The 72089-nt window shown below is 32.3% G+C and overlaps 1 protein-coding gene across 1 annotated transcript; it reads left to right on the top strand.

Moving 5' to 3' along the window:
* Window positions 1-25378: 25378 nt before the first annotated feature.
* LOC124366664 lies at window positions 25379-49146 on the top strand. The gene is made up of 6 exons (XM_046823265.1): window positions 25379-25454; window positions 27546-27648; window positions 30543-30907; window positions 38412-38652; window positions 40114-40203; window positions 49036-49146. The coding sequence occupies exons 2-6, from the start codon at window positions 27553-27555 to the stop codon at window positions 49144-49146; spliced, it is 903 nt and encodes a 300-aa protein (XP_046679221.1). The 5' UTR covers window positions 25379-25454; window positions 27546-27552.
* The last annotated feature ends 22943 nt before the right edge of the window (window positions 49147-72089 follow it).

Below are 72089 nucleotides of genomic sequence, written 5' to 3' on the forward strand. Positions count from 1 at the left end.
CGATCACAATATCTCGACGATTCCGGGTAGTGATGTGCCACTCCAAATACCACCCATAGGTAGTCCATAAAGATGGAGCTCAACTTCAACGTAAATTGAAGCTAAAATCAACTTTAACATTGAATAATCTGTATCCATGACAGTTATTTAAGGTTTAGAAACCTCAATTGCTCCACCGAGCTTAGTACATCGTGTCTAAAACATCGAAGTGCACTCAACTTAGTGTATCTGAGAAGACAATGAGATTCTGCTGGATTTATTACATAATATCTTTTTAAAGAAGAGGCCGATCCCCTTGTAAGCTTTATTCTGTCCGTCCTCACGGGACACTGGCCTGTGCGAGGATCTTATCAAACACGATAAAGGGGAAAGTCGAAATGGTACAAGATCGATGGTTCTGATAAAAAGTGCAACGGTCACAGACAGGATTTGAACCTGCACTATCTCAAACTCAGACTTAAAATCCAACGACTTAGACTCCTCGGAAATCGGCACACTAGATGTCTCTGATGTCGAAAGTATACAAGGATTTTTTTTAGCTTTTTATTCATCTTTTATTAGATCTCTTGGGACGAACATGCCTTCAGGTTCCAGGAGTCAAATATGTACCAGCGTAAGTTAGACGCTGCACTACAAGGAAAGTGGACTGGAGCTAAACTCAACTTTCACATTGAATCAACCCTTCTCACCATATCTAGGTTATATGTAAGATAGTCTATACTATGACTTATTGCAATTTTATATGAGATCTTCAATCGCATTGTGGATGACGTGTACACCTTTAAACTATTCAATTAAAATATTCATGTACTAATAATATTATTCATTCTTAAGTAACAAAATAAAGAAATATCAATTTACAAACTTGTAAATTTACCTACAGTAAAATACCTGTAAGAGGCAGACACACGCACAGGCGTTTTGGTACCATAATCACAGAAATCAATCGTTTTCGACAGTTACTTTGAAACAGTGAAATACAATAGTTTAGAGATCGTTTGTGAACAATAATTAACTCAATGAATATAAACATGTTGAAAATACAATAAAAGTAAGTAACACACTAGGAATAACATTAACTTCAAATCACAGAATGTTATTTACTACTTGACTTGGTAATTTAGTTCAAAGTACTATATTAGATTCAATATATCACTTAGACGTTATAAGTGTAAGACTCATTTTTTTAAAACCCCAATAATAATGTGAGTTACTGGTAAAGAGTAAAGAAGAACATTCAGTGAAAAGTAACAAAGAAACATCCAATCCAGGAATCAAAGAAAGAGATCTCGCAGCGGGGAGTAAGAATTATTGGCCACCCTTTCAACACGGTAGTGAGTTTTTATTACAAGGGTTTATTTTCTCTTACAAATAATGTCTGTTGATGAGTTCTGTTTTTAGTTATTGTGTAGCATTTAATGAAATAAAATATTAAACACAATAACACAACATGATAAATAAATACAGGTAATGTTTACAATCAGTTTTATTTATATTCAAAATTTAAAGGGGGTTGTTTTGTAAAAGGTTATTTAATTAATGTCCATATCTTTAGAGAAACTCACATTATCTCCTAGTAAAACATTTTACATAAAGGATTACAGTAAATTTGTAAAAATTTACAAGATCATGTTTTTGGATAACATAAAAAGGTGAAAATGTTAGTTTATTTGAGAAAGTAGAATGGCGAATTTTGCAAAAAATTCATTCGTGTAATTGAAATAAGTAAACTTTAAACGATTATAAATATAATTATGATGCAAAATAAAGTTTATGGCAATGTTGATATTGTAATGTACAAAAAATAATTATGAGGAATAAAGCTTATTCGTTTAAATCCAATTCAATCTCCCATACAATTCAATCTCTTGTCCAATTCAATCCAATTCAATCTACCATACAATTCAATCTCTTGTCAGGTATCATGTTTTGATTTGTGGGTAAAAATGTACTACGTTTAAAATTCACACAGCGGAATGTGTTATTCCAAATATACAGTACATCTTAATTAATATTAAAAATTCGAAAGTGTCTTATTTGTTTGTTTTACTTTTAAGCGTAAACTATTCATCAGATTGTACTGACATTTTACATGGACATTACTACAGCGCCTATGATAAATATATAGGCCTAATCCTGTAATTAAAAACCCTCAAACCTACGCCCCACTTGTCTTTAGATTAGCACATTATCCCATATTGGTCTCTAAAGCTGTGAAATATTAATGGAAAGAGTCTGTCCAATTTAATCAACTTCTGGATAAACGTTTTGTTTTATGACACAACCATATGTTTGATTAATTAAACCACTTGAATAAATTTGTTTAAATTTATAATTTGTAAACTATCTAAGAAATAACATTTGTTTTCAAGTCGATTTTAAATCTCAGTGATTAGGTAAACACTATATCTTAGAAATCTACTTTCGAAAATTTATGAAAACACATGGACAGTGTTTGACTCCGAAGGCTCCCTTTGAATCATTTGGCTAAAACTATGCCATAAAAGGTAAATTTACTGTTTAACATTTACTATAAATTTAAAGTCTATTCTAACACCTATCCTAGTTGTCTTTTAACATAAGGATGTTTATCGGATCTGAATTCAAAGACCAGAGTAAATTGTAATGGTCGTAAATATACATCTTTAAAGTATTTTCTTGGTGGTGACAACAAGGCAAACTCAATATTGGCATCGGAAGTATAATTCACACGAACTGAAAGTTATCCTAATTGTTTTAATAATTCATAATTCTTATATAAAATAATCCTACGGTTTATTGCTTCATTTCAATATCAGAATAAAGAGTAGTGTATATCATTTTGCAACATTATATTTTTTTCCACTATATGTGTTCTGGTTAATTTTACTTACAAAGAATTAATAGCACAGAAAAAGATTAATATTCATTAATATAGGTTTCCATTTTGAGTTTGCTAATATACTTTATTAGAGAAGCGCATCAATTAGAAAAGTTTCGTTGTAAACTTAAGTTTTATATAATAAAGTATAATAACTGTTTTAACATTAACAATATGTTAATCTGCTCTAATATTAAAAATGGTATGTGAGACAATTTAATGTCTTGTTATAAAGAGTAACAGATTAAAAAACATTAACTCAAAAAATTTCTTTAAAATGTTTTACTCAAAGTACATTTTTATGATATAAAAATCAAATAAATCAGAAAAAAGTTTCTATAAACCTGGCTATACCAACTTATAATATAATAATTATCAATAATATAGCTTAATATTCCTGTTCGTTTGATACAATCCAAATGCACTCACATACAATGTAAGTCAAAAACTCTATATATTATTTAAATCTTCACACGATAATATAGTATCTTATTATACCGACATTAATAATGATTTATAAAATAATGAGATCAAAACGAAAAATTTACATCGTGTCTACTTTAGAGACACCTATAAGTAGCCGAAGTGGTAGGCTCATTGTCTCATCACGTATACAGTTGAGTGATATACCATGGGATAGACACGATCTCTGAGCACTGTGGAGAAACCGATTTTTGTACACATAACGTGGTTATAGTGGAAATGATTAATTCTGTCGCTAAAAGGAAGGTAGATTGGAGCTTAACTCAACATTCACATGAATCAATCAATGCCACCATAAGTTGCGTTATGTGAAAAGCTCTACTTTTTATCGTTACGTTTATACGTTTACGATTATATTCTGCTGTAACCTTATGGCCATTTACCTTCCATAAACACACCCTCTAGTAAGATCTCTTACGTTAACGTTTTATATTGGCAGATAATTTAAAAAATAAATAATTTTGAGTAGAAGACGGATATAAGAATTCGTTAGAGTTTTGAGTAAATGGCTTAATTCAATACCTATATAAATATTTAGAAGACAGAGAGATGTAACTTGCTCAACATGAAAATTTCATTACTTAAACAATTTCATTAGTGAGAGATAGCCCATCCTAAACTTTAAAATATTTAAACTAAATTGATTCCTATTATTGTTCTTACCTATTTTGTACTATGTAAAACATTTAATATTCAATCCTCCAGAACAGCCACACATCTGCACCTAATTTTCTTTCCTAGCTCCCTCATCGTTTTGCCTTAATCAATTTCTTCGTATGTTAAGCTCCCAGTATGATTAGCTACAAGATAATATACTCAAATATTAGTGACCAAATACTTTTGAAACCGTCTCTAGTGAAAGAAATTGAGGGTAAATATCCCCTCAATTAATGTATGATAAAACCGGACTCTCATTACACTACATTACATGGGTAACATCAACTATAATTAATTTGCATTCTAGGTGTCTCAGAAGGCGAAATGATGTAAAGATTTCATTTCGGCTTCTTCCTCGTCAATTTCTTTTATATTTTCAAACGAACACGACTCCAAATTCCATGAGTCAAGTTTGTCACAGAGTCATATTCTAGATGCTGCTCTAAGAGGAAGGTGAACTTTAACTAAGAAGGATGGTACGTCATATCCTATCCATAATGCCTTAGTTATGGAGCTACTGAATCATTCCTATCCATACATAACCATTTTTATTTAAAAATTATTATTTAACCACAATTAATAATTCGTTCATTCTGTTCGTTTATTTTTCTTTTAAATTATCACGATATCGATACTTATAATTTATAATATCGATGTTGTGAAATTTGTTTTACCAAATACAAGATAAATGCGGTACAATATATTTTCCAGGCTTGTGGAAAGGAAGCGTGCACATCAGTTTTAAAATCAAAATTGACTTAGTTAAAATTTTAAACTAAATTTAAATGCTTGTGAACTAACTTAAACTTGTTATTAATTTTTTAATGTTGCAAGTTACTATAAAATTTTCTTTCAAGACTGTTAAACGTAAACAAACGTCTAAGTAACTTAAACTAACGATTGACTCTAAATATGAATGTGCTGGCCAGTACGTGCAGGCCTATTTTACAAACATTATAACATGTTGCATAAAAAAAATAACTTTCCTTCATCTCGTTATTTGAAGTGTCGTTTTTTAAATCGATACAACTCATTCTTGATGTATGAAAAACTTATAACGATGCAGATTTCAAAATTTGGTAGGATATTTTTCTTTCAAACTTTTTAATTATGTTTAAATTTAATTGTTACGTATGTTTTTGAGTATATAAAATTGTGTAATTATATCAAGTATTTTTCAAAACTATATATACTGACTCGAACATAATTATACTGTTTTTAAACACTATATTTTTATATAAATAAAGTAATTCTGTCATAGTATGATGAGAACTGTGCTTCTTAGTTGGAACATGAACACACATGAAACTGTAACATCGATTAATTATCAGAGAGGAATAATTAATTAAAGTTTTTGTAGAACTAATGGTTTTGGAAACTTCGTTGATTAGGAAGGAAACAAAGCAATGCAATCACCATTCAGTACGATTATCATTAATAAAAAAAAATGTACTGTCACGAACATTATACAAAATACAGAAAATATAAGTACCGCTTGTTTGATGTATTGCTGTTTATATTGTATCAGACAGAGAAACAATTTCGCGCCTCGGTGTCTAAGCCTCCTTTCATCTGTTTAATACCGCCAAGCAGCTGTAATTAATTCTCTCTCCACATGATACTTTAATTGACTTTAGAGATACGCTAATTTCTAGCGTGTGATGAATGTGTCAACAGCAGTTGTGAGCAGGACATTAGGACAATGTGGACCCTCACAATGCCTTATGTCGGTCACTGTGAGGTACTATGTTATTGTGTACAATACAGGAAAGTGTTCGTGTCTAATTAATGTACTGTATATGTTAAAAATCTTGTTAGAGGTCAACTATATTACATGTGACCAATGTCTAGTTTGCGTTTTGCTATGAGCTTAACAGAATGAACTTAAATTGGAATGTTATCAACAAATTATTCGAGTGTATGGTATAATCGATTTCACCTGAGTTGGGCGTATTGGAAACAGATTTATAATCCACTAACGAAAACCTTTAAAAATCACACAAGAAAAGGGGATGTTAATAAATGTCTCCAAACATAATAAAAATGCAACAGGCATATTTTGAAAGTACAATACAATCTTTTCACTCAGTCAATTTTAAAATTATAAATATTTAATAATGACTTTAAGGGAATATTACAAACTTATTATAATTTATGAAGTAATTATAGTCAATAAATATTCAACGTTTAGGAAGTAAAATCATCCATGAATGTTCGCACAGGAAATATCCGTAGCTACAATATAAGATGACCTCTTTCTGTTTGTAAAGTGTTAAGAATCAAAACATTGTTCAAAAATCTATTAAAATGTATTTCAATGTTGTACTGTAAAATAAATTTTAATACAAGTTTGTATTAGGTTTTTATAAAGTTTGTTATAATAAATTCGCAGTTTCAATTTCAATATTATTGATAGTTATGTTTTATTTCAACTTCAGATTCATATGTATTTCTGACATTTAAACAAAACTACTTATCGTGATGTAACTTAATGAAGAATCATTTGTTACACTCATCATCACACTCAGAAATTGGACACCATGCATCATAAAAATATAAACTGAGCTTCTGTCAATTTCGGCATAATTGTCAGCAGCAATGTAGTCGAAATAAATTTGTATCAAAAAACCATCCTACTGTGGTTTCATTCAAGAAAGGATGTAGGAATCCATCAAAATAGATAATATACTAAATAATTATGGCAAACAAGTCAGTCACAAACAAATTCGTCGAATAAATCACTAAATAACTCAATAGATTAATAGTGAGCGAAATTATACCGTGATGGTAAGACTGATCTAGTCATTACAACAAATTTCAAGTGTCCGCCCCGTCAATAAAACAAATGTTACTTACTTTATGAGCAAAACTGTTTGACGCAAAAGCTAAAATATTGATTTTTTAAATAAGTGTTTTCATATTATTAGACTTCTGGCGAACAGAGATTTGGGTTTTGAACAGTCCCAATATGATTCGTAATATCGGGCTTTGGCACTTTTCATACACAAATTTTGGTTTTAACCTCACCAAAATAAAAACTGCATTGCTTCAAGTTCCCTTAACAAAAGTCTTGCTACTGAAGCTGATCGAAGAGGTGGTGATCATTAATTATGGTATCATTACTACACATTTTGACGGATATATGTTTCATTTAAGCTAACCGTTCGCCTTCCACTTAATCAAATGTTCCAAGGATAAGGTTTGGAAATTATTATTAGAAGAAAAATCTATGTTTTTTATTATATTTATAATAATAAGTAATAAAATAAGTAACCTGAATTAATAAAATCACTAGAGAATTGCATTTGCTAACTTCACTTCCAGCTTGTTTCTAAACATATCAAAAATATGGAATTCATCCTTTTTCTATACCAATTTTATGGAATTTAGAGAATTTAAATAGATCAATATTTTAGTTTTGCCACTAATAGTTTCTAGTCTTAGTTTCTAGTCTTGTAAGTTTAAATGAAACCGCATAAAAAAGGTATCATGACTTTTAAATAACCATTAAAAACCTTCCAAAGGAGAAATTAATTAGACTTTCATTAGCCATGTATAAAACGCTTGGCTGGAAAGTACAAAGGTGGCCCCACTAAAGAGAAACAATGCCTTTCCTCACAGTAACCTCCAACCACAATGAAAATAGGTTTGCCCTTTCCACTTTCTAAAATTTGTTTGGTAATATGTCATTCACTCTCTCACCTCTGACTATAATAACGTTATCTTCCACAATGCATATTTGTTACTTAAATGTGTTTATGTAACAATTAACCGTAGCTTGACAAAAATCAAAGTCTTTGCATTGTTTAGTAAAAGCACTTACGATGTAATATGATTGAACCCTATTAAAACACATATGGAAGGTAATTTATTGTTAGCTTTCATAATACCGGTACTTAATAATTTAATTTAACTAAAATTCATTAAATTAATGTCAGAACTTGTATTCATTCAAGTTAATAAGTTCAGGATTTCAATTTGAAACTTATTACTAATTTTTTTATTAGGAACATTATTTACATTTTGTATTTAACACTGGAAGGATTCAGAAAGGGAGGACAAGTTTTTCTTTTTATGTTATTGTTTAGTAAAACACGTTTCGATACATGAAATCTTATCTCTTTCTCAGGTGGATAACTAACCTAACGTAACTATAATCTACTGTATATTGAAGTGGAATAAACATAACTCTGCATTGTGACTGGCATAAGTTAGTAATTTCAGGCTTTTTCAAAGAATCGCTAATTTTAAAAGGCTGAAAAAATTAATACAGATCACAATACTGTAGGTGTGGACGCAATATCTGACCATAGACACAAACGAGAAAGAAATCAGATTGCAGTTTTAGAAACGTAGCTTATTGATTGCAACAGTATCGATATATTCTCCCTCAATCTGCGGTAATAAACTGTGGATTCAAAAAGATTTATTTCGAATAGATTTATTCACAGTTTTACATTTTACTCTCATGACTGATGAATAAATGCCAGGAGTTACATATCTGACTCTGTTGATAATCAGCTAATATTGCTCTTCCCATCTACACTTTATACGGTTTTTCGCACTGACGTCATATTAAAATAAGTTTGCTATCACGTAAATTGATATCTGTTAAAATCCTTGTACTCTTAAAACGTACGGCTTCAGAGATATAACTCATATGTTACAATTAATGTTTCCCATATTTATAAAATGTACCATTTTTAATTCAATTTCAATTAAGTTTCTATGTGGTTTTTAATATAATTTTAAAAACATGCTCCTAACTGTTTAATAACTTGCAGGCTATTTTTAACTTTATTTTAAAGGAAACCATACATTTTTTATGTTACCTCACCAATCAAATATACGCATGAAACGTCACCTTACGATTAGAACCGAGTTAATTAGGAAATTTCTATTAGTAACTCAACAATAATTTCTTCTGGAATTTTGGAGAAAATGCATGAATTCGTTAGAAGAAACTGACTGTTGAAATGAGGGGGTGAAGTTCTATACCGGAGAAGAGAACTCTTACCGCAAACTACAAAATACTAAATATATTCCAATTACAGAAAACATTTACTTAGATATGTTGACACATTAATCCCTTGGCACATATTTTGATGTATTCTGTCTCAGTTAGTGATGATAGACTGTAAATCCGAAGAGACTTGTCCTGTCACAGTGTTACATTCAGCTCTCGTGTTGATGACTGATGACTAAATGACAGGAGTAACATCTCTCACTCCCTCGGTAATCAGCTAATGCTCCTCTCCCCATCTGTACTGTTAACGGTTTTATGCATTGACGTCATATTTAAAAACCGTCAATGCTAAAAAATTTGTTCACATTCATTTTTTCAGAAAGCAACGTGATTGGTTACCATAAATGAGAATCATGAATAATGTGCAGGAATCCTATTTTATGGAGAAAAATTCTATGGATTAATTTCAATTAGTTTGATTGGAAGAAATACTGAAAAGATTGACTGACATTAGTATCTACATGTTTAGCTAGTAAATCAATCCTGGATCCCAGGATAAATTAATTAATTGTGGTTAGCGCCAGGACCGTTTTCCATAACTTTAAATTAGGTTTTTTATCTAAAAATAAGTAATTTACAATGAAATACTGACAAAATACTGGATTATTATTAACATTATTAGTTCATGGAATCCATACAGTGCAATGATAATGCGATGGTAATAATCTGTTGAATAGATGATTAGAATCTGAAAAAAATATTACCAACAATGATTGATACTGTTACCAGCAATGGACAGGATATACACCCAGTCACACCAGCTGATCGTAGTGATAACACCGCTCGTGGGTCAGAACCAACAGTCTAATATTAGCAAATAGGGGAAGCAACTGTGTGTAGGTAGTTATACAACGTACACGGCATTAGGACTGGCTACATTTCCGCTCTCTTAGTTATCTAGTGAACTGCACCAATCAAACCCACTAATTTGTTTACAGTATGTGATTGACAATGGAACCTTAAAAAGGATAACAGGATTTCGGACATTTGCCATCATTATTGGTTATAAAAGGTCTAACACAACCTTTCAAGGAATGTAATCTATTCTCTTCGTCAGTTAGGGGAGTACTAGTACATACAAAATAAAGAACAGAAAGAAGAAAAGGGAAAGAAAAGGGTTTAAACATACGCAAAAACTGCTTTGAGTCTAAGTCCCAAGCACAGGTCACGAGTACGAGAAACACAATCACACATCACACCGGCACTGATGAAAGTGGGATACTAACACGAAAATCTATGTCGGCTCTTTCCTTTTTAAGCTTTATCTCAAAGCACTTTTATCGTGTCTCTAAAACAATGGGTCAGTGAGGCGACGGTCAGTAAGAGGAAGGAGTAAAGGCAAGCCGCTTCAGGCTCTATGTTTTAGTCCTAGACCTTAGTTTCCTTTATTTTATATACACTAATACTTCCCCCACCCGACGAAGAGGATAGATTCCAATCCTCAAAACGTTTTTACACATTTTGTAACATATAATGATGGCAAATGTCCAAAATCCTGTTATCATGTTAGACTATATGGTTGGAAATGAGAAAAATCAAGTCAAAGTCAAGTCTTTTATTGCCGTTGATAATAATACAGTTATGTGGCAAAAGTCATACCGAATAAATCTAAAATTTTTACATTCGTTCACAATACCACATTCAGACATACAATCGTTACATTCATCCATACCACTTACTCGCCAATTCTCTCCACCGCCAACGCCAGTGTCAGTCTTCTAGATTGGAGGTCTCCCAACTATAATTCAAAAACTGGTCGACGCTATAGAATGCTTTAGACACTAAAAAGCGCTTCAGACGAGTTTTTAACGCCTTGGGCGTTTGTACGTTTTTCATGGAATCAGGCAAACTGTTGATAAAACGGACACCTGCCTGCGAGGGCAGGTGTTCATAAACCACCGTTCTGTGTCACCCAGTACGGTAGTTGTCTCTCCCTCTCGTTTAATATTCATGGACGTCACGGCCCCTAGTCAGGGCACATTTTGACTTACAGAATAAAACTACCTCCAAGATATAGAGACATGGCAGAGTCAACAGCTGCATTGTTTTGAAAGCTGGTCTGCACGACTCTCTGAAGTTCATGTTGGCGATTGTTCTGATCGCTTTCTTTTGAAGCCTGAAAACTCTCAAAATTTGATTGTTTGAACAAGCTCCCCACAAAATTACTCCGTAGGAAAGATGTGGGTAAATCAGGCCGTAATACGCCGCCATCAGCACCTGACTTGGGCAGTATTTGGCTAAAGATCTTAAAACATAATCGCCTGATGCTAATTTTGAACAAACTGAATCAATGTGAACATTCCAAGTCAAACCTCGATCAAGGTATACACCAAGGAATTTGTAGGAGTAAACTTCTTCTAATGAGGAGTCTCCCAGCATGACGGAAGGCCCACACCCAACGTCCTTTACCCGCAGGGCGAAATTCAGAAAATTATATTTTGTGGAATGTGTTGTCAGGTTGACCTATGAAAGTGTTGGACGCAGTTGTTAAGGTCAACAAAAGCTTTTTGTTCCAAAACTTCTTTTGATTTTTCGTTAAAACAGAGAGTCGTGTCATCATCATACTGCACGAGATTCCCGTACAGAAGTGATGACTCGATGTCATTGACATAGACCAGAAAAAGGATTGGCCTGAGGATGGAGCCTTGGGGAACTCCATATCTCAAATCCAATGGACTTGAAAGGTGATTTGTAATTTGGACAGTCTGTGTTCTATGGCTTAGAAATTATTTAATCCACAGCGGGGGCACACCTCGAATGCCATGAAATTCAAGTTTGTCAAGAAGTGTACTATGGTCAATACAGTCGAATGCTTTGGATAAGTAGAGAAACACACTTCTGATGGGAATACGACACTCTAACCCGTCTACAACCATTTTGACCAGACTCACCGCTGCGTCTACCGTCGATTTTCCCGTTCTGAAACCAAATTGGTCTTCAGAGAGCTGGTTGTGTTTGCTAAGAAAACAAAGCATTCTTGTCAAAAATAGTTTTATGAAAATCTTGCTCACAGTTGGCAAAATAGAGACAGGCCGATAATTGTTAAGGGAGCATGGGTCATCTTTTTTGAAAATGGGGTGTACTTTAACATTTTTCAGGAGGGAGGGGAAAACTCCTGTTTGAAAAGACAGGTTTACCAATTGAGTCAGAGGGCTCACAATATGCTTGGCACATTTTTTCAAAATCCACATGGACAATACATTTAGATCGGTTGATTTTTGGCCGGGAGCTGCTGAATAATTTTTTCCAACTATTCCTCAAGTACGGGTGCCAGTATCATTGATTCTACTGGACTACGTCTTCGCGTGTGAGTAACCTGGGGCTCTGACGGTCGAGGACCTCGCCCACAAGCGACAGACGCAAAAAATCTATTAAACTCATGGGCGATCCCAACTTCATCCTGCACAAAAGTATCTCCAATTTTAATTTTGATCTGTTTTTGAGCTTTATTTTTATTGTTAATAATGTCCCAAACAGTTTTAGAAACATTTTTAGAAGAAAGAATTTGTTTTTAAGCCATCATATGATTTCGCGGCTTGGATCACTTTTCGGTAAATTCTTTTGTAGTTTCGGTAATAAATTTTGAAATTTTCATTTGAATTTGATCTATAAATTTCGGAAATTAATTTTAGTTTATCTCTTGAAACCAAAATTCCTTTCGTGATCCAAGTATTTCTTGTCTTTTTTTGGCATATTTTAATTGTTTTTGTAGGACAGCATAGATTTAGATGAAGATTTAGGCAATTATTGAATGCCTGGAACTGCTGTTCTACAGTTTGGCTTGAATTTAGAAAATGCCATTGTTCTTTGAAAAGAGAGGCGTTTAGGAGAGCAATGTTGCTAGGCCTTATGTCTCTTATTGTTTTATTAATTTTGGGCTCCCTCTCGATTTGTTGTCCTGTAATTATAGCCTCTTGGCCATAATGATCCGCGATTGCTGTGTTGATCACGGACACTTCGACATTTGGGAGATTTGAAATGACATTGTCGATAGCACATTGTGATGCTGGCGTCACTCTCGGAGTTTTGACCAGCAACTCCAAGTCAAAGCATTGTAGCATATCGACAAAGCGTTTAGTCGACGGATGAGTTTGGTTCATCGCATCGATGTTAAAATCACCCATCAGAACGAAGTTCAGTTGCTGGGTAGTCAATTCTGTCAGCAAAGCTTCAAATTTTTACATGAAAACATCTTCGTTCCCGTTGGGAGACCTATAAACGCCAATGACGATTAATGTTGACTTTTTGGTGTAAATTTTGACTCCAACTGCTTCAAAATCTTTTTCAACTGTTTCCTTGACTGGAAAAAGGTTGAACTTAAAATTTTCCTTCATAAAAATGGCGACACCTCCCCTTTGGAGAGTGTCTACAGAATGCGTTGGCCAAAGTGAAATTTGGAATTTTGCAGAGGGCAATGCTCCTGTCGTTGAAACCGTTTTCGGTCACAACGAGGATATCTGTTTTTTCGTCCTCAAAAATGAGTTGCAGTTCCTCCAGTTTGTTTCTCGCTGATTGGGCGTTTTGGTGAAGCAGTCGGACTGAGTTGTTTTGATTAAGAAATTTTGAAGTGGTTGTTTGTTGTGATGGAGAGGTGTCTGTCAATTTAGTCTGTTGTTGGCTAAAAGTGGAGTCCCTAAAAAACAGTTTGATGTGAAATGCTATTATTGTTTGCATCATGCAGTTGTGTTTGTGGAGGCGCAGGCTGGCCCGGACCTCCCGGTGTAGAAGGTACTCTGACCACCTCCGCGTACGTGAGTAGCTTTACGCCTTTACGCAGTCATTATGATAAACATTAATGATATACGAGGGCCAGTACGTTGAAGCTACCTGGTAGACAAGTGTTTGAGCGAAACTATACCATTATTCATGCATTACGAAGTCCTTAAAAAGCAACAAATTTTCTTGAAAGAGTTGGTCCAATTACAACAGAAAGCCTGTGTATTAACAGAATGGAACTTCTCAAACGCAGTAACTCACTAAAGTAGAACCCTTGTAGTAACATTGTCAGTAACGTAGACAGTAACTAACAAGACAACGACAAAGAGAGATGCTGAGAGACTCGCTACGGATATTATACTGTCAAGCTCTCTCCACTTTGACTTGACATAATGCCTCAAGCCTCATGTATATTACTTAATACAAACTCTCTATAATGTAGATAAGATATATAAAAACCATGCAGATAAAACTATTTAAGCAGTTTAAAACATTTACCAAATCATCGGCTGAGGATTAGTGAAACTTAATCAATAGAAGAGGTAGAAAACTTCTGTCTGCTTGTCCATCTGGATATTTATACACACGAAGTCCTGAGAACCAGTTAAAATATAGCCCAAACTTTACATGAAGCTTCATAACTATATAGGCAAAACTGAGGCTGAGAATCATTGAACAATTTTACATAGATCTCACAGGTAATTATGATGGCAAAAGTGTAAATAAACTGAGCACAATAAAATATCATTTTTAACAGATGACATAGTAAAAAGTCTTATTATCTCCAAGAATCCCAATAACGATTTGAATGCAGACTTTAAATGTTGCATAAAATTTCATTTCTACGTAGACAGGAATACGTTCTGAGTACGTAGTCAATATTCATCTATCGGAAATTGTGCAAGACCTACTTGTGATTTTTAATAAATCAGTACTTTATTTCTAAAATATGCTATTGCTTAACAGTACTTGGCATATTTTAAATAAGTCTTAAAAGGGGGGTTCGGTATGCCCTATCCTTCCCATGTTAATTTGGCCAATTTTATGTACCTTTCTCTCAGAAACCTTTAAAGCTATCATCATCAAACATTAGGACACTACTATTTAGACCTTTGTTAACATTTAGAGCGGAACAAAGTTAAAAAAAGAAGTTTTTATTTAATTTGTTGTAAATAAAAAATTTATTAATTTTTTGTAAAATAATTTATAATTTATGATTTTTTTAATAAAAATTTAAAATAGATTTTTATAATGTCTTCCGCTCTAAATGTTAACAAAGGTCTAAATAGTAGTGTCCTAAAATTTGATGATGATAGCTTTAAAAGGTTTCTGAGAAAAAGGTACATAAAATTGGCCAAATTAACATGGGAAGGATAGGGCATACCGAACCCCTTAAAATATATTTTCTAAGAACAATCGTTTTAATGTCAGAGACGATAAGAGGGAACTTGCAGGTATTTTTTAAAGTATTTTTTATTACTTTGTACTATAATGACCTACTTTCCAATACAGCTGAGTTCTGTGAATTTAGTTCTTTTCCACGTAGCTATCTCAGCTGATTATCCCTCTCTCAAACATTAATTTCCCTTATAAACAATTCTTTTTCTATGAAAACTTCTCTTTCCCTGTTATTATTATTGAATCCATTGCGGTTATATAATTATTTATACTGCTATCTTCAAACAACTGATTTTAATACAAAAATTATTTGTAAAACAATATTACGTTCCATTATGAAAGCATGATTACTAGAATATAAAAGATCAAATAATACTTTCTTATTCGTGTGCTTTTTTGTATCTTAATAAAAAGTATCGTTCAATACTCGTCTCAAAAGTTATGTTGCGGAGCTCGGTAACATTTCCCACACTCGACTTCTCCTCGCGTGTAAATTCAATCTCGCATTTATGCAATATGTCACATTGGAGACTATTAATGAAATGTGCTACATTAAAGTCACTCTTATCATCGTGTATAATGATGTAGTAAGGGGCTTATTGTTTCTGTAGATCTAGTGGATCGTTTTTCACGGAAACTTTTTAATGACAATACAATAAACATTTCCTCTTTTTACAATACAATAAACCATTCTTGATGTAAAATCTGATTACAACATTGAACTAGTTGAACCAATCCTCAGCAATTGGTTATTTAATCTTGAAAATCATGTTTCTAGAATATGCGCTATTTAAACAGCATGCGCTCAGTTGCAAGCATTTGGAGAACATTGCGAGCATATAATATATATGTACATATCGAACAAGGGTGCTGTATTATTGGACATAATTTAGTTTACCCGGCTGTGTTTTTCATGCTAAACTATGAAGGTCATGGCTATGGCGAAAATTACGAATCGCTTTCTTACAGGCCAAATCAAATTATATTTCAGTTCCTGCTCAATAGTGCACTGTCAAGTGTAGGATAGAGAGTCTAGTAAAATTACAATAAAAATAATAACATTCACTGCAAAGACTAGTAAGAAATAAGGTATAAAGGGTGCATCTGAGGATAGATGCCAACGCACCGATGTGGTTCTTGGTTTTTCCTCGCTTCATCCGAGGTGTGGCTACTTCCTGGGCTTCCAGGGCTGTAGTGTGATCCACAGAAGAACGAATCACTTTTACTGAGAATCGTTACTTATATCGGGGTAGGAACCATCGAGAAAACAAAGAGATGAGCGACCGTAACAGGACCATGTCACCTCCGACGGTACACGATAGACTATAAAACGAATATTAGATAAAGGACATCGAGACCCAAGACGGCACTACTTTGCCCAAGAGAGAACAAAGTGCAAGACTTTGTGAGTGACTACGACCGGACTCTATGTCCAGAACGGCTCCGACGGTATTGACTAATTAATTGTTTGGGAATCTAAAGGACGCTCCTGGACGGTGGATACACAGTCAGGACCACGCTATGTATCCACCAATGAGAGACGGCTGTTAAATCGAACAATATGTATAACCATCACTTGAATAAGCTCACCAGTATTGGCATAGGAATGCCCTAAACTATTTCCACGGTTATCAAAGAGTCTTGTACTAAATATTAAAAACTAAAAAACTAAACCCTACTCTACTGGATATATTGAATTATTATACAGTGCACACTTCACAGACGACCTCAATAACCCAGGAGCTGAGAGTCAATTTCCATTGCAAAAGCACGCAGCCTACTATTTCTTGAAATCGACAGTGGAATTTTACTTAAGAAAGGAATCCATCATCAGTCGGGCTTGTCATTGGTGAAGCTTGAAATCCGAGGATATCGAAAGTGTTAAGAATATGCAATATCTTTTCAGATAAATTAAAACTTCGACGTGAAAACACATAAATATTATATATTGACCAATTATAATCTACAGGATTTAAAGACTCAAACGTTACACAACGAAATTGAAAACAATAAAGAAGAGTCAAAATAGAACAACAGAACTTCACGGGATATCCCTAGAGTAAAGAAGAGACCAACTGTTAAAATATGAAGGACAAATCGATTTACTAAGAGCTTCAAGATATTCGGCCATTGTGAAATCAATAATGCAAACCGTCAGGGAACTTGATAAGACCCTTTTCTACTCCTGTAGAAGAAATGTCAGCAAAGCCTACATCTTTTATTTAAGAAAGAACTCCGCCACTTGGAAATTTTATTTCTGACTTCACGTCACTATCTTCTTATTAAGCTAGGAAATATTGGGGATTTCCTTTACAATTACTTTGAAAGAATAACAGGATTTCGGACATTTCCCATCGTTATAGGTTATAAAAGGTATAACACAACGTTTCGAGGATTGGAATCTATCCTCTTCGTCAGGTGGGGGAGGTATTAATACATACAAAAATAAAGAACAAAAAGAAGTGAAGAAGGACAGAAAGGGGTTCAAACATACCCAAAAGCTGCTTGGAGTTCAGTCCAGGTGTTGTCACTTGCACAGGATGTAAGTCACGAGCACATCCCCGACAGTGAAAGAGCCGACATCACCATTCTTGTTAGTATCCCACTGTAGCCTGTGCTGGTGTGATGTGTGTTTGTTATCCTCGCACTCTTTATCTGTACTCGGGATTTGCATCCTGTGCAGTGACAACGCCTGGACTAGACTCCAAGCAGCTTTTGGGTTTGTTTGAACCCCTTTCTTTCCTTTCTTTACTTCTTTCTGTTCTCTAATTTTTTATTTATTAATTAACATGTATGTGTATCGTATGTATAAATAAAGAATTACTTTGTTTTATTCTCACAATAACGTTCCCTCAATAGATTGAATCGACGTAGTCTGAATCTGTCAAAAGAAACTCACTTGTATTATAAGCCTAAAATATAGTTTAGTTGTTGAAAAAACCCAATTTCCAACAGCACGTAACAACGTTCCTAATACATAACACATATTCCTCTAGTAATCTTCTATCTACTTGACGCACCAGAGCTCACAAGGTCATTTGAAAGAAAAAACATGTATTCGTTGGCATTGATAGGAAATATGGAAGTCTATGGGTCATAATGGGCTGAGCGTTAGCGAAACTCATCAATACTATGACTGAACAAATTCAATTTCTGTCTCTCTATCTATTAATCCGTCTATCGGTCTGGTATATTTAAAACAAACTGACACACAGACTTGAGATTATACATAAAACTTAGTTTTTACCTGAGGAACTCTCAGTCCAACATGGCGCGTTTTACTCCTTGCACTATATTTGGGTTAGAGTTAGCAAATATTATTGTATTGGTCTTATGAGTAAGCAATATGCCAACGAGAAAATAGCAGAATAAATAATTATTAAACAAACTCAGTATACTCTTAACAGATTTTAACTCGTGATTTGTATTCATATATTAAGAGATAAATGGATATAATAACACACGTAGCATGTAGACATGTAATTTACCAATAAATTTCATTTCTACATATACAAGAATGAGTTGCTTCTCCAACGATGTAATATGGCTGACCGTTCATAAAGCCTATCACTCAGTATGTTACACAATTTCTCTTTTGCTTGCTCGGGGATGAAACAATCTTTGGCATATGATTATTTCTCGTCCAATCTTTCCATTATAAAAATAATTGCAGACTTGTAATTTTACATCGAATTTAAGTGAAGACTGTTTCTTGACACGTGGCGTGGCGTATTCCTATCTTGTAATATCAAATTGTTTAGAATTTTGAGTCTTTTTTGAATTTTTATGAAGATTTAAGTAAGCGTGTGTGTGTGTGTGTGTGTGTGTGTGTGTGTGTGTGTGTGTGTGTGTGAGTGTGTGTGTGTGTGTGTGTGTGTGTGTGTGTGTGTGTGTGTGTGTGTGTGTGTGTGTGTGTGTGTGTGTGTGTGTGTGTGTGTGTGTGTGTGTGTGTGTGTGTGTGTGTGTGTGTGTGTGTGTGTGTGTGTGTGTGTGTGTGTGTGTGTGTGTGTGTGTGTGTGTGTGTGTGTGTGTGTGTGTGTGTGTGTGTGTGAAAAGCAACATAACTTTCGTGTATAGATTGAAACACATAATTTTTATATGTGTTTTTTTGTATATCCTTTATAGAATCTTAAACTATTTTACCGATCAAAATGAAAATTGATGATTATATGTACTTTTCCACGGAGAATGTTTATATGCTATGTCCATTGATGTAACCCGCCACCAGGCTTCACTGCAAAGGATAAGTTTTAAAAGCGCCTGCACATTATAAACTGCAATTCTGAGTCAGTTAATTATATTAAATGGCCATACAATATTTAAAGAGGCTAAGTTATGATGGATATTTTTCTTATTAAATTGACTGAACTTAAAGCTTGAGTGTCTACACTTTATAATAAAGTCCATGTACGTGTACAATGGCTATAAACATACAATTTTACACATTTTCTTCATTGAGGCAACAAGGCAAACTCTACATTGGCGTTGGAAACATAATTCACTTGAACCAGAAGTGTTCATGCACGGTCAAAGCTTACGAAATGCAAAGCTACGGGAAACAGTTAGTGTAGTTTTAATTTAATTTTATGCGTGCGTGAGTAGTAATATAATTTTAAGGAACTGGTAAACGAAAAAAACCATTAATATTGGAGTATTTCTATTCGAAGATAAGTTGAATATATAGAAGTTTCTGAATCCCATGAAGTTTTGTGGCATAAATATTACACGATGATACTTATATAGCATTCACATGTTAAATCCTTTGCTTCATTTTGAAAACTTATATTAATTTATAAAATAATTTGTTATTTCTGTCATATTTTATTCAAAACAAAATGTTTAGTAGTGTATAAACTGTATTTAAGTACGAATATAAATACTGTATATTTCAAAATACGTAAATTTTAAACGTATTTATAATTTTTGTCGTTAATTTTACTTTCACCCATAACTTTCAAGAACCACCATACATAAAATAATTAATTGTGTAAAATTCCTTATTGTAGGATGTTACACACCGAAAGTACAATTTAGTTTTATAACTTTATGTAGCTTCAAAGTTTGAAGTTAATTTTAATTAAATTGTAACGCATGTAGAACTGTCAACTAATATTAAAAAAGAAACATGAATTAATATTGGACACTGGGCTAAGGAACACAAGTTGGTCTTGTACGAAAGACCCTGACACAAGTGTGAGTTAAAGTGATTAATTATAAAAGAACCCATGTTATCTTATGAAAAAGTAGATCAAATGTGAAAAAGTTTTTTTCGAATAGCTTTTAATAGTTAATTACGAGACCAAAACATTTTTTTTTTCAAATAATGTAATTTAAAAGCAACCTGAACAGGTAAAATATTCAATAGGTTTAAAAGCTAAACTCCTAAAGCCATTGTGTAATCTTCTTGTTCAGTTTGTATAATAAAATGTTATACTAGCCAAATATTACATTTTGCTCAATAAATGAGAGTCATCCAAAAATTTGTAACTTAATGTATACGTCACCAGCTCTTCAGTCCCTGCCATCTGCAAGCTATAAATACAGAATAGTTATCTATTTACGTGAATAAATATTTATTTTATAATTCCATTGTATTAAAGCCGATATTCGAAACAGGACAATTTACAAACTGATGAACCTGATTGACCTTTTTGATCGCTCCAACTTTTTAAGAAGGAAATTTTTATTTAGATTACAGATGTTATGTGAATAAAATTAATATGATATATCTGTGAATGCGTTCAATTTTTTGAGGAAATGACGTGTACTGTATGTGTTTTTAGGATGTATTGGTCGGTATGGTAAGAACTGTCGGTTATAGCACATAATTCTAGTACAAGACAATAACGAGAATCTTCGAGAATTGAGTAGTAGAAAGTACTGGAGATGGTGAGTTTATTACAAAGCTTGGAGTCGATGTCAGTCCATGCGTCAGTTAACAACTGTGTCTCAACTGTCACTCTGTCATGTTAATGTCAGCTATGTCAAGCTTGAGTAATCTCTTTGTGATTAATCAATGTTTATCGGTGTCTGTTATACTGTCAAGGAAGTGTCACAAAAAGCATTTTCCCTGATTGTGATATGATGTATTCCAACAATTGAGTGGCTTTTAATTTTAAAACGTAACTTAAACGTATATACCAATTACTCTCTGGTAATGGGTGACTTGTGCATTAAAAAACAGAAACTTTAGAATTTTTTTACACGCTTTGTTTTCCTTATATAATAATATGATAGCGTTGTAGAAATAATTTCTATACACTTCAACTCAGTGACTATATTAAATACTATAAACCACAAGACTATAATTCAATTCCAAGACGTTGTGAAAAACACAAACTGTTTTCGGATGAAATTCTTCAAAAGACTGTTAATATTAGTTATGAGTGATATGGTAAAAATGTTTTTGTATAAATACACTGACATACCTTAGAAGGCTCTGAAGAAATTCTATTTAGCAAACACATTTCATGAATAGAATAGGTTTTACCTTAAGATTGTACAATATACACTTTAGCGTGTTTTTAAGAAACACAAGGGTTGGGGAAAATATTTAGAAAATACTGAAAATAGAAGTGGTAAATTTTTGAGAAAAAAATTAAAGATATCGGAAGTGGCCAAATCCATTTTAAAGACGGAAGTACTAAAGATCTGCGGTAAGTTACTTTACCAAGAGACTTACTGGCAGTCACACCACATAATGTTTGTTGGTAATGTGAGTTGCACAAGTTGGCAGCACTGGAAACCCAGGTGGGTCTAACTACAGCAATTGCTGTTGACAGATAGGAGTTACTTCCATCTGTCTTGCCAGGTGTGCGGTGGTTTCTTAGTTAACTTAAGATATGACTCTGTCTTTTTGTTACCAGGTTAACTTTTTATTTGTTTAAAATTTTAAAAATATGTCAAAACTAACAAATATAACATTTTTATATGGTTATTTCTACGTCATCCAATTGAACCCAAAAATGTTGTATAATTACAGAGAAAGCATCACATAATTAGTTATTTTACAATAAAAATGTATAATTTCTATTATAATAACTCTTTAAAAAATTAACTTTTGTTTAATCATAAGATTAAAATTAAAGTAAAAACTCTTTACTCATCACTTTTTCTTGAGTTCTTCATATGGTAATTCACTACCAGTTCGGTTCGGTCACAGTATGGCCATCATCAGATGTTTTTCACTATTACGTGGCATTAATAACATTTCAAAAGTTATAACTCAGTTACAAAATCAATAAGATATAACGTCGGAAGAACAAAATAATTCTAGGTCTATTTAAAGTGATCCTGATTGCAATTCGGTGTGTGGCTACCTTTACATACGGGCTGTCTCGCTCTTGGAACATCATATTTTGTATTGTGACACTTCAAATATTTAAAAATTAAGTATTATATATATATATAAAATACTAGGTAACTATTATTTCTGGGAAAATATTATCAATAAGTGAAATGGAGAGTTGTGAAAAGTTTGTTACTAATGGAATACGGTCTAGTTATCGAAGACGTATTGATATATTACTATGAAGTAATAAAATATTTTATATTGAGAATAAAACCCTGATAAACCACTACTAGTAATAAAGAACAACTCTCCTTTTCTTCTTCGGCTCTATTACACATTTTATAAAAAAATTAAACCCAATTAAATTGTTTGTATATTAAACGGTTCGTAACATTTAATCAATACTGCGTACGTTCGATAAAATTTATGAGTTCGTGATTACAGGGCAGTAAATGCTCGTAAGAAATGTCGTATAAATATAATAAAATAATTTTAGTAATAACCAAATTTTTCGTTTGTGTTTAAACAAGAACACAAACTTATTAAAAACACATATGATAAGATGTTACACCTATAAAAACTTTCGATATAAAAATTTATTTATCAAATTATACTATTATTAATAACTAGACACAATTACATGTATAATATATACATACATACATATATATATATATATATATATATATATATAATTTAATAATTAATAATATTAATTATTAAATTAGTAATGTATATGTGTGTGTGCGTGTGTGTTATATATATATACGGAAATGTTTGTCTGTATGTCCTTTATAGACAGAAAATATTTGACCGAATGAAAGTTTGTTTGTATATATATTGCTCCACGGAGAAGGTTTTTATGCTACGCCCATTTATATAAGGCGACACCGCTAGGTTTACAAAGCACCTGCACATTATAAACTGAAATTACGACACAGTTAATTATATTAAATAGCCAAACACTATTTGAAGGCGCTAAGTTTTTATGTTTCTTTGTTTTTTAAATAAATTTATGGTTGTCATAAAGCTTGAGTGTTAGATCACTTTACAATAAACAACATGCTCGTGTAAAATTGCTATAAACATACACTTTTGACAGATTTTCTGCATCGTGGCAACAAGGTAAACTATACATCGGCGTTTGAAATATAATTCACTTGAACCAGAAGTGCTCATACATTGACAAAAGCGAGCGAAAGCGCGGGAAACAGTTAGTTATTTTAAAGCAGGAGTTATAATGTGTAACGTTGAATCCACGTCGTCATGCAATCCTGAGAATGTGTTCAGAGGACATTAAACCTAATAACAGGATCACCTCCATTCTCAAACTAAAGGCCTTAAAATCTGCGTTTTATTTGCTCTATAAAAGTGGTCTTTTTTCTGATATGGACTATTTTCATTGGATGAGATTTAGCAAGTCCTACAATTCTACAGGAATATCTCAAACTAATCTCTAGTCTTGACACGTACCCAACTTAAAAAAAGTGTTTAGACTTGCTTTATAATTTAGACTGTTACGGATATTACTATTCAACACAGTACATCAATCCTGTTTGGCGACATTGCTGTATAAAATAGTATTTTTCATAGGAATTGATGTCCTATGTTAATTTAATACAACAATTGTATAAGCCTAAATTGATAAAACCTCCTTGCTTTTATTCTCGTGAATCTATATTTGTTTCTTTTGCCCAGTTCAGAGTTGTATTACAAATTTAAAGTCACTAGCTAATCCGAAAGTTAGTTTTTAACTGAATACAAATTTTTACTCTACGTAGAATGACAAGAAATCAAAATAATAGAAACTTTTAAAATTACAAATGAAAACCTAAAACCTACTTACTAACCTACATTCAAAGGTAAAGACTGCTACCGAAAACGAGAAATATGTTGCAGGAACTCGTCTTTGATCGGTGGCAAGCCTATCTACTGTTATGTTTTGGCCTGCAAAGTATTGAGACATTACTTCACCATTCAATCAAGGGATAAAGTGGGATCGTACTTTGAACTGTGTGGCATTATGACAATACAAGACACACCACGTGTTGCATATAGCCATTGCAAAAGTTGCATGCAATGTTTGAAGTCTATTGATCATTTCATTGTAGAGATATCCTAGGTAGACAGGTAATCATATAGAAAAGAAATATTTTCATCCCACGGAAGACAAAATAGACATTTTGTCAGTCTACTGGGTGATAAGCTTCAATAACGCTCAGCTAACGCCCATGGTTGGAAATACACCATCATAGAGCCTATCTATATCTATGTAGAAATGAATTTTAGTTCAAAACTTAAAGTCTACAGGTGATTTATATCTTGAGACACCTTATATTGTGATACATCCACAATTTTTGTTTGTAAATTTGGGTTGCACACCAATGTTTAAATAATATAAAAATATACACATAATCAGCAAGTAATAATATTGCTTGTGTTAGAATAGTTAGGTTACATGTATTAATATTTTACAAGTTTGTTTTTAAATAATTATTCTGATATTTTCTCGTAGCCATCATGTTTAATTATCATGCAATTCAGTGTTGCCTATATAGAAATGAAGCTTTACGCAAAATTTCAAGTCTTTAGCCAGTTTTCAAGATATCGTAGGAACTGACAGACAGAAATTATATTTGTCCAGCACCTCGAGTGATAGGCTTCGATGACGCTCAGCCACAATATGTACGGTGACTAGTCCTAATTTTATCGCCAGTAATAATGTTTTTTCCTTGAAACGGTACTGATGACTTTGATTAGGAAATGTTTTAACAATAGAGTATACCGTTAGAGCGTGTCTGTTTTTAACGACCAATAATTTACAACGAACATTTATTAGTGTAGATAGTAAATTAAGTATTGTTCTCTTAACCAATATTTGATTAAATGTTTCGGTATATGATTTTTATGTGACAGGCCGTAAAATGCACTGATATTTACGGCTTATTGTCAGATAAATTAAAGCACCTGAACATTATAAACTTGAATATACTCTCATCATTCCTCCACTGTACTTTCACCTGGTAAGTAAATTGTGTTTGCACATTATACCATATATGATACGTTATACACTCTATATAATTATTTTTATTAATTTTAAGTTTTGTAACCAGCTTGAATTTTAATAATTTGTACGAACATTTACTAATTAAATTAAATTTTTAATACTATGTTACTGTAATTTTTTCCTGCATATTTTAACATTTTATTGAATAACAGAATTAAAAAATGCATACTATATAGAAATACCCATTTAGGCCCATACATATGAAATCCAAATAAGTCCTTTTAAAGCTTAATATACTTAGTTGGAAAACGGCTATTTATAAAGCAAATAAATCTCCATCCAAGGAAAAACAATTAATAATTAGTATTTTAATTTTGAATAATATTGTAAAATATTATATATATATTGCTAGGTAAAACACTTATAAAATTCTATGACGGGGTGTTTTTATCTTTGTTTTGTTATGGACTTAATATTTTTCTCATCTTCAAAATTTTAACTTAATTATCTCTTTCACAGAAATAATGATTGTTGTATTGCGTCTTTAAATGTACTTCGAAATAAATTTATAATTATTAGGTAAGTTTAATTTTTATTAGAAATATTAAAAAGTATCATTATTTTTTCTAATCGAAATACGTTTTACAAAAAACTTTTTATTTTATACTCATAGCTTTTTTCGTCCTACATAACTAATTTAAAATGAACATTTTAAAGAATAGTATATTAATATCCTGGCTAAGTAAATATGTGTCGCGAAACTAAACTTTTGGTAAACAGCAGAAGCCTAAGCAACTTATAAAAATACTTTTAAACTATACAAAAATATCTATTTCTAGACATCGTAGATACTTAAACAATACATAATTTTAAATATGAGTTTCTTTTTTAAGTAATCCTCTTACATAACTGTCTTAGCATCAAGGGTTACGTGGAGCACGTTCTAATTCTTTTAGGCCACTTGAAATCTCCGAGACAAAAAACAACGAAAACATGAAATCAAAATCACGTAAAGACTCTCCAATTCGTTATATGTTTCATTACGATGAAAGTAAATAATTCAAATGATATTCTAAATAATTTGTCCATAAACTTATTTACTGCAGTAGTGTAAAAAGAAGCACTGTACATCCTAAAATCACCAGAGTTGAACTGACATAGATTATATTCTAACTGCAAACGGAATTAATGAATTAATCATTTATAAAATTCCTCATTTTCAATGGATTAAACAACTAATTATGAATTAAGAGAACCCTTTCAGCCACCTATCACCTAATTGCCCTACATAAATTCATTAGTTGCAGCAATATCAATTTTTTTATTTATTTTTTATTAAAAAGGAGAGGCAGATCCCCTTTTAAGCCTTATTCTGTCCGCTTTCATGGGCCACAGGCCTGTGCGAGGATCTTATCAAACAGAATAAGGGGGAGAGTCGATACAGTATAAGGTCAATGGTACTGATAAAACGTACAATGGTCACTGACAGGATTTGAACCTGCGTTATCTCTAACTCAAACACAAAGTCCAACGACTTGTTTGTTTTGGTATAACAAACGTGATGGATGATTTCCTTTTGATTATATACAATATGACCGTTTTGAAATCACCAAAATACAAGTGCATCTCTACGTCATGCACTGTTTTGGGACTCATTTGAGCATGACGTACTGAAGTTAAGAGCACCATACAACAAGCCTAAATATGCATGTTTTAGTAATAATTTATTTTATTATTAGGCTCCCGGACTTCTGAAAAAGCGTTCTTGGTTAAAATAAATAATACATTTTTTCTATAATATATTTAATAATATGTGCCAAATTTGGTTTCTTTACCTTAACTATTTTTAGAGATAATAATTTTTTAATAAAAAATACAGAATGGGGTCTACCGGCTAAAAGAGACATTTATCGATTTGTGTTTATATGATATTTTTTGTTCACAATGATGAGTAATATCGCCAACTGAAGTTTGTGACACCCTTTTGTGAAAACCCTGTATATGTATACACAAAAATACGTAGAGGAAATTGTATATTGGTTAATTTATTTTATTCTGCTTATTTGAAACACTTTTAGTAATTAATATATCTTATTCTTCATTCTAGACTAAACATGTGGACTATTATTGTCTTGGCAACTGCTATATTAACTACCGCTACTGCGTTGGAAAATGTGGTGCCTTACCAGTACTCCTATTCTTATCCTCAGGGCTTTAACATATATTTAGATACTTTAGTCGATCAAATTCCTAATTTAATAAATTAGCTGTTGCGTAACTATAAAATTCACAGGATTTGTTCAAAACATTTACTGCTAGCAGTATAGTGTTTACGTAACATGGAATTGTACCTCTTTGTATTAATTCAATTGGTATAAATGGCAATAGACAAATTGAATGTAAATAAACATAAAATCACAAAAAATACTTGCTCCGCCGGGACCATGTATATATATATAAATATATATATATATTCATATTCATATATATATATATATATATATATATATATATATGTATATATATATATATATATATATTATACTTTTACATTTCTATATATAAATTCTACTTATAAATAAATCAATATATATATAAGTATAATTTATATATAGAAATGTAAAAGTATAATATATATGTATGAAAATATTTTAACAGTTTTACAAAAGTTTTACGGTGCTTATTTCAAAGAAATCTGTTAGTGCGTAAGCGAGCACGATCACTTTAATATATAATATATATATATATATATATATATATATATATATATATATATATATATGTATATATTATACTTTTACATTTCTATATATAAATTATACTTATATATATATATATATATTTATAACTAAAATTTTATTTTTAAACTATGACACAATGATACTTTTTATAGCTTTCATATCAGCGATAACTATCACAAAGGATACTGAGATCTATTGAATTAATAATGAGGCTTAAGTATGAATGAGAGTTTGGGTGATGTGTTTAGCTAAAATAACTTATTGAGATCACAAGACGGGTTGTATTTGTTATATTTTATATTTAACTTATTCTATATTAATGTGCGAAGACTCTGTCATGTGATTGGACCAAGCACGTGCGTTGGTTATCACGGTAACGCACATAGTACTTTTGTTCCTTTACCACAACCAGCATGTTTACTATTATTGTTATTGTTTTTATATTATATAATTATAAAATAATATAATATATTAAAGTATAATAATCATATAGTAGAATATCAAAATATTTTTATTGAATACAGTAAGCGATGTATTTGGATATTTTTATTTCAATCAAACTTGTATTCGTTCTTGCTAATACTTTTTTGTTACAACGATTTTGAGGAAGATTAAATGATCCATTCAAGTGTCAATAAATTATTTAAAGAGTCATAGCATCGAAACGGTGATTTAAAAACTTTTAATATGTTAAAGAACTACATATTTTATCTGATCTTTTACGTTAGCAGTCCAACTTTGTTGTGAATGAGCTATAAGGTGCATTTTGGATCAGTATTAAAATTTCCAAAATTTTTCACAGTTCGTCATTTCATCTAGATATTCCTCAATCCTTAGCTACTCCTCAGCCCAAATTGTATCGGTATTAATTAATTTTTGCTTAATCTCTGTTAAACATTCCATACGGTTTACCCCTTGTAAAGTTGTGGCTTAAATATATAAATAGATGTAAATTACTATTTTTGTCTAGTGTTGGTGTCTTGATCCAATTCTCACGTGAACGTATTTACATTTCGTAATTCCGATGCAAATCGCTTATTAAACTTTGGATGAGACGAATAAACCTTTATATAACCGTATGTCTATTTCATTTCGTCTGTCTTCCTGTATGTAATATTTATGACAAAATAAATGGATTAAAACAGGTTTACTGAGGTTAACAAAATATTATAACATACTGTGCCTGTTGCCCGTATAAAACTTTTAAGACCAAAGTACTTCTGTTTCAAAATAGAGGCTATTAGAATGTTTAAATATCATGAATTTAACCAAAGAATACTTTTTTGAAGAAACAATTGAACATAATAGCGGTACATTTTTAATTGTACAACATCAATTTGGTTAAGACCTCGGTGCATGTAATGTTTTCTGTGTTATAACTAAAATATAAAATAAACACTAACGTAAAATAAAAAAACGTAATTAAGTATTTCTAATTGTGGAACATATTTTATCTATTATAGTTGATTAACAATTATTTCCTACAACTGTTTTTGTATAAATCATAAACTACAAGTGAGTTATATTAGATAAGGTTAATATTTAGGAACGTATTTTTGTTATAATCGTTTATTTTTTAATTTTTTAGTTATGCTATGCGTAACTGTTTAAACCTTACTCGTAATTGAAAGGCGACAAGGAAAAGAATTGTTTACCATCAGTTGCTTACAGAGGTTTAATTATAAAGTAATCTTTTGTTGTATTACTTTTATAATATTATTAATTACAAAAACTTCTTCTTTAACAACAAGTAAAATATGCCATAGTTTTTAGACTAATCCATAATTAATTATAGGTCCCTAACGTAATAATACTTGATATCTTCATGCCAGGTTTAACAAAAAAGGCTGAATCAACTTAAAAAAGTAGTTAAGCATTAATGAAATAACGAATATTCTCAAATAAGGCAAGTAACATACAAGTAAACTCACACATATACAGATAAAAAATCACATACTTATTCTGAACCCTTTGTATATAGGCCCGACTAGAAAATTGCTATTAAGAATTGGCAACACAACCAAGGTATGTGTTGCCAATGGCGCAGTGTAGCGGGTACGGCGGTAATCTCAAGATAACCGGATCAAGCAACGACGAGCCGCTTGGATAGGTGACCGCTAAGCGATCCTGTTCTTGCAGCCCGCCTGCCCGGCCATTGGTGGTGGATCGGAAGTCACCTTTAAGCCGTTGGCCCCCAGGTTGTGTTTCAGAGGGCTTATTAGTTCCAGCTTTACCTGTGGAATTGAGACATTCATTAATTTTTGTATTGTGATTTAAAATATAATTTAAAAAAATAGTAAACAAAAAACCGATTACTGCACATTAAAGATTTCTTAATAACCTAATCGTTATTTTCTTCACAGGACTACATGAGCAGCGCCACCTACAACGGCTGGAGAACACCAACAAAGGGCTCCTCAAAGAGTTTCCAGCACAGGTTGTTAGACACGTTCTCCAGCCTGTGTCCTGACTGTCTGAAGACTGACGGAGTAGACGAGGTCACCGAGATTCCTATTTTAAAGGATGCCATCGAATATACATACTTCCATATCATAAAGCCCATTATAAAAGTATTGGTGCACAATTTTGGAATTGATAAAGAAGTGATATACACATCTACTGTTAGCGTTTGTGATAGAAACGAGCGTGATATGGACACTATGGAATTAGGTGATGTACTGCAAATGATTTGCTCTGATATTAAACAGACAGTGGAGAAAGGGTATTTGTAAATCCATGATTTTGGTAACTGCCCGACTTTTGAGTTTCAAAACGTACGTTTGAATAAATAAGTTGTTCTATCTGAAATTATTATATTATTATTTTTATTTCCTCTATTTGTGTACACATGATATAGTAATATCAACCCAGGTCGAATTGCTATCCGTCACTTCGTTTTCTCACGCTAAAAATAGGGGGTCGGTTAATTAACATAGGAAATGTACAATGTATTCACCAGGAGTTCTTAATTTCATTTGTAATAAGTTATAAATTATAAATTAGGGTTATTTAAAATAGGTATAATAAATTGATATTTACAATTGTGTAATTAATATTTTACCTAAGGTCCAGTGCAAGGCTTTCGAACTGTAGCTTAACTAACGGAGCTGGTTCAAAACACAAGCTTCTCAATTGATATTAGCACAAAAGATGTGTTATGTTCATATGTATATTTAAATGTTTTCTTCAATCAGAAAACATGAATATCGGGATTTTTTATTGTCGAATTTAAAGTGTTTTAGTTGTTTCAATGATCGTACTTTACATTTTACCGTAACGTAATAAATTGTTCACTTCCTCAAATTTCTTAATCAAAATAAAACAGCCTACTTCTTTTATTTCTATTCTAGAAGAAATTGTAGCACCTAAAAATCCTTAATTTTAATAATGTTATTGTTTTTATAAACAAATTGAAACTTATAGAAAGGAAAAGCTCGGTAAATTGTAATATTACAGGTTATTTTGTTGTATTTCTGTAGAAATATTTTGTACGATAAGCCTACTTTTAATCAAACCAAATCACGTAAGCCGCTTCCAATCGGCTATTAAAATTCAGACACATTTGGGTGCCTGGTATTTCTTTGATAAATATGTTTTACAACAGAATAAATACATCACTCTTCGATAACCAGCATTACTCCAACAATTAATCTTATATTCAGACAATTGAAAATTAAAGCAAAATAAGTATACGAATGCCTTATCTAACGTTTCTCTTTTCCTGATATATTTATATTTGCTGTTCATTTATTTCTTCTTTTATAAAAAACACAGACAAACCAGTTTCTGTTATTATACATATCAAATCAGTTCTTGACTTGGAGGCTAACATGAAGACAAATAAACACCCACGGCACAGCAAATTTATCACCCAACAACGTAAGATTCATTATTATATTATAATATTGTGTGATAGTATAGCGTTATTTCTAAATTATCAATACAATACAGGTTCAGAATAACACCGTTCTTCAGTTAGCCTCCCAAAGATAAATACTGTACGATATTTCATACACAATTTCCGCTTCCTTATTTCCTGTGTTCATTTCCGCTGTGATATCGTTCGGAACTGAACGAACAGACACAACTTTCACATAGGTATCCATCTGTTACAGGTCAGTATATAATATCAAATACATATTCTACCGAAACAATTCACTCATGTAATGTTCTCATGCCAATAACTGTTTGAATTATTTCTTTCAAAACTTTGATAAAATTGTAGTTATTTAAAAAAACCCCAACTAATTCAGTAACAATTGAAATATATTGGCCATTGTTTAGAAATCGTATTTCTAAAGGAATAATAAAGTCGAAGTTCTTAGCTTTTTAGCTTACACACTCCTGATATAATATATTATGCCATTTTACTGTAGTGGATTAAAATGCAAAAAAAACAACGCAGAAAAAAAGAAAAGCTTCTGTACATAACGTGAAATTTGTGAAGAGATCTGACTTTAACAAATGAACAACAAAAACCTTTTCCTATCACCTGTTTCAATATGTGTAAATTATTGCACTTATTATTGTTGACTTTTAGCAGGTGACTAAAAACACATTTACTTTCTGTTCATTAAGTCCATAAGTATACTGAATCAATTCCGAGATCAGTGGTGCTTAGCCCGGAGGATTACCGGAATAGGAATTTGCGTATATGTTAACCAGGGACCCAAACAATGTCCAAGTAACATTTTAGTACAATCAATCCAGTAGCTTTTAGGTTATTGAGTAACAGTAACACACACACACACACACACACACACACACACACACACACACACACACACACACACCATTATAATTTTATATAATATTATAAATTTAAAAATCAATGACATCTGAACAAAGCTGCAACAAGGCTGCAATGTAATGAAAATGCGCAGTACTTTAATCATAACTTATTTGTAATTAAGGACTTACATCACGAAAAGACATTTCTTCGCTTTTCCTCACTCGCAGATGTTTTCACTGTTCCGCGGTGTGGAAATTTTTCATATCTCCTTTCTCACATTACTTTCTTGTCTTGTAGTATCTTCTTTTATATCAGTAGCTCTGAGAATTTTATTTTTATTTTACTTTGAGTTATTGTAGCTTTTATAACGTTGCAATAGTCAGTTTGGAGATATACAGTGGTTTCTATAATCTTTTTTTTTATTTTTTATTTCTTTGTATACTTTCAATAATTTGATGCATCAAGCCAAGAGTAAATATATAACTAAAGAATTTGTCTAGAAATAGTGGTTATCCGTGGCCACTCACGAAATTTCTTGGGTTTTGCACATGCACGAGAATTTCTCGTCCGAGTGGATTATATTTTCGACGCCAAAGTTGAGTTTGCCTTGTTTCCACGATCAAGAAAATTTGTCTAGAATTTTATATTTATGGCTATTGTAATTTAATCTGGTTTTAGTATTTTTTGTATACCTTAGTTGGTTTTCTCTTTTTCTCCTACTTAGAACATAAAGCTTCTACGTTCGGCCGTAGTAACTTAATTTCAGCTTAAGATATTCGATGCTTCATTTAAGTTAACTTTATAGGCCTGATCAAGAAGATATAAACATAAGCAGGTATCAGAAGTCTCCTTCTGTAAAAAGATAATTAAGAAGGTTTTCTAACAGTTTTTTTAGCTGTTGTTTTTTGGATATTTTCTTACTATAGCGGTTGCAGAAAATGTTGAATTAAAATGTGTTCTTACTGCCAACCCAATAGACACTTTCATGACTATAAATTTATACAAATTGAAAATTGTGTGGTTACATTAATGAAAAATATGGTTGTACTGTCATAAAAAATGTTTACACAGAACAGTTGATAGGCTCCTTCAAGTATTATTTCGCATCTGTAGAGACAAGAAGAGTAGTTAGTTTCATTAATAGTTACATAATAGTTTCATTATTATGTAAAGAGTAGTTAAAAAAATTATAAATAATTTCCTACATATTACTTAATTTGAAAACATAATCAGTTAATACAAACTGCGGCACTCCGTAAAGCTATAAATGTGTCTATTTGTGTCTAATTTAAAAACAAAACTCTGATTTTATACTTTAGATATCTGAAATGTATAGTATAGTGATAATAATGATTGCCTATTCCTCTGCGTTCAGGGTATTTATATTAAAGTGCTGTGAATTTTGCACAAAAATGGTTTCAAACCGAAATAAATCGTTTGCACTACTCTAGTGAACCTGTGAAGTTTTTCTCCAACTCTTCGATAATATTCGGTCCTCATATCATCACTGTGTAACATATTTATTTAATACAAATTATTCTGGCTGTGAAGAATTTTCGTAAGAAACGATTATTTTCAGCCAACTTCCTTGTCGAAAGTGTTGAGATGTTTCAAGGACAGGAAGCTCAAGTGATCTTCTGTTACTCAAGTGACCGCAGTACAAATGGTGGTTCAGAGCACTTCACATTTTACTCGGAATATTTTGAACTCAAAATCGGGTCACCTCGCCAACCGAGTAGATGTATTTTGCCTTTCCTTGAAATTATAGGTAAATATCAATCAATCCACGTTAGAATAAATTGTCCTCCTACATGAATGTGAATCACATAAAGAAGAAGTTATAAGATGTCCTTGCCAGTGTTTGTAGTGTGTTGGGACTGTTTTGTTATGTTCTGATCATATAAGACAAGATATTGGGAAATATTCGATTGGACTTAGTGTTGAACTGAACATTGCATTTGCTTTAGTAGTGACAGGATATTTATGATGATATAAGCATAGGTAACGCGTAACAGACTTCGTTGAGGCTGCAAGCAAAATTTAAAGTTATTATCAAATTCTGAAAGTCAGGCTACCATCTGTTACAATGTATAGCGTTTTTCAAAGCTACATTGGTTTTTTTCAATTAAAACTTAAATTAAATGAAAATGTTGGGAAAGAAATGTTGGGATTTAATTTTAATTAGATTGTGAAAAGTAAGGATACTAACGAATATGTAATCCTTTGGCAAGTTACTACTGGTAATTTTAGATTATTAAGAAGGCGGTTCACTGCCTTGAATTGATCAGAACTTGTCTTGTACTGCAGTTACGTTAGATCTGAGAAGGCTATTGTTCTTAAGTTGGATACGGCTGGGCCAATGAGAGAACGCCGCGGATGTCCATCTGAAGGGTGGGGAAGGGGAACTATAAAACCACCAGCTCATAATTTTTGCCCTTCTTTTGGTTATTATCGTGAATTAAGTTGATTACAGTGTCCGCTGTATTTCTAAATTTTTTCCGCGAGGGATTTTGAGATAAGCACCAAATTTATTGTACGTTATATTGAAATAGTCTTCAAGATCTGATATTAAATAAATTTTGTTGTCTTTTTTATAGGAAAATTAGATTTATAGAAACTACAGAGCAATCTGCATAACTGATTCTTGATGAACAATAGAGCATAATAGAAACCTACGATTTACATTTAGTTCAAACTTGCAAGAAAAATGAATTAAAATTGAACGTTGATAATAACTTTAATTGGAATTTGGAAATTTAGTAATTTAGTAATTATAATTTATTTGTACTGTTTTATTGTGAATTATTAATTGGAAATTATTTCAACTTTAATAATTGTTTGAGAGAGTTTTATCTGAATTGTAAAGACTTAAAAGTTAAGGTACAACTAGTGGAAAGAGAAGTTTTATTTTTTCTTTTTGAATTTTTCAGTGAACTTAGAAGTGAACTTTATTATTTCAGTTATTTCCAAATGGTATTTGATTTTTATTTGAAAACTTTTTTTTGTTTCATGAGAGAGCTCTGATTCTTAGTTTAATATATTTTATTGAAATTCATATTTCTTGCCAAAGGACCTTTTAAAATTACTAAACGATTTGTCAATTCTTTGTGGAAAATAGAGTGATGAAGATTCTGAAACATTGAACTTTTTAATTTGCCAGTTTAAAATAAATCTATTATTTTATTTAGAACTCTGATTTTTCTTTAAAACAAACCAAATAATTTGTAATAGTTAAAAGAATAGTAATAAATTTTACTGAATATTTACTCGGAGCTTACTAATCAAAAAATATTTTTTTATCGTCTTGGATGTCTGAATATTAATATCTACTATCCAAGTCGTTATACTATGCCAAATGTTACAATGGTATATAATTATCATAAGACTGTTTATAAATCAATTTAATCTTTCAATTTCACGTTTCCCATTGGACCAATGTAAAAATTTCCGCTAATACTCACCCAACTCCCATGGTGCATTGTACACTATCATCAAATTCCGTGGTTCCTTCAGTATATAAATGCAAAATTCATGCTGTTATGCAAATTTACCAGTCTTCAGGACAGTTTGCTACCATGATTACAAATACACATGCAGAATACAATAATTTTTACTGCTTTTCTTCGCTTCTGAGTGTAAGCCTTTCAAAAGACAGGCTTCGCTTACACTCAGCCAATTATCTGAACGCTGATAAATCACTTTGGAGAGGAAGGTTTTACTCTTCCATTAACTATTTTATATTGCTATACAGTTAGCAGTGATATTATTACTACTTAAATTATTTATTGGCATCCTGATTGGTAACTAACATGATGGGGTTCAAACGTCTAATGTCTGTTGCAAATCACAATAAAACATCCTCAGATAGCAAATAACTAATAAAGTAAAAGAAGGGCTATCTCTTTATAGATTAGACCTTTACAAACGCAGTAACTCACTAAAGAAGAGCGCTTTGGTGTAATATTGTTAGTAACGCAGGCAGCATCAAAGCAACGTCAAAGAGATACAAAGATACTGAGAGACTCGTTACGGATATTGTACCGTCAAGCTTCACTTTGACTTGACACAATGCCTCAAGCCTCAGACAGATTGTTGCTTTTAAAATAAAATTAAAAATCATATGCGAGTAAGATTATTAGGGTACGTTTAAGGTAACATTATAAAAGATTTTATTCCGGTTATTTGTTAAATATCCGAAAAAAACATAACTTCAAACAATTAAAACGTTAATATTAGACACAGTCTTTGTATACTTACAATATTTTACACATTTTAATTAGTTCAGAACTTTTTTATATGTAATGCAAAAAACTAATGGAAGTAGAACATTTTCTGCAATTTGGCTATTAGTGAGAATTTCAATAGTACAAAACACAACATGTTTACGATAAAACACTCCACGCTACAAATAAACATATCTTTGGTAATTTCAATCATCGATCGCCTATACAGGGTGAGTCGAAAACGTTTCTGTACGTTTATTCAGGTATTGACTCCACACTACCGCTGATAATAATTTATGGTAACAAGCACTTAATGTTAAGCTGAGAACACACCTGTGTACATAATAGCTGAACACAAAACGTGACGTTGATAAAGTGAAAAATACATAGTAGTTATAGAAGAGTGACTTATTTGTGTACGCACTGTTGCTAAGGATATTTTTAAAGTACCCATTGATTCGCTCGCCTTGTTTTATTCTTGTTCTGTACAGCACCACAAGGATTCGTATCATATGTTTAGTTTAGAATCGAAAGTAAAAATTATCTTTGACTATTGTATTTTAATTAAACATTGAAAGCATAAAGTGTAGTTTTAAAATACTTTTATTCCATTAAAAAAGTAACAATGAGTGGTAGATTATTTATTTCAACATTCTTTTCAAAAGTGTGTCCTAAAATTACATTTATTATAGACCTTTAGGATTTATTCAAAACTTCATCACGATGATGACAGAAGAAGACTTTATAAAGATTTATGATAACAACCCATTCTCCTTTCCTAAACTAATTGGAAAGAGGAAATTAACGAATTGGAACAAGATTGTAGTAGTAATAGTTCTAATAGTTTGTTTTTCCTCTGTGACAAAGTGTTTAGTCTCGACTAGCTTTACTGACATAAAGTCATTTCTAGATCAAATGGTAAGGATTTATTTTATAGTATCAACCTTAAACAATTTATGGGTATTTTTGAATGTCGGCCAGACGGACACAGTTGGCCTAGAGGATCTCATCAGTGTTGACCGTGATTTGGAAACTACGCTGAGGTCTCAAATTGACTTCTTTTACCCGGCGATTGTTTGCTTTGTAACCATCCAACTTTCGGCCTATCTCAGATTTATAAAAGAAACCAAGAGTGCTTACTTTATTACCGTAGTTATTACAAAGTTCTCTTCAGTCCAAGCTGTTTTGATGAAACACATGGTCTTAAAGAGGATGAAGTGCATCCAAAAAAAAGTAGTAGAAACTAGGAATATATTGGACATAGTTCCATTAACCAGACGGATTCTCGGATTCAACCACAAAGTCAACAGTGTTCTTTCACTGTGTGTGGCCAATGCAATTTCCACTGGTCTGCTACAATTCCTAGACAGTCTATCGTCTTACTGGAAAGTCTACGGCCTCCACAACGTGCTGCAGTGCTACGAGTCTACATCTCCTGTGTTGGCCGCGATACTCCAAACTCACATTATCACAGAACTGCTGTTCTTAGCTGGAACATCGAGGAGGATATCAAATTGGGTACATATTTTTTTGTACTTTGTATTTTATTTTTAGTATGCAAACAGTGTACTAGAATTTGCACATCGCTTAATATTCGCTTAGTCTTTATTTTTAGGATAAAATACGTTGTGGTTAGACTTCAGCTAATTATTTAAAAAAAGGATAGATTTTAGTAGAAAGAGTGATATTTTTCATTTCGAACGTAAAAATCTTGAGGTAACTTCCCTAAATAAAAAAGTTAAATATATCGTATGTTTATCACTCTAATAGGAATTACTAGCTATTGAAGTAGGAATTTTACAATACTTTGACCAATTAAAAACGGTTTATGATTAGAATTAGAATTATTTACAGTTTGTAAATGAATTAAAACTTGATAAAGTTATGTGTTTTATATTTATGATATATTAAAAAAGTTTAATATATTTTAATTATTGTCACTCCTTCCAGTCATCTACCATGTACTTATTGAAATCCTTCATGTGCTTATCTCCTGGTAAGGTGCGCCTTAACGTTGTTTCCAAAGTCTACCACTCGGCGTAAAGTGGTCAACAGATTTTTTCGTATTTTTTTCTTATTTTTAGAAACTGTATCTTTAAGAGCTAAGACCGTAGATTTCTTGCGAACTAAAATAGTTATTTAATCTCAACATCTATTACACCAAATTACTTTCGAATACATCTCACAATACTTAGTATGGTCTACAACACATAAAATCTCTGTCTAATATCAACTTCTAGGACACAAGAAAGAGAGCAAATAAATTTTTGGTAAGTTACGTATTAAACGAAATCCTACAACATTAACTATTGAAGGTCGCAATTGTACCAATGAGTAATTACTTATTCATACTCATACCATTCATGAGAAGCACTACGAAGAGAAATTAATTATAATATTATTAATGTAATTATTCCAGAATTATAGTAGTTTGGGTTTGAAGACAACATGATGATTTTATTTTTTAAAGGTAGACGTAACTAACTAATTATCTGCATTTTTTATAATACCAAACACTAACGATCTAATGTCCATTAGGTGGAATCGTTATCGTGGGAGATCAACAGGGGAATTTGCTCTGCAGAATACCCTTTGGAGTACAGAAAGAAAGTATGTAAATAAGTATGAATCATATTCTTAAATACTTAGGTTTGTGCCAATTTTTGGGATTCTTTTTACCGAAAGAATACGAATAAGGGCGTTTTACATTTAATATTTTTTTTTAATGAGATTATATGTTTCAATGTTACAGCAACTATTTTTATAGGGAAATCTTCTACATAAATTATAAATGGAAATATTCATATATTTCTTTTACCACTACACAAAACTATTAACGCCAAATCCATGATTTTTAAATAATTGCAATAAACTACTGTTATTGGTTATTGGAAACAATGTATATAGGAGGATGAGATGTAAAGTAAATTGTGACCTGTATAAACGTGAATGCACTAATATGAATGCTCCTATTTCCAGTTAAAAGTAATCATGCTAGAGATGGCTCATACCTCTACTGACTTGACAGCATTGGAGTTGCTTGTGGTAGATAACTCCTTCCTCACTTCTGTAAGTATATAAGTTGCATTCACACACCCATATACGTGGTCTTGGACTCGTGTTTATCTATAGGCAGGCGAGCACCCTCTTACACCACACCAACTACCTACTCTGTACTCCGAGTATTGCCATTTATGGGCCGACCGTTAGCAAAGCCTGTCCGCACGATATCTCGTAAAAGAACTGACCTACATAGACTTGACATTTTGCACGATACTTCATTTTTATATAGGCGACACTGAATTCGATGATGGTGCAAGTCACTCCATGGCATTTAACTGAGTGTTAGCAAATAATTTTACATTGGCCTTGTAAGTAACCGTGAATGTAACGAGGAAATAGCATAATAAATAAATCTCTAAACTCACATAATAAAAACAAATCAGATTTTCAGATGGAAAAACTTTTATTCATATAGTAAAAATGAAAAATTTTAGTGGAAAGTCAATATTAACATTCGGTTACATTGTTTATTTTAAGCGCACTCTTTAGTTATAGTGCCTTCCTCAAATCACCAGAAATTTTATTATTTTTTACAATTCTACAAAACCCAACTCAATGAAGATAAATGTGATAAATTGCGATGTTATTTTCGGGGCAAGCGAAAATATTCGCTACTTGCCAGATAGCCAGTCGAGCTGGGTTTAGAAATTTCCAGGGTTCGAGAATTTCATACAACTATTATTTATTGTTAGGAGTCGAATCAGAGGGCCCTGGCGGAAGAAATTGATACTTCCAAAATAACGTTGGGCTTACTTCATCACGTCAACTCCAATAAAATTTTGAAGGCGTAAAAAAAAATAATCTTGATCAGAAAAATAAAAATTTCTTGTTCTAGGAAAGTTATTGTTCAAGCGAGTTTTGATTTTCGAAAACAACTGTATTTTTTATTGATACGTCGGTCAGTGAGGAATTACAAGTAAGCTGAGTAGTCCTCCACTGATAACTTGGTCGGGGAGTCGTATACAGTAACTATTGTAAGAGCCCGGGGTTGGAATAATGAATCGGTTAAATAATGATGGTTAGTAGAAGCAAAATACAAAATCAAAGCAAAATATAAATAGCAATGGCAAACAAAAGCAATATTCAAATAACACCAATAGCAAATATACAATCTTATAAATTAAAGAATTTAGCCATGCACCAATATCACAGTGCAACTACTATATATATAAAGCAAGCACTAACCATTAACAAAAAATATTTCTACGGGATGCAAAAGCTAGATGAATTTATAATATAAAAATAGACTAAATTGTATTTTTTCTCTAGGCAAGTGTATAGCTCCAAAAATAAAATATCGAGTTTACTTTCTCAGGCATATAATTTTGGAAAATAAAAAAAAACAAAGTAATCACTTATAACACACCATGCAGAATTACCCTACCGTATGCAAGCTAAGATAAAGGTAAATTATTTGAACCATGCAATAATGCTACTAAGCTAAATTACTATAAATATCAGGGCTCTATGAATATCAAAGAAAAATTCAACACTTACCCTATTTGTACAGTTCACCAGAAAAATAAGCTAAAATATCGTTAAATAAATATTTTGAAGGAGGTTATCGGGGGTGAGGGTGTCAGGACGTTCGCAAAAATAAAAAGAAAGAGTTGCGAGTCCCAAAATATATAAAGGAGAAAAATAAAGATAATCACTTAACAAAGATATAAATAATTAATAAAATGAAAATTAGATTGAACTTCAATAAGAACGAAAAATATTTCCGAGTAGATTAGAGATTCGCCCAAGAAATGTGATAATAATCAGACAACATAATGATGGTCGAGAAAACTTTATACCTAATATAAAAAAATTTACATCGATTGAACATAAGATTTAGTTTATGAGGACGAGGTCGGTGGGGAAGAAAGTATTTATAAAAGGAAGTCGTGGGTATAGGATGCCAGTACAATCGCCGGAAAGAAAGCAGTGGTAAGGCGAGTCACGACTGTTATATATTTTTCCGGGTGGAGATAATCGGTAGGAAAGTTCGTAAAGGAAACTCGGGATGAGGTGTCAGATCGATCGCCAGGAAAAAGAAATGCGAGACCTGAAAATTTAGAAAGGAAAATTTTATCACAGTATTTAAAATATAGTCGAAATGATAAAAAATATAATCTGATTAATTGGAATTCAAAATATAAATTAAATTGAAGAAAAGAATAACTTTAGTAATTCTAGTTGAAAAAGTAATTAAAGTTTGAGTAAATTGAGAAAGTCAAATATATTCTATTTAAATTCATGATACCCGTAAATTTCAAATAAATTATTAAGAGTATATTTAAAATCAAACAATTATCTTATCAAAATAAATCTATAACCATCAAACATTAATAATATATTTTCAGATCGATTAATTTTCATAAATGACAAATAAAATATTAAATTCTGTTTCACATAAAAATTTGGAAGAATTGTTGATGGCGGAGATAAACACTTTAGTAAGGAACAGGGTCGTTGTTCCTTACCTGGTGCTGGATATCGGCGGCGTCGAGTCGCGATGTACAGTCGTTCAGCGAGCGGGGTCGGGGGAAGGGGTCGAAGTCGTCGTGGTGAGCAGCGGTCGTCGGCGGTGTCGCGGTTACTGACTGTCTCTCTGTGTCTTCAATCACGAGCTCCTCCCGTTTGTGTTCAATGGGGTGATCGTGACAGGCGGAGAGAAAGAGTGGGGGCAGAGCCGAGCAGTACCGATAAATCCCGAACATTCCTGACAAACCCTGTACATGCGGCTGATAGCGACCTCAGTTCGGAAACGGTTTCTGATTTCTATTATCTTACGAATTAATGAGTCGTTTTATATCCGAATTAATGAGTCGTTTTATATCCGAATTTAATGAGTCGTTTTATATCCGAACATATCTGCAAAACATAGAAATTATATCGAATTAATTATATTAATATTGAACTTTCTTTATAACTCCAAAGATACTTTACAAAATGTGAGATGGTGCACAACGAATAAAATGTCATAATCTAGAATAGAATAGAAAAATTATTTATTTTCTTGAAAATATGTACAATAGTAAAAATTATATAAACATCATTTTTATACCTTAAGCACAAACACAAACATTGCTGCTCCTTAGTTGTAGACACAATTTGACATGAGAATAAAAATAAAACAATGTTACTTTTTATTAAAGAAATATGAACATGTCTTTTTTTATTTTTAATACAGCTAGGGTACATCAATAAACCAAAATTCAAGAAAACAAAATAGGGACCTCAAAAGGCAAGGAACTGCCTGTGTAGAGGTTCCAACTTTATTAGAAAAACAAAAGAAAACAACACTCAAGCAAATGAAATTAACAAATAAATTCAAATACGATAAATCTACTACCCATTTAAACTAAGCTTTAATAAAACAAATTTGAATAAAAAACACATTATATAATTTTCAAAGTCTAAAGCTAATTCAGTATACATAAAATGCCATAAATGTAAATTATAACCATATCCAGTTATCTTTTTTGTGATATTGGAATATATTCAAATTAATAGGACAAAAGCAACATATTATAATGTGGGAGTCCTTAATTTTGTAGTAAATAAATTAATAATTACTTAACCAAAAACATAATTATAGAAATATGACAAAAATCAATGACAACTACCTGACTTAAATACCTAACAATAGCACGTGACATAATTAATAAATACAAAATTATCCTAATTATATTATATTACTGTACAGATTTATGATACAATTATACAAATTTATACAATTTATTGAAGTCTGCCATTGTCACTCAGAAGGCTTAAGTCCAGGCAAATCTCCAACTTTTTCTCCTCTGTGAGGCTTCTCTGCGAGGATTTTTTTTTCTTCTTCGTGGAAACATAACTCCTTTGTTTGGTAATATTGCTATTACCTGGTTTGCCTGTTACACTCTTCTTCCTAAAACATAAATTCGATAAATTTTGACAGAATTTTTCCGTGGCATAGTTTTGAGCTACTATTACTTGTTTTAAATTTAAATCAATTTAAATTTTACTACTAAACAATAAATAGTGGTTTACTTAAAACTGGTCATAAAGTGATTGGACTTACCTTTAACTGGTATCTGCGCAGTAGTGGCCATTGCCTCTAGTGTAGTTAACATTTGTGTGAAATGTTTATCAATATATTGTTTTTGGTCTGAAGTAGTTGTTTTTCTTGTCATATATTCCATCAGGATGTCATTTTTTTCGTATATTCTCTTGTGCGGGCCTCGTCATTAGGAGTATTGATTTTGTTCACATGAAATTTCCTTTAATACTTCCTCTTTTAAGTTTGTATTATCATCGATGTCTATTTTCAAATCCCCAGTCTCATACATTTCCAAAGGTGAGTCATCGGTTTTTTGCTACAGAGTGAGCGAGCCACCAAATGGATATGCTTGCACATGTTGTTTTTTTATACTATTGTCCATACACGAGCATATGTATTCATGAAAACAGGAAATTACAATGTAGGCACAAAAGTACACAACAGTTGCATTCTTTAACTTTTTTTCACTGAATAAAATTCTTGTGCTTTAGAAGATAACACTTGCCATTCATTTTTCCAATGCAATGATGTTAAAGTCGGCAATCCCATAGCTTTCTTTATGGCGTCTACGTAGAATTTTTAGTTTTGTAACTACTTTACCTTTTTCCAATTTTATTAGGCTGTCAAAAAGTTTGTCCCTAATCAGGTTTTAGTAAAGCAAATAAGGTTTTATCCAGTCTTTGCACTTTTTTTCCTTCCAAATAAAAAATATTTCAACACTTTATTGAAGCTCTCTATAGACATATTTGTGTTTATGCCAGCATTCATGCGGTAACAATACGCCCAAAGCTTAAAACGGTGGTTTTTACGTAATAATCTTTGAAATAGTTGCCGAAGACAGAAGTATCTTGTTTACTATCAAACTTTTTTTAAGGCTCCTTCCAGTAGGGTATGAAAAGGATTTATGTCCCTTTCTTGTAGCAAAGTTTGCAAAATTTTAAAAGTAGCATCTTTCTTTTCTTTTAACTGTATTTTGTTTTAAATTCTTTTTCCACGCTCTTAGTACATGCCATGTACAAAATAATCTTACTTGCGCTGGACCCATGACCTTTTCCCAGGCATTGTAAAAGGTTTCTTCCATTAAGGTTACTTTGTTACATTAGACTTCCTTACGTTCTTTTTTGGTATTTCGATACTCCGTTGTATTGGTTTATTTGTATGTAGACAAGAGTAATTGCCTGCCATTAATTACGTTGTAAAATCACGGTTCAATGAAATAAATTTAATTGCGCTGCATCCTGCAGCATCCAGCTTTGAAAATGTAATATATATGTATTACATTTATACATATACATACATATACATATTACACCACCAGGCTCTATTAAATTCAGAGGATACAGAGCGAGAACGCGCGGACTGCTTATTCCACTATTCTAATACGCGGGCTATCTCTAGTTGGCAGGAGGGGCCCCTCCATCCCCACTTTTTCTCTCCGCCTGTCACGATCACCCCCATTGAACACAAACGGGAGGAGCTCGTGTCTTCAATCGGCTGTCGTTATATAGGTTCGTGCGATCGCGGGGATGGGGGAAGCCTTCTCCTCTCGCCGTGATCGAGGGGAAGCGGCGATATCCGCGCGGGGCACGGACCTGCCAGTTAGCGTCTGACTCATCGTCAGTAAAATAATTATTTCGCTCCTTTTTATGACAATTCTAAAACCCAAGTCGTTATTCGTAATATAAAAAAAAATTTCTGTTCTAATTTTACAATTTTACTAATGAATATTTTAAATTTAAATTTAATTTTGTATGTTAAAAAAAGTAACATGTTACAAAATATTAAAAGGACCTTTAGAGAATGATTTCATCTATAGGATTGAAGTTTTGTCAAAAACTTTATGATGATCCTTTTATAATAATGGAAGCTCTATATCCTTCAGATGGACGGAATAACTTCAATTTTGTCCACTGGAGGATTTAAAAATTTTTATGTACTATTAAAAAACCATACGTATCTGTTCCACAGGATATCTAAAAAATAAATATATATATATAAATATATATATATTATATATATAACCAAATAAAGAAATTATTAATTGGTAAAAAATATATACTGGTAAAATTTCTCCCTACGTATCTGTCCACAGGATCTCTAAGAAAAAAATATATATACAATCAATACAATCAAAATAAAAAAATTAATTTGTAAAAAAATATATACTGAGAAAATTTCTCCCCGCAAGTAAGAGATCTTGGTTTATATCCTGGTATTGCGAAGCAAATACATTTTATCCATAAACATTTATTGGTATTAGGTTAGGCTAACGGCTTTATACATACACTAATAAAAACTCATAGAACTACACCACCTATATGTAAGTATAGGTATACTTATACTCATACTTGATACTTATGTAATCATTATACATTTATTAAATTTAACTCCAGATTTATCAGGAATAAGTTAAAATTCTTTTGCGTCGCAGAAAGTCTAGTGGTATATTTGGTGCGTACATTTCCGTAATTTTTCCAGTCAGTTCATTAAAGTCTAGTTTGTTATATTTTATTAAACACGATGTACTTCTGAATTAAAACTAACATGGTATTATACCTCCTGGTTTGTACATCCCAGTTGAACCTACCACTGGGTACAACAAAAACCAATGTGTCACTTAAATGTGAACAACCTTATGGATGTCTAGAAGCGGCACATCACTACCGCAAATCTCGAGATTCTGGAATGCAAGGGTAATTCTATAATTCTAGTCTACTGCGGGAGATGGCTGTTGAAGTTGGTGGGCTTCGTTCCCTAAGCATCAGAGGTTCTTGCTAGCCTCAACAAGGGTGTGTCATCCCCTGCCTGCTTTGACTGGATAGCTTTGTTAAGAGCTGGCCTTCCCTTCTTACATAGGGACATGACTTTGAGATTAGTGCCCTAATTCTTCCTCCTATTGAGATAGGAGGCGGCCCCTACGACCTAAACTACTTATCCTGAATATCCTGTCACTCCGGAAGCAGAGCTAAGGTTTTTATAGGACTAAGTGCAATTTATAAAAGCTTCTTGTCCTAAGATAACAAAAAAACATATATTTATTGTTTGTCTATTGTGTGATTTCAGGTCGCTGGTTTTACTATCTCAATGATGATGATTTTCATTCAGTTCATGACGTAATCTGTCGTAATGGATGGCAGCAAAGTGACAACGGCAATATCCGAGACTGAACTAATGGAGCACTTGCGCTTTGCATCACGGAATTAGATTTTTCCACATTCTACGTATATTCTACAATAAATTCTAAATACTTAGGTGTTTATTGCATGTTATATGACGTTATACTTTTCCAACGTAAATTATAGTCCTAGTGGATGTTAATAACTAGTTTGGAGTAATGTATAGTAGTAAATCTAAGCAAGGAGCATGTTTGTATTTTGATTATGTGTATATTATAAAGCTTTGGTTTCCATTGATTACTAATATATTAATACAAAATATTAAAAAAAGAGAGCATAAGTAATTTAAGCTATATTTTTCCATTTAAATTATTAATTTTAACAAATTTAGCCAGAAAATATATTCTACATAGACCGTTTCTAAAAATACTCCTGCCTCAAGTATAACTAAAATGTAATATATAACTTGCATTAAATTAAGTTTGAAAAGGAATACAAATCTAAATTAAATGTTATTTCCTCTAAACCTTTATTCTAAAAATTACTAGTCAAGCAAATTTGACTAAATTCAATTGTAAAGTCTGAATTAAAATAAAATGCCACTTCTGAAAATTTTACATGTTTTAAATTTTTTATTTAATATTTATCATTTTAATTTACTCTCAAGTGGTTAATGTATTTACTACATGCTACACGTTAGTAATAAATTCAATTAGGATGTAATGTAAGTCATTTAATTAGTTATATTGTTTAAATAGACGCAATTGAAAATAATATATGTTGGAGTTATTGGTGTTCCTTCCTTAAGAGTCAAAATTTCTTGTCTAGTCTTAAGGATATGCCTCTATTACTGGAGTGGCTGGTTCAGAGCTGGCTTCACATTCTTCCTCATGGATCTCGACAGGAGGCGGCCCCTACCACCAACCTCACCCGTTGAGAATAGCTTATCACTCTGGAAGGAGCACAGAGGTTTCTTGTAGGAATAGGTGCAATTTTCTGAGCACCTTGTCCTAAGAAAAATAGCTCGACTTTGTATACAAGCTGATCAAGTCAAGGTGGCCATCATTGGGATCTTAGAAAGTATTAATTTTACAGCAAATTTAAAATGAAATCTTTGCCTTATTTGTAATACTTATTACAATTACAAAGTTGCAATTTTTAAATAGATCGCCATTTTCAAATAAGGCGGTAAACATGTCTTAAAGAAAACCTTTTGAAGTATTTGAGCTTAAAATTTATGACTTTTATCTTGATATTACTTTGATATACCTAACCATCAAGGACCACATTGACCAAGTTTGCGCCAAATTATCCTCAGGCCTTTATTATTTATGTTTTGAGGCCTTTGGCCAAGTATTGCCTCAGGATCTGATAATGGCGTATTATGACTTGATTTGACCCCAAACTTACTTACGGAGTGGTCTGTGGAGGGCTTTTTCATGAGAGTATTCCAATTGCAGAAGGAAGCAATTCTAATAATTGCTTATTTGAATTTCAGAGAATATTGTAAAGTAACCTTCAAAAAATCCAGCTTTTAACTCTGCCAAGTCTCTACAATTTTGTAACAACTCTATTCTGTATGTCTAACTGTTCCATGGCATATGACCGAAACATTCACTCGTATGAGACCAAAGGCAGGGGAAACTACCAACTAGGAGACACAAAACGGTGGTTTACAAACATCTGCCCTCACAGGCAGGTGTTCACTTTATCAACCAGCTGCCCAATTGGATAAGGAAAACCGCAGCACCCAATGTTACCGAGCTGTTTACATTTGGGTGGGAGATCGCCCAATCAGGAGATTGACCTCGGCGCTGTAGATGGAGAATTGGTGAAGGATTAAGGATGAATAAATGTTGAATTGTATGTTTAAGTGTGATCCTGATGTAGGGGAGAATGTACAAAATCTTAGCACTGAACTTTTAATATCGACAATTGATATACGTGTACTCATGTCTCTGTCATAAAGATTAATTGATGACTGTCAGGCAATACATGACTGCTTCTTATTAATAAGTATTAGCAACAGTGCTCGTTATGTTAGCTAAAAATCCGTTTACCTGCTAAAGGAAAAAGGACAACAGTAAATCGGAAAGAACGAAGTAAATCACTTTCTAAGAACCAAGCGCCAGAGAACAATGTGATCTCTTTATGCAGTGAAACTCAGTTCATTAAAAGTTGTATAACGATTAATTCCAGTTCTTAATTTGTTCCTGAGTATTATGTTTGTTCTTTCAATAAGTGAGATGATAATTTTTAGCCATAACATTTTTAAATATTTCAATTTTAAATTTAATTCTGGCAATGGATTTGCTGTTTGATAAAAATTACATATAAAAATAACTGTAATACACACAAAATGCTTGGGAAAACATTTTGCATTAACACGAAGATTGCTCAAGAAAATACTGAAGACGGACCTATTCAAAATTCAATACTATCTACTCTCATATTAATTTCTATAAGGAAAAATAAAAATGTAATCTGTTTAAATATTTTGTATTGTCTAATAAAATTTCCCAATCCTTTACCATATGTTAATTTTAATATCTATTATTTAGAAAAATGTAAATATGCATTCATTTGTTAAGTGCCTGATGATGGAATCATTGATTCCGAAAGGCCTAGCAATAAAAGATAAATATTGTAAAATTTGTATTTATTTACCAGTGATAGTACGATTACCTTTTTTCCAATGTACTCCAAGATCATTTATTCATATTTCGTATGGTCATTATTTATTAACTCTTAATTCATCCAAAATGTTTGGTATACGTGTTCCGTTTTAACCTAAATTGTTGGAAAAAATTTATATTCTCATGCGCAATAACATTTTTCATCCTAATAGTTTATTGGATGGTAGTAATATAAAGTATATTGTAAACCAGGAACAAGTCCCTATCTTCCTTGCATGGTATATGATGTTACAACTAATGTAAATTAATGGTATCATAGACAAGAGATGAGGTCTGATGATGTTGACACCGGTTAAACCACACGTCAGGCTCACCCTGAGGTGTTTGGGCCTCTTGATTATCCCTAAACCGAGCAACCAAATCATCAGACTAACATTCAGTATCACACCAAGATAACTATAATTTATAAGTTGTGTATATGGTTTGATACTAAAGAATGTTTATGCAAATAAACTATAATTAATATCAATAAAATTTGGCATGAAGGGTTGTTAGTGAAGGTCTTGTAAAATAAATCATTAATTTTTATCATAACACATATCATAACAGTTCTTACCCTATAAGCTATTTATAAATTTACTTTTTGAATACAATTAGTGTCCCATTCCTATATTTAGTAATTGATATTTACGAAATCGGTATATATCTCAATGCAAATGTAATGGTTACTCAAATGTGTTATCATCAATTCAGTTATAAAGTAGTCAAAGCATAGATTATGATTAATTTTCTAGCACCATCCATTGTGAACATTGCAATCGGTAAAAAAACACTTTGACTTTTGATCACTTCTTTCAAATTTTAATACTACTTAGAAAATTAAACTTTAACCATTACTTATTTTTTTATATATTTCGATATTTCGATATATTTTAGCAGTTGGACTTATAATTTGTTTGACTGTGCATGTTAATAATAAATAAGGACCAACTACCCTTGATTAAATCGGACTAACAAATTTAATCAAAAAATTTTTAGTACTAAAATATTTTTTTATCTTTATATTGTTTAACTCTTCATTGTAAATTAAACAGATTTACAACATCAATCAATATTTATTCACATAAATTTCACATTTTTTTATTTGACTGTACAATATATCTACTTTTATTTTATTAAAACAGATATTGTCGCCTTTACACTTCACACAAATGTAATCACCAGATCATGTAAACTGAATGTTCTTAATTTTCTAACTATCATAATAGCACAATATATAACTTTTTTACCTATTCCTTAGTAGAGTAGACACAGCCTACGGTTAACGTAAAGTTGAAAAACTCTAAAGGGACAACATAATTAATAATTGAATATCATATCATTTAATAGCACTAACTCACAAATTTCAATACAAATTAAAGTATGTATATAAAAAAAGTGTATTGAGACTATTGCAAAATTTAATATTGCAGTATTAAATAATTTTATATTTTAAACTAAATAACTGTTTTTAAAATTCTTTTAAATTTCCAAATAAAAGTTTTAGTATGACTGTGAAACCCAAACAATTACTATTAAATAGTGTTAATAATGTTTCTTGGGCAATTAAATGGAAAATATAACCTAAAGTTCAATTAAAATAAGTTGGATGATAGAGCCCCTCGTGGAAACTTTGGTTCACAATTAAGAGATAAAACTAAAAAGCACGTACCGTAATCCAATAAATTAGATCTGATATACTTAAACTGCAGAGCACGTATTGCATGGGTTCACAGGGAAAAGTTAAATGGTTCATTTGTCACTGGAAACTTCTCTGATGCAATAAAAGTATTTGATTACTGAAATTTACGTGACCACAACCGTAATTTGTAACGTAATGGATAATGTAATGTAACGTAATATAATACTTTAAAGAATTATCAAAGTGTTCTCGAAAACACATGTTGTAAATCTAAATCTCATTCATCATTTACCAAAACCAGCCAAAGCTTCAATACTAATTTAATTTAATTTCACCATTTTTCTGTATTTTTTTAATAAATAACTCACATATTCATGCACAATTACTTATATATGATATATTTATTTAGTTGCAGTTGACAATAAAGGGTGAGGCGTAAGTATAGATACAACCCTACAACAGTTAACGGTACAAGGCATCATAATGACATCTGACATGGTATGTCTGTACTGTAGGTGGAGGCGCTATTTGACGATATATGATGAAATTGGAGGCCATCTTAAAATCCACTATCTAAGTTTTCTAGTTTCCAGGAACATTCTACCGCTATTCCACAGAGAGACAGAAAGACCAATTGATACACTGATGGGCTTCACTTATATCGTTTGATTACAGAATCTAAGGGCTTCATCGTTGAACCAAGAAAAACCTATGTACCTTAGCCAAATAGGTGCCCAAGTGGAAAATTTTTAAGTCTGTAGGACTTTTCTATCCAGAGTTATTGAACAAACGAACGGATATGGACATGATTTAAAACAAAACACTATCAATTCCTTCAAGTGGGCGCTTGTATATTGCCTCTGCATCTAATTAGGGTTAGTTTGACAGGCCCAAGACCTGGCAATCGCTTTCTACGTGAATAATGAACTTTTTTATCCAGATAATAAGACGTCCAAATATACAATATATTTAGATGTGTATAATATTTTTATATTTAATGTTGTTATGTAAACATTTAACTAGTATAGTAACAAGACAATATAAATTTAATAGTAAATTTGCACGCATGTAAATATTTTTTTTATTATTATTTTAATTCAATTCAATACTACCTGTCAATAGGAGCATGTACACCGTATGTACGCCCTCTTGTCCACTGTAAATCCCGAAGATCATTGCTTCCTGGAGAAGCATCTTTGCCACAACCTATGCTGTTCCATAGGATTATAAATATTTTTAATCGTAAATAATGATAGTTTAATGTACAATAATTTCACTTAGGTTGAAAGATTATCAAACATAAACTCAATAAATTGATAGTATATTTCTTAATACTATTGTATTAAGTCGCAGCTGTTGGAAGAATACTCCATATTTACTGATTGTGTGTAAATGTTGTATTACTCCATTACTATAGTGAATAATTATGTTGTTGATATTAATTTGAACATTTACGTATGTTTATAAAAATTAAGATAAATCATTCACAATTTTCTTGTGAATTAAGGATTTAAAACGTTTAAATTTGTCTACCAGTTAATTCCTACAGAGAAGTTGCTACAGAACCATTGGCATGGATATTACCAATAAACTGAACCGCAAGACGGTTGAGAAGTTCGGACCGACTTCACTAACACGTTATAAATCTTACGCAGTATTAAATGGTCAGACACACAGACAATACGATTAATAATGCAAGGACTACAGAATGATAAAGAAGGGCTAAGAATTTGATTGATTAGTATATTATGTGTGTAGTAAATTCTTTAGGAAATATTAAATCTACACAATTTTCCAACGCGAAAACTTCTCTTGACTTCTGAACTTCAGTGACTTGAACTTCACATCTATTTCATTGAGCTTAAAGTGATGCAGAGAGTGCAGCAATGACCTTGCAGCCTCAGTGTGGGAATCCCACACATTTTGCTCGGGAACATAATCAATCAAGCATATTACTATAATTTGGATGCCCCTCAGTCCTTTTTCTGCATGTAGCCTGATTTAAACATGAAATCTGTTAGTTGTCCAAATACGGGAAGAATAGAAAGACTGCACCGTCAGACCACATACAGAAAAGTAATCAGAGGGCGACCATAGTAGTTTATAAGAAGAAAATCAATACTAAAATAGCAGTGGCTGTGGACGGTATAGACGACGGGATTTATCATGTACTTAGTCACTCACTCACTGATTGTCAGAGAGCTTGTTGTTGGTTTACGTTTAAAACTCAAAACCCACTAATTCAATTAACAATTAGTTCCTACCAAACCTGCTCTATTAAAGCGAAAGAATTTTTTTATTTATATAACAAACCGGAAAATCTCAAACCTAATCTACAATCGATTGCTTCGATGTCATTATAGTTCGCAAAGTAATCCTTCGTAACTATTTCTTACATCTAAAAGCTATGCGAAAATTATATTTGCTGTCTATGTAGAATCATTTTTATATTTTGCGTACCACAATAATAAAAGTTTTGCAGATATTTTTGTATTAAAAATATATTAAGAAAAGTAATAAAAATTTACAGAAAATATGGCTATTGGGTAGAACAAACAGGTAATGGTTACAAGTAACTATTTTATTTTACATTTTAAATTGATACGATTTAAACAATCTTAATTTAAATTTGATTATAATACATGATAAAATTTCTTTAATCCATGATTATTTTAATTAATTAAATATTATTAATGTTTTGCAATGGTCAAATTCTTAATACACATAAATAACAATAGTATAGCTATTTATAATCTGTACATTCAATTCTGTAGCTAAACGTAGTAAAAATAAAATTTTTGTCTAAGACTCATATTTTAATCCATATTTTGGAAGCTGCTATGATGATATTATATGAAATAAATATATGACAAGTTAATAGTTTTAATTAGTGAATATAAGAAATAATTACTACGTAAACGTCCAGTACGGTTCTTCAGGTTTTAATATATATTGTGTATATTCAATGCTAGTTATTTTGTACTTATTGTCATTGTATTCTACGTATTTTAAAACATTACCATTAACTTGACTAACGCATTATTGTTTCTAAATTTGGCTGAATAAATGACTTATGACTTAAATTATTTAATTATACTAAGAGTATCACCTTTTCGATAAAACAGTAAAAAGTCCCACAGTTAATGCTTCACTTTCTAGTCACGACGGCGTTCTAACTGTTACTGCTTTAATTTTCAAGTGGTTGTTAGACATTGAATTTTTCACACGTATAAAAGTACACCTCTTTCGAGTCATTAATAGACATAAGATGGACACACACACTTCCGCTTAATCGTACTAAAATATGTAATTTCGACACTACTTGCAATAAAACTAGAACTAGCTAGCTGTAGATACATATTGATATGTCTTGACGTAAGAATCTCCGTTTAACTTTAAACACATTTCCAAGCCAGAGTTTTTATAACGCTTCAGATAGAACTTAATATCTGAGATTGAGACTCGACAGACGCCCTCTTTCAACAGTTCAGGTTACTGTAAATATTTAGCATTTAGTACCGTTCCCTTTTCATACACTTTTACCAGGAATTGCAAACTTGCGTATGAAAGAATTATTCATTTCTTTCACAAAATCTAACATAAATTCATGTTTCGGAATAAGTCATTTATGCCTCCAAAAACCTATTACGTGGCATTTTAATTTTAATTGACTAAACTATAACGAATGATTGGTTTAAAAGTTGTCTAATATAAAAGAGTTACTGTAACATTTTAAGGTCCAATTTCACTAGCTCTATATAAGAGCTTTTCCATTAAAACTGTACCCATCAAGATAACACAGATTAATATCGGTTTGGAATCTGGACTTCAATCAGAGGTGCATATCGGTTTGTAAAATAAAATAATTTCGATAAAATTCTACCAGAGAGGTGTACAGGCATGTTTTTAAGCACATTTGGTCTCTTGGAGTTTGTTCGTAAAAAATGTATTTACCTAGATACGATCGGTCAAAGCGGACTCAGGACTTTGAAAATGTCTGGAGTCTGGAGTTTTTTCAACCGATATCTTCTTTAGTTTAATTTACGTGTTAAAATTACAGAATGTTTGGGAAAGCATGTGTCAAAATTAAGAGGAATAATTAAATTGGATGGAGGCATATAAAAGGTATTTCTACCACTATACCAAGCATTTCACGTTATCTAATCGTATACGAGTCGTATTTCTGATAAGACAGCCTGCAAAGTGTACATATGTATACCATATAAATACGAGCGTATTATTTTATTTAAACACACTCAGGTTCATGAACACGATTACGATAGTTTATTGAGGACAGTAAATGAAAAATAAATATAAATAGTGCTTATTTCGATGTTACTTATAAGGGTCATAGTTCGACATGTCGGGGTAACGATCATCCCATACTCGCCGATGAGAACTGTCAGAGTATGTTACTAGTTCATACTAGTGGTAATACTGGTATCTTATTTGTTATAGATGGTTATTTTGTTTCATGTATTGTAAACACAGATTATGTGTATATTACTTAAACTGTCAAATTAATTACTAACATTATATATGTTATAATTAAATAATAGAATAGAAATCAATATTTATTTATATTTATTGAAGACTAGCCGGTATCCGAGGATTTGCACGCTAATTCATTATACGTGCACGTGTATGAGGACTGCTGGTTCGAGTGAATTAAGTTTCCTACGCCAATGTTCAGTTTTCCCTTATTGGCGTGATCAAGAAAATCTGTAAAATAGTGTACATATTGGCCTTTGAAATTTACTCCGGTCTTAGTATTTTTTGTTCTATAGTTGATTTTGCCTTTTTTACCTGATCAAGAAAATTTATACATACACAAACCTGAAAATCCTACTCCGGTCAAAAAGAAAAATGTGGTGAGTTTTATAACATTCAAAAAGTTTATAGTAAAAGTTAGATAGTAACTTAGTCTTTTATATCTAGTATTTATTATTTGCTAATAATGTACAGTTAAAAGTAGTTTTATTTTAATGAAACCTTAAATTTCCCCCCCCCCCCACCCCCCCCCCCCCCCACCCCCCCCCCCCCCCACCCCCCCCCCCCCCCACCCCCCCCCCCCCCCACCCCCCCCCCCCCCCACCCCCCACTACCTGTCAGTATTACCGCATGGTATATCGAGAATTAACTGGCGTTTACACTTAAAATTTAGCGACGGGCTATTTTTATATATTGGGAATATTTGAGTTTAGTGATGGTTCATGGTGGTGGTGGTTTGGTGATGGTGGTGGTATCTCTATGGTATATGGCCAAGGGTTGTGGAATATTTTCTATTGTATTTATGATTACACATAATTATAAAAAGCAAAATTGGAGATTAAATGGTTTTTTTTTAAGAAACTTAGTACGATTATGACATTTTAGCATTTTTACTTAGTAACACAATGTATCTATAGAACTGAAATTTTGCATGCAACTTCAGCCAAAACATGTTATACTACACACGGAGTGGCATAATCATACGTCTTATTTTTAAACGGTATAATTTGTCATATATTTATTAGAAACCCGTATGAAAACAACAAAATTGGTTTAATCCTGCATCTTCCAAAAAAATTCCAGTACATTTTTTTGTTTAACAGTATACTATTACTTTAATAAAAAATCTTTTGCGTAATTGGTTCAATTATGTAAAAACTACTTGACGATTTTACATGTATTGAACATGCACATATTAAAAATTCCTTTTTGAGATATAGCCCTATTTTGTATTACGAAAATCCCTATGTGAAATCTCCCTCTAAATTAGCAAAAAGCCCCTTCTTATCTCCCTCTTCTTATCAATGAAATAATAATTGAAGGAGCTTATCAACTGTTCTGTGTACACAATCTTTTATGACACTACAACCATAATGTTTCATTATAACGTCTACTTTAAATTTGTTTCAATTTACAGTCTGGAAAGCACAGATCGGGCCGACAGTAAACACTTTTCATGTCACCCTTTTCTGCAATCAATATAGAGGACATAGTAAGAATATATCCAAGTAATAAAATTGCAAGTTGTAGCGAAAATATATTTTTAAAATGTACGTTTTGGAAAATATTAAGTATGTAACGCTTAGCCAGTACCGTAATGTAGATTCTGAAAACAAATTTACTGTCTAACTTTAACTATAGCATTAAAAATTGTTATAAAACCATCTTACTTATATTTTTACAGAATTTGTCTTTTCGTACGTGCTTATGTTTATATCTTCTTGATTAGGCCTAAAAATTAAACTTAAATGAGGTATCATATATCTTAAGCGGAAATTAAGTTACTATGTCCTTTAGAAGCTTTTATGTTCTAAGAAGGGAAAAAGGGAAAAACCAACCATGGGAGACAAAAATACTAAGACCAGATTAAATTACAACAGCCATAAATATACAATTCTTAACAAAATTTTCTTGATCTTGGAAACAAGGGGAAACTCAACTTTGGCGTCGAAAATATAATCCACTCGGACGATAAATCACAATAGCCATAAATATAAAATAATTGAAAAAATTTTCTTGATCGTGGAAACAAGGCAAACTCAACTTTGGCGTCGAAAATATAATCCACCTCGGACGAGAAATTCTCGTGCACGTAGAAACCCCAAAACTTCGTGAGGGCCACGGATAACCACTAGTTCTAGACAAATTTTTAAGTTATATATTCACGTTTGGTATGATGCATCAAATTATCGAAAGTATACAAAGAAATCAATAAGAAAAGACTATAGAAACCACTTTATATATCTAAAAACTGACTATTGCAATGTTATAAAAAGCTACAATAACTCAAAGTAAAATAAAACGAGAATTTCTCAGAGCTACTAATATAAAAGAAGATACTACAAGACAATAAAGTAATGTGAGAAAGGAGATATGAAAAATTTCCGCACCGCGGAACAGTGAAAACATCTGCGAGTGAGGGAAAGTGAAGAAATGTCTTTTCGTGATGTAAGTCCTTGATTACAAATAAGTTATGATTGAAGAGCTCTCTCTTTTCATTACATTGCAGCCATACTGCTTTGTTCAGATGGCATTGATTTTTTTTAAATTTATAATAATATACAACATTATAATGGTGGCTGTGCGTGTGTGTTGCTCAATAAAAACTATGATATTATAAAATCCTAAAAGCTACTTGGATTGATTGTACTGAAATGTTTACTTGGACATTGTTTGGGTCTCTGGTTAACATATACGCATACTCCCTATTTCTGTAGTCCTCCGGGCTACGTGCTATTGATCTCGAAAAACTGCAATTGATTCATTATACTTATAGACTTAATCATAAGACAGTAAATGTGTTTGTCACCTGTTAAAGTCAAGAATAGTTAGTATAATAATTAATACACATTAAAATCTGGTGTTTTAGGAATAGCTTTTTTTTATTCTTCTGTTAAAGTCAGATATCTTCACAAATCTCACGTTACGTATAAGAAGCTTTTATTTTGTCTGCATTTGTTTTGATTGGGAATTTAAAAATCGACTGCAGTACAATGGCATCATATATTATATCATGAGTGTGTAAACTAAAAAGCTAAGAACATTGGACATTATTTATTCCTTTAGAACTAAGATTTCTACACAATGGCCAATATATTTCGATTGTTACTGGAATGGTTGGAGCTATTTTTTTTAATAGCTATAATTTTATTAAAGCTTTAAACAAACCTTTTCAAACATTTATTAGCATTTTCTATTATTTTACAAAAGAAAACTCACAATTCTCCAATAATTTGTGTATTTTACGATGTCGAAAGGCCTCGTGGTAAAATATACAAATTATTGGAGAATTGTGAGTTTCCTTTCGTAAAATAACAGAAAATTGATATTCCAATAAGAAGAGCTCCTCCTCCTTCATTTATTAGCATGATTGCATTATATATTTTAAAATTGTTTCGGTAGAATATGTATTTGATATTATATACTGACCTGTAACAGATGGATACCTATGTGAAAGTTGTGTCTGTTCGTTCAGTTCACACCGGAAATGAGCTCAGGAAATAAGGAAGCGGAAATTGTGTATGACATATCGTACAATATTTACCTTTGGAAGGTTCACTAAAGAATGGTAATTTGCCATTGAACCTGTATTGCATTGACAGTTTATAAATATATACGCTATACAACTACACTATATTATAATATAAATAAAGAGTCTTATATTGTTTAGTGTCAAATTTGCCGAGCCATGCGTGTTATGAAATTGATTTATCTTAAAATCGACAGAGAAGTTTGGATGAAATAAAACATCGAGGAAAAAGTAAAAATATCAGGAACAGAAAGCGTTGGATAAGTTTTCCGTATACTTAATATTTAGTTTTAATGTCTGAATAAAAGTTTAATAATTGGGAGTACCGCTGGTTGACAAAGAATATAGTTTTTATCCTGACACCGTATAGTGGCTCAATTTAAGAGCACACCGAAAGCGGCCTACATGATTTAGTTTACTTATAAATAGGCTTATCATAAAAATATTTCTGCAGAAATAACCATTAAAATCTGTAAGATTAAAATTTACACAACTTTTCTTTTTTAGTGACTTTATATTTCTTTGTAACAATAATAATAAGGACTCTTAGGTGCTACAATATCTTATACAATGAAATAGAAACTAGAGTATTTTTAATAAATTACTAATTCGGAAAATGAATAACTTATTATATTACGGTAACATATAAGGTATAATCATTGAAATATATGAAATACTTTCAATATGATAAAACCAATATTAATGAGTTCCGTTTGAAGAAAAGAAATTTAATATATTTAAGAACATAGCACATCTTTTATGATAATAACCCACATTTTTAACACACAGATAAAAGTTTTTAAATAAAACACGTAAATTTTGCCTCAGAAGTCCTCTTTTAACTAAACTGTTAACAACGATAGGAAAGTGGAAATGTGTTACGCTTTGTTTAGAGTCTATCTATCCCTATAAACGTTTATTTAAGTTATCGCACTAATCTTTTTGAGTGTGAAAACATTAAATCCGTATCATGTTCATATTTATTTTAAAGAGCGATAATGTTTATGAGTTTAGTAATAATGATAAAGTTAACAAATTGCTGGACCTACAATTCATGTATTTAGGTATAAGGAACAAGGAAAGGAAACAAACAATAAAAATATTGACAAAACAAATTAAAATTGGAAATTTAGTACAATTGTACTACACTTCATTCTGGCATTTTTATTTAATCGATCTTTTTTTAGATGTAAAATCACAAAATAGTTTCATTAGTTAATTGATTTGTCATCTTGAATTTTCATCACTCTCGTATTAATAAAATAAAAATAGTATAAAAGTATATGCAACACATACATGCTACTGTTGGATTTGTTGTTTAACTATTTAACATTGTTTTCTATCATTTTGGTTAATTCAAAATATTTCTAAAGAAAAGAAACAATTTTCCTGTTTCCGACGATGTTTTTACAGATAAGGAATTGTGTAGGTGAAGTAATACACCACAAAACCATTTATAAAGTTCGTAGAAAAATATGTTTTTTTACATTTTTACTGTAGCTGACATTATAAATACAATACGGTTAACGTTTTTAACCTATTAGCATTATAAGAGGTAAGGAAAGCTCAAATAAGAGATTATAAAACAAACACGTTCTTACGTAAGGAGGAAAGAGAGCATTAGCTTTCGGAATGTGCTTTACAGAACAAACCCGTAGAGGTCAGAGGTAAAACTTGGAAAACAATAAAACGATGACGTGGCTAGAGAATAACGAACTAGGTTTAGCAGATGCGTGAACAAAATGACAAGCTATTTTCATTGTTTGACTTATTTAACAAGCCAAGTACAATTATAGCATTCAAATTATTGATATACTCTCTCAGAATACTGAAAGGTATCAGGTCATGAATGAAGTCGTATAGCTGGTGTTTTATTTAGAACTATTATACCATAGTTAGACAACTTCAAAACTTGGGCCATTTTTGAAGTTGCCTGATGATGGAATCTTCGATATTTAAAGGCCTCGAACTGTCATTTGCTTGAATATACTGTCAATGCTCCAAGAACGTTCACTATGTGAGTGATTTTAAATGACAAATGACTGCACTTAGTTTGTTTAAAAATGTATTTATTCTTTAAATTTCTCATCATCATCATGGTTACCTATAAGACCCATTTAAGTCTTTTCACTAACGCTTGATCCAAATCCCATTTAGTTCCATGTACCATCATCGAAATGGAAGTGCCAGAAATGAAGTTTCATGTAAAATTGCAGAGTTATTTAATCACTGGAGGTTAGTTTGAGACATTCTCCAGGCTGTCCCTAGTTATAGGTCTTGCTAAATCTCATCGAATAAAGATAATCTATATCAGTATAAAGACCACTTTTAGAGAGTAAATAAAACGCAGGTTTTCATGGCCTTTAGTTTAAGAGTAGACGTGATCCTGTTATTCGGTTTAATGTCCTCTGAACGCGTTCTCAGAAGTTCATGACGACGTGGATTCTACGTTAACCTTCTAACCACTGTTTTATAAATAACTGGCTGTTTCCCACGGTTCCTTTTTTGTAAGTTTTTCCAGTGTATGAGCGCTTCTGGTTCAAGTGAATTATATTTCCAACGCCGGTGTAGAGTTTAACTTTTTGCTACGGCCAATAAAATTTGTTAATAGTGTAAGTTTATAGCCATTGTAAACTTTCTTTGTAATGAAGTTGTCTAACACTCAAGGTTTAAGTCCAACCATAACTTTATTTAAAGACAAATGTACACCAAAATTGACTCTAAGTTACATCAAATACACCATATAAAAATTTTATATTTGCTAGTTTCATTTGTGTGATCTTTCCCCATTAAGCGTCTACATTTTTGGGTCCAATTTGATAACGTAGAAATCGCCATATAAATATGTTATATTTATTGGTGTTCTTATATTTTTCAACAAATTATAAAGTTAACCTAGAAAAAAAGGCAGAGTTATATCTTAAGTTAACTAAGAAACCACCGCACACCTAGCAAGACAGATGGAAGTAACTCCTATCTGTCAACAATAATTGCTGTAGTTAGACACACCTGGGTTTCCAGTGCTGCCAACTTGTGCAACTCACATTACCAACAAACATTATGTGGTGTGACTGCTAGTAAGTCTCTTGGTTAATTAACTTACCGCAAACTTTTAGTGCTTCCGACATAAATGGATTTGACCACTTTCGATATCTTCATTATTTAAATTTTGCTTTTCTTTTCTACATTTACGACTTCTATTTTCATTATTTTCTATGTATTATTCCCAAGTGCTTTGTTCCTTGAAAACACGCTAAAAATGTATATGGTACAATCTTAAGATAAACCTACTCTACTCTTCAAATTTGTTTGTTAAATTTGATTTTTTTCAGAGTTGTAATGTATTGTATATGTATTATTATTTTTTATTATTGACATTTATATTCTGTTCATAAATTATGTTGGCATTACGGATCATACGATTTATTCAATAAACGTACATTGTCGGAGCAAGTCACGCGATCCGACTAACCAATCAAATCAAAGCACCATTCCTCTCCAAATAACAAGAGCATTTCTCTCTCTCTCTCCTTGTTCAATCATCAACGATGTAACACCACGTCATATGTGTCCGCTCCGCCGGTGTAGATTGCAAAGTAAATTCGAGTATTATTTCACTCCTTACAAGAAATGACATTAATGGTACAGTGCGTAGAACTTACAGTTTGGCGGCGACACTACATTTTGGCGACGAGAATAAAGGAATGCAACATTTTAAATCAAGTGAGCGGCGTGGCACAGTGATACGTAACCTCAATTCTATAGTGCAGTAAGGTGCATTGGTTCGGTAGGCAAGTGTCGGTCTTGTTTATTTCATACTCACGTGAAAAGTACAGAATGGTGTACATACAGTTACGATCGTGTGCATAGTAGTCAACGCTACAAGTTTTTCATGGACATTATTTCACCATTGTTTTTGGATAACCTATTCACCAACGGCTTGGCGTCATCCAACATGGCGGGATTCATCGGCGTCATCGGCCAATTCGACAGCGCAGAGGAGACATGGACTTCATATGTGGAAAGATTTGAAATTTTCGTCGATGCCAATGATATTAAAACAGAAAAGAGAGTGAGTACTTTGTTAGCAGTTGTTGGTGTTAGAACATATAATTTGTTACAGAAACTTGTGTTCGCCAGTCAAACCGAATACAAGGACTTATGAAGAATTAAAAAAAATTGTGGAAACACATTTGTATCCTAAACCGTCCGTTCATCGCTGAACGTTATAAATTCAGTTTACGAAATCGAAATGAACATGAAAATGTGGCTGAATACATTGTGCAACTTAAGTAGTTATCAATTCACTGAGAGTTCAAGGACAAATTAGGTGACTATCTCAGAGACAGGATAGTTAGTGGTATCAGAAGTGAGTCTATCAAAAAACGGTTTACTAGCTGAACCGGATTTAACGTACGAGAAAGCAGTCAGCATAGCTACATCACTGGAAGCAGGCGACAGAGACAGCGCTACACTGAGTCATCACGGAAGCACGGGAATAGCAGCGGCGACGACGACACGGATCCACCAGGTATACAACAGGAAGCAGACAGCCCAAACAACGCATTCTTCACGTCAACCGCAGCACAACAACCTAGGCCTACAACAACGATCTACATCCAGCTCTCATCAAAAAGGGGGAGGGAGTGATGTGTTATTGTTGTGGCAAAGTGGGGCATACAACAAATTCGTGCAGATTTAGCTCTTATACTTGTAATTTTTGTAAGAAGCAAGGTCATTTGATGAAGGTGTGTAAACAAAAGGAAAGGGGTAAGTCCTTCTCAAATTTTTCGTCTACTAATAAAGCTACAAACAAAAACTTTAGACCTAAGAATACATTTTCTCATGGTAAACAAACATTATGTTAATGAAGTTGGTCAAACAGGAGATCGAGTTAAAATCCTAATTATGAAGATAATGCATTAGACATAAGCCTAACAAATTTGTTCCATATTCAAAATGAGGAAACCATTCACCTTAAGAGAGTTAGAGTAAAAACCTATTCTGTGTAACGTACTAGTTTGAAAACAAAGTTGTTTCTTTTGAAGTAGATAGCGGGGCTTGCGTTTCTGTTATTTCACAAATATTTCATGAGAGTAATTTTAAGAATGTTGTATTAAAACCTACTGACTTAACCCTAAGTTCATATACTAACACATCTATTAAGCCTATTGGGCAGATTTCTGTAAATGCAGAGTATGAAGGGCAAACCAAACTGCTAGATTTGTATGTTATTGTAAATCGAGCAAACCCTCTGCTAGGTAGGGATTGGATCAAGGAGTTAAAAATAGTTATAAGTATCCCAGATGAAAAGCTTAATAAAACTGATGTTCAAACTAGTCCTTTAGGGAGTAAAGATACAATTGTTTAATTAACTGATACAGAGTTTTCCGGAAGTGTTTTAAGGAGGAGTTAGGGACTTATACAGGTGAACCTGTAAAACTAAAACTTAAGGAAGGTTCAAGTCCGAAATTTTTAAGGCATTGGCCAATTCCTTTTTTACTAAGAGAAAAAGTCGAGAAAGAGTTAGATCGATTAGTGAAAAGTGGTATTCTAACAAATGTAACTACAAGCGAGTGGGGAACGCCTATTATGCCAGTATTGAAATCGGATGGCACAATAAGAATTTGCGGAGACTATAAAATCACAGTAAATCCGTGTATTGAAATTGATCGGCATCCGATACCGAGAATTGAAGATTTGTTAGCATCATTACAAAAGGGGGAGACCTTTTTCCCAAAATCGATCTCTCTCAAGCTTGTGCACAGGTGCGTCTCGACAAACAATCCACAGAATACTGTACGATCAGTACACATAAGGGGTTATTTAGATACAATCGTATACCTTATGGGATCAGTTCATGTCCTGGTATTTTCCAAAGAATATTTGAACAAATTCTTGGGGGTATTCCAGGTACAGCAGTATTCCTAGATGATATACTAATTACCGCTAGTAATGAAGCAGAGCATATCAAAAGATTAAGAGAAGTTTTTGAGAGGTTAAGTAAAAATGGTCTAACAGTACGCAAAGACAAATGTAAATTCTTTTGTGAATCCATAGAATATCTAGGTTATGTTCTAAGTAAAGAGGGTCTGAGTACCTCAGAGAGTAATGTATCAGCAATTTTGAACGCTCCTATATCTATGAATGTGACACAGTTTAAGTTATTTTTAGGGTTAGTAAATTATTATTGTAAGTTTGTACCAAATTTGTCAACTTTGGCTACACCAATGTATAGATTATTACAAAAGAATGTACCATATCAATGGAATGAAGCTTGTGCAAAAGCCTTTCAAATGATAATGGGGAAAACTAGTTTCAGCTCCTATTTTAGCGCATTATGATCCGGAACTTCCTTTACGTCTGACAACGGACAGTTCAGCTTATGGCATTGGATGTGTGTTGAATCAATTTGAAAAGAATGGTACAGAAAGACCTATTTGCTTTGGGTCTAGATCTTTGTCAAAAACCGAACAAGCCTATAGTGTAATTGACCGTGAGGCTTTAGCTATTGTTTTACGCAGTACGTAAATTCAATCAGTACCTTTTTGGTAACAAGTTTACATTGTTTACAGACCACAAGCCATTACTGTCTATTTTCGGACCAAAAAAGGGACTTCCAGCTTATGCAGCAGGTAGAATGCAGCGTTATGCATTATTCTTGACCGGGTATAATTTTTGACATTCAATATATTAAATCTCAATCCAACCAAACAGCTGATTGCCTGTCTAGCTTACCTGTAAATATTAAGGAGGCAATACAAATAAATAAAGAATGTGATGAAAATGAAATATATTTTGTGGGCACTTACTTACAAAGTCTTAAGGACAATGAGATTCCTTTGGATTTCAAAATGGTGCAAGATGAAACAAAAAAAGATGAAGAGTTAAGTAAAGTGTTTAACGTATGCTAAGATAGGATGGCCTAACTATGATGGTAATAAACTAAGTGCTTATTTTCAAAGGCAGAGTGAACTATCTGTAGAATCAGACATTTTAATGTGGGGCCCTAGAGTAGTGGTAGCGCGAGTTTTACGTAGACAATTATTAGATGAATTACATTGCGGGAATTTGGGGATAGTAAAGATGAAAAGTATTGCTCGATCATACATTTGGTGGCCTGGAATTGATCGGGACATTGAATTAATTGTAAATAGCTGTTCACTATGTCTTATGGAAAGAGCTAACCCCCCGAAAAGTAATTTACATGTCTGGGAATATCCTAGGAGGCCATGGGAAAGACTTCATGTAGATTTTTTTAGGACCGTATAACTCTAAGTTATTTTTCATTGTTATTGATAGTCATACTAAGTGGTTAGAGGTAGCCTAGAGATAGTATCATCACATTCTACTTCACAAACTATTGATAAGTTGAGAGCAATGTTTGCTCGTTTCGGGTTACCAGAACACATAGTATCGGATAATGGTCCACCTTTCATTTCTTTTGAATTTAGGCAATTTTTTGAAAGCTAATGGTATAAAACATACTTTGACACCTCCTTACAGACCAGCTAGTAATGGTCAAGCTGAAAACTCAGTTAAGACTGTAAAAAAGAGATTACGATGTGCATTATCTGAAAAACAGGATGTCGGGTTAGCGTTAAATGGATTTTTATTAGCTTATAGGAATGCTGTGCATTCAACTACTAATGAGACACCAGCTAAGCTAATGTTTAACCGTTATTTAAGAACTAGGTTTGATTTAATAAGACCCAGTGTTGTAAATACAGTTCAGAAAAACCAGGAAAGACAAAAAAGTAACTATGGTGGGAGTAAAACCAGAGAATTGTATATAGGACAGCCAGTTTTAGTCCGGGATTACAGAGGAAAGAATAAATGGATTGAGGGAGGGAGTAGTTGTTAGTATTCTAAGTTCTGTTTCTTATCTGGTTAATTTACAAAACTACTTTATCTGGAAACGACATATTGATCAATTGATAGCCTTGCCAAATGAATCAATTGTCACTAGTAAGGTAAATAGTAACATTAACCCTCATGACTTGTTGTTACCGAAATGTCAAGTTGGCCGTGACAGTGATCACATGGTAGGAACAGCTGGTACCCCTCCTTCCGCCACCCCTCCCCGCAGTCCTAGAATATCTCATTCTTTCCGTCAGGCTATTTCCTCTCCACTACGTCAGTCCATGACATCACCATCAGTTCGACAACACCTAAATACGGAACGACGATATCCAGTACAAGATCGTCGACCCGTATCAAAGCTAAATTTATAAGTATTAATGATATTATTTTGTAACTATTTTGTTACCCACATACTTTTAAATATAAGCTTGTGTGTTTATGTATAATGTATTAATTAAAATTTACTTTGCAGTGAATCCATCGGGAAATCTTCAAATAGACTTAAACAAATTTTTTTTTGTATCATACGAAAATATTTTATAAACTTGAGAGGGAGGAAATGTAATGTATTGTATATGTATTATTATTTTTTATTATTGACATTTATATTCTGTTCATAAATTATGTTGGCATTACGGATCATACGATTTATTCAATAAACGTACATTGTCGGAGCAAGTCACGCGATCCGACTAACCAATCAAATCAAAGCACCATCCCTCTCCAAATAACAAGAGCCTTTCTCTCTCTCTCCTTGTTCAACCATCAACGATGTAACACCACGTCATATGTGTCCGCTCCGCCGGTGTAGATTGCAAAGTAAATTCGAGTATTATTTCACTCCTTACAAGAAATGACATTAATGGTACAGTGCGTAGAACTTACAGTTTGGCGGCGACACTACAAGAGCCTTCTACGGTATGTCAGTGTATTTATAAAACACATTTTTACCATACCATTCATACCTAATATAAACAGTATTTTGAAGAGTTTCATCCGAAAACAGTTTATGTTGTTCAAAAACATCTTATAATTGAATTAAGATCATCTGGTTTATTGTATTTAATTTAAAGTCACTGAGTTGCACAGTATAGACATTATTTATACTGCGCTAACATATTACTATATAAGAAAATCAAAGAAATTCTAAATTACAAAGTTACTTTGAAACATTTTTTAAATGCACACGTCCCACACTACCATATATTATTTGGTATATCCGTTTAAATTACGTTTCCTTATTTAATATCACTCAATTGTTTTATAATACAATTCCCAATCAGGCAAAATGATTGTTTTTACATTTCCTGGACATAAATAGCATAACAGATAACTATAACAAAGAATAATCACAAAGAGATTACACAGACTTGACATAGCTGACATTAACATGACACAGTGACAGTTGAGGGACAGTTGTTAACTGACAGATGGACTGACAACGTGTCCAAGTCATGTACACATTCCCGAGCACAAATCACAAGTGCTAGGGTAATACTCACACATCACACCAGCACAGGCTACAGTGGGATACTAACAAGAATGGCGATGTCGGCTCTTTAACTGTAGGGAAAGTGCTAATTCCTCCTCTACCTGAAGAAAAGGATAGGTTCTAATCTCCGAAAACGTTGTGTTATACCTTTTATAACAAAACTATTGCAAATGTCCGAAATCATGTTATGCTTACACAGTAATTGTGAGGAAATCCTTAATATTTCCTAGCTTTATAAGAAGATGGTGACGCAAAGACAAAAATAAACTGTTTTAAAAGTGGCGGAGTTCTTTTTTAAATAAAAGATAGAGACTCTGCTGTCACTTTCTCTACTACAATGGAAAAGGTTATTATCAAGTTCACTGACAGTTTCAATTATAGATCTCGCAATGGCCGAATATCTTGAAGCTCTTAGTAAATTGATTTGTCCTACATATTTTAACAGTTAGTCTCTTCTTTGCTCTAGAGATCTCCTGTGAAGTTTTCTTGTTTTATTTTGTCTATTCTTTATTGTTTTCAATTTCTTGTAACGATTGAGCTATAACATCCTGTAGATTATAATTGGTCAGTATATAATATTGATGTATTGCAGAGGCTATGTCACGTGCTAGTATGAATATATCTAAAAATATAAAGGTGCCTATTTTTAACCCTTTCGTTATACTCGGAATTCAACCTTCGCCAATGACAAGCCCAACTGATGAGGGATCCCTTTATTAAATTAAATTCAACTGTCGATTTCAGGAAATAGCTTTTACAGTGGAAATCTTATCTCAGCTCCTGGACTATTGAGGTTGTATGTGAAGTTTGCACTGTACAGTATGTGTAATATATCCAGTACAGTAAGGTGTAGTTTTTTAATATTTAGCACAAGACTCTTTGATAGCTGTGTAAATAGTTTAGTGCATTCCTATAGCAAAATAAATACTGTTAAGCTTATCCAAGTAACGGTTGTACCTATCGTCCTATTTATCGGCCGCCTCTTATTGGTGGGCAAATCGCGTGGTCCCGTCTGTGTGTCTACCGTCCAGGAGCGTCCCTTAGATGCCCAAACAATTAGTCAATACCGTCGGAGCCGTTCTGGACATAGAGTCCGGTCGTAGTCACTCACAAAGTCTTGCACTTTTTTCTCTCTTGGGCAAAGTAGTGCCGTCTTGGGTCTCGATGTCCTTTATCTAATATTCGTTGTATAGTCTACAGCGTACCGTCGGAGAGGACATGGTCCGGTTACGCTCGCTTATCCCTTTTTTCTCCGGATGGTTTCTCTCTAAACTTGTTTCCTACCACAATATCAGTAATGATTGTCAGTGAAAGTGATCCGTTCTTCTGTGGATCACACTACAGCCCTGGAATCCCAGGAAGTAGCCACACCCTCGGATGAAGCGAGGCAAGAACTAAGATCCACATCGGTGCGTTGGCATCTATATTCAAATGCACACTTTAAACCTCATGTCTCACTAGACTTTCCATTTTTTGATGTAATTATTTTAATTTTAATTTTATTAGACATTCTATCCTAAACTTAACAGTGCACTATTGAGTAGGAACTGAAATATGACCTGATTTGGCCTATAAGAAAGTGATACGTGATTGTCGCTATAGTCAGGACCATCATAGTTTAGCAGGAAAACATAGCCGGAAAACTAAATTTATGTCCCATAATACAGCATCCTTGTTCCCCAAGTACATATGTATTATTTGTTAACAATGTTCTCCAAATGATACCAATTGAATCTTTAAATAGCGCATATCCTAGAAACATGATTTCCAAAATGAAATAGCCAATTGCTGAGGGTTGGGTGAACTAGTCTTATGTAATCAGATTTTACATCAAGAATGCTTGCCAGTGTGGTAAAGATTTTCGCTAGTTTCAAAGATAGCAACAGCTTGATTCCTATAGGAAATTATGGTAAGCGTTTTTTATATCATTATTTTTTAGAGTGAATGTTTTACACAGAATTACTGTATTGTTATACAAGGAATATGAATTTTCATTTAAAAGTTTCTTGCAACATTTGCAATAGAACTACAAATATAAGGCGGCTTTTAGCAAATAATATTATGCACGATGATAAGAATGGCTAAAAATTGTATATTTAATTACTCGTCTTGAAAGTGACTCGTTGCGGGGCGAAATAGTGTTTAGGCGAGGCAAAGATGAGTGTGGAAAATGTAACTGAGTGGACAACAGAACTTTCGAGACAAGTATTGAATAATACTTTACATCAGGTTATAAAAGCACAAGAAACCTTTACAAATATTATTTTATCTTTGATATTCTAGTAATTGTTCTATTTCATAAGGGAAAACTATTTAATTTTTGTGTTAAAATCGGTTTTTGTAGATGAGAGTGTAAATAATTATATATAAAAAGGAAAATAATTATATATATATATATATATATATATATATATATATATATATAGAAAGGGAAAAAGGATTTATATATAAATGAAAAAAAATTTTTTTCTTAGGAAAAGAGTTGTTTACAAGGTAGCTAAAATAACTACGTATGTAGAAAACAACGAAATTCATAGAACTCAGCTTTATTGGAAAGTAGGCCATTACCGTACAAAGTAATATAAAATACGTTAAAATATACCTGCAGGTTCCATCTAACCGTATCTGACATTAAAAGATTGTTCTTAGAAAATATATTTTAAGGCTTCTTTAAAATATACCACGTACTGGAAAACGATAGCATATGTAAGAAATAAATTACCGATTTTTTTAAAATCTCAAGTAGGTGTTGCAAAATTTGAAATTTCGTAAAACGTGAAAACTATTAATGTTTTTCTTACTACTCGTGCAAATTGTTAGATGGAAAATGTAATAAAGCACTAGTACATATTTGTTTATGGGTAGATTATTATACTCAAAACTTCTTGGGTGATATGTTTTCATAAATTAAAACATACAATACCGTTATTCTATTACTGCTGTGTATTTACTAGCACTGCATATAATAACAAACTAAGAGAAATTACACACCACGAATTTCATAACAGGCTTCTTTAAAGTTGCATAACAAATTTCATTATTGAATCCTGCATAACA

The sequence above is a fragment of the Homalodisca vitripennis genome, chromosome 7, assembly GCF_021130785.1.
Source record: "Homalodisca vitripennis isolate AUS2020 chromosome 7, UT_GWSS_2.1, whole genome shotgun sequence".
NCBI lineage: Eukaryota > Metazoa > Arthropoda > Insecta > Hemiptera > Cicadellidae > Homalodisca > Homalodisca vitripennis.

What these genes read in the sequence shown, in the direction of transcription:
- LOC124366664 (XM_046823265.1), top strand. Translation starts at nt 27,553, where the DNA reads ATGTGGACTATTATTGTCTTGGCAACTGCTATATTAACTACCGCTACT. An exon ending in CGAGGAGGATATCAAATTGG is followed by an intron (nt 38,653 to 40,113) that starts GTACATATTTTT and finishes TCCTATTTCCAG; the next exon opens with TTAAAAGTAATCATGCTAGA. An exon ending in ATAACTCCTTCCTCACTTCT is followed by an intron (nt 40,204 to 49,035) that starts GTAAGTATATAA and finishes CTGCCCTCACAG; the next exon opens with GCAGGTGTTCACTTTATCAA.